The sequence below is a fragment of the Triticum dicoccoides genome, chromosome 6B (genome assembly GCF_002162155.2).
Source record: "Triticum dicoccoides isolate Atlit2015 ecotype Zavitan chromosome 6B, WEW_v2.0, whole genome shotgun sequence".
Classification (NCBI taxonomy): Eukaryota; Viridiplantae; Streptophyta; class Magnoliopsida; order Poales; family Poaceae; genus Triticum; species Triticum dicoccoides.
The window spans coordinates 435803554-435875642 of NC_041391.1; positions in this window are offsets into that span (position 1 = coordinate 435803554).

The window sequence follows — 72089 nt, forward strand, 5'->3', positions numbered from 1 at the left end:
GCCCTGTAATTGCTTTACTTTATCACTAAGCGGTAGCGATAGTCGTAGAAGCAATAGATGGCGTAACGACAACGATGCTACGATGGAGATCAAGGTGTCGCGCCGGTGACGATGGTGATCACGACGGTGCTTCGGAGATGGAGATCACAAGCACAAGATGATGATGGCCATATCATATCACTTATATTGATTGCATGTGATGTTTATCCTTTATGCATCTTATCTTGCTTTGATTGACGGTAGCATTTTAAGATGATCTCTCACTAAAATTATCAAGAAGTGTTCTCCCTGAGTATGCACCGTTGCCAAAGTTCGTCGTTCCCAGACACCGCGTGATGATCGGGTGTGATAAGCTCTACGTCCATCTACAATGGGTGCAAGACAGTTTTGCACACGCAGAATACTCAAGTTAAACTTGACGAGCCTAGCATATGCAGATATGGCCTCAAAACACGGAGACCGAAAGGTCGAGCGTGAATCATATAGTAGATATGATCAACATAGTGATGTTCACCATTGAAAACTACTCCATCTCACGTGATGATCGGTTATGGTTTAGTTGATTTGGATCACGTGATCAGTTAGATGACTAGAGAGATGTCTGTCTAAGTGGGAGTTCTTAAGTAATATGATTAATTGAACTTAAATTTATCATGAACTTAGCCCTGGTAGTATTTTGCAAATTATGTTGTAGATCAATAGCTTGCGGTGTTGCTTTCATATGTTTATTTTGATATGTTCCTAGAGAAAATTGTGTTGAAAAATGTTAGTAGCAATGATGCGGATTGGATCCGTGATCTGAGGTTTATCCTCATTGCTGCGCAGAAGAATTATGTCCTTGATGCACCGCTAGGTGACAAACCTATTGCAGGAGCAGATGCAGACGTTATGAACGTTTGGCTAGCTAAATATGATGACTACTTGATAGTTTAGTGCACCATGCTTAATGGTTTAGAATCGGGACTTCAAAGACGTTTTGAACGTCATGGACCATATGAGATGTTCCAGGAATTGAAGTTAATATTTCAAGCAAATACCCGAGTTGAGAGATATGAAGTGTCCAACAAGTTCTATAGCTAAAAGATGGAGGAGAATCGCTCAACTAGTGAGCATGTGCTCAGATTGTCTGGGTACTATAATCGCTTGAATCAAGTGGGATTTAATCTTCCAGATAAAATAGTGATTGACAGAATTCTCTAGTCACCATCACCAAGTTAGTAGAATTTCGTGATGAACTATAATATGCAAGGGATGACGAAAGAGATTCCCAAGCTCTTCGTGATGTTGAAATCAACGAAGGTAGAAATCAAGAAAGACCATCAAGTGTTGATGATTGACAAGACCACTAGTTTCAAGAAAAGGGCAAAGGGAAAGAAAGGGAACTTCAACTAGAATGACAAGCAAGTTGTCACTCCCGCGAAGAAGCCCAAAGCTGGACCAAAGCCTGAAACTGAGTGATTATAGTGCAAAGGAAATGGTCACTAGAAGCGAAAATGCCTTGAATATTTGGTGGATAAGAAGGATGGCAAAGTGAACAAGGGTATATTTGATATACAGGTTATTGATGTGTGCCTTACTAGTGTTTATAGTAACCCCTGAGTATTTGATACTTGTTCGGTTGCTAAGATTAGTAACTCGAAACAGGAGTTACGGAATAAACAGAAACTAGTTGAGGGTGAAGTGATGATGTGTGTTGGAAGTGGTTCCAAGATTGATATGATCATCATCGCACACTCCCTATACTTTTGGGATTAGTGTTCAACCTAAATAAATGTTATTTGGTGTTTGCATTGAGCATGAATATGATTTGATCATGTTTATTGCAATACCGTTATTCATTTAAAATCAGAGAATAATTGTTGTTCTGTTTAAATGAATAAAACCTTTGATGGTCATACACCCAATGAAAATAGTTTGTTGGATCTCGATTGTAGTGATACACATATTAATAATATTGATGCCAAAAGATGCAAAGTTGATAATGATAGTGCAACTTATTTGTGGCACTGCCGTTTGGGTCATATCGGTGTAAAGCGCATGAAGAAACTCCATTAAGATGGATTTTTGGAATCTCTTGGTTATGAATCATTTGATGCTTGCGAACCGTGCCTTTTTGGGCAAGATGACTAAAACTCCGTTCTTCGGAACAATAGAACGAGCTACTGACTTGTTGGAAATTATACATACCGATGTATGTGATCCAATGAGTGTTGATGCTCATGGCAAGTATCGTTATTTTCTGACCTTCACAAGATGGTTTGAGCAGATATGGGTATATCTACTTGATGAAACGTAAGTCTGAAATAGTTGAAAGGTTCAAAGAATTTCAGAGTGAAGTGGAAAAATCATCGTAACAAGAAAATAAAGTTTCTGCGATCTGATCGCGGAGACGAATATTTGAGTTACGAGTTTGGTCTTCAATTAAAACAATGTGGAATAGTTTCACAAACTCACGCCACCTGGAACACCACAATGTAATGGTGTGTCCAAAAGTCGTAATCGTACTTTACTAGATATGGTGCGATCTATGATGTCTCTTATCGGTTTTACCATTATTGTTTTGGGGTTATGCATTAGAGACAGCTGCATTCACGTTAAAAGGGCACCATCTAAATCCGTTGAGACAACATCATATGAACTATGGTTTAGCAGTAAACCTAAGCTGTCGTTTCTTAAAGTTTGGAGTTGCGATGCTTATATGAAAAAAGGTTTTCAACTTGATAAGCTCGAACACAAATCGGAGAAGTGCGTCTTCATAGAATACCGAAAGAAAACTGTTGGGTACACCTTCTATCACAGATCCAAAGGCAAAACATTTGTTGCTAAGAATGGATCCTTTCTAGAGAAGGAGTTTCTCTCGAAAGAAGTGAGTGGGAGGAAAGTAGAACTTGATGAGGTAACTGTACCTGCTCCCTTATTGGAAAGTAGTTCATCACAGAAATCTGTTCCTGTGACTACTACAACAATTAGTGAGGAAGTTAATGATGATGATCATGAAACTTCAGATTAAGTTACTACAGAACCTCGTAGGTCTTCCAGAGTAAGATCTTCACCAGAGTGGTACGGTAATCCTGTTCTGCAAGTCATGTTACTAGACCATGATGAACCTACGAACTATGAGGAAGCGATGATGAGCCCAGATTCCACGAAATGGCTTGAGGCCATAAAATCTGAGATATGATCCATGTATGAGAACAAAGTATGGACTTTGATTGACTTGCTCGATGATCAGCAAGCCATGTTAAATAAATGGATCTTCAAGAGGAAGACAGACATTGATAGTAGTGTTATTATCTACTAAGCTCGACTTGTTGCGAAATGTTTTCAACAAGTTCAAGGTGTTGAATACGATGAGATTTTCTCACTCGTATCGAAGCTTAAGTCTGTCTGAATCATGTTAGCAATTGCCACATTTTATGAAATCTGGCAAATGGATGTCAAAACTGCATTCCTTAATGGATTTATTAAAGAAGAGTTGTATATGATGCAACCAGAAAGTTTTTGTCAATCCTAAAGATGCTAACAAAATATGCAAGCTCCAACAATCTATCTATGGACTGGTGCAAGCATCTCAGACTTGGAATATACGCTTTGATAAGTTGATCAAAGCATATTGTTTTGTACAGACTTACGGTGAAGCCTGTATTTACAAGAAAGTGAGTGGGAGCACTACAACATTTCTGATAAGTATATGTGAATGACATATTGTTAATTGGAAATGATATGGAAATTCTAGATAGCATGAAAGGATACTTGAATAAGAGTTTTTCAAAGCAAGACCTCGGTGAAGCTGCTTACACATTGAGCATCAAGATCTATATAGATAGATCAAGACGCTTGATAAGATTTTTCAATGAGTACATACCTTGATAAATTTTTGAAATAGTTCAAAATGGAACAGTCAAAGAAGGAGTTCTTTCCTGTGTTACAAGGTGTGAAGTTTAGTAAGACTCAAGACCTGACCATTGCAGAAAATAGAAAGAGAATGAAAAGTCATTACCTATGCCTCAGTCATAGGTTCTATAAAGTATGCTATGCTGTGAACTAGACCTATTGTATACCTTGCTCTAAGTTTGACAAAGGAATACAATTTTGATCTAAGAGTAGATCACTGGACAGCGGTCAAGAATATCCTTAGTGAGGACTAAGGAGATGTTTCTCGATTATGGAGGTGATAAAAGAGCCCGTCGTAAAAAGTTACAATGATGCAAGCTTTTACGCCAATCTAGATGACTCTAAGTCTCAATCTGGATACATATTGAAAGTGGGAGCAATTAGCTAGAGTAGCTCCGTGCAGAGCATTGTGGACATAGAATATTTGCAAAAATACATATGGCTCTGAATATGACAGACCCGGAGACTAAACTTCTCTCACGAGCAAAACATGATCATACCTTAGTACTCTTTTGGGTGTTAATCACATAGCGATGTGAACTAGATTATTGACTCTAGTAAACCCTTTGGGTGTTGATCACATGATGATGTGAACTATGGGTATTAATCACATGCAGATGTGAATATTGATGCTAAATCACATGGCGATGTGAACTAGATTATTGACTCTAGTGCAAGTGGGAGACTGAAGGAAATATGCCCTAGAGGCAATAATAAAGTTATTATTTATTTCCTTATTTCATGATAAGTGTTTATTATTCATGCTAGAATTGTATTAACCGGAAACATGATACATGCGTGAATACATAGACAAACATATAGTCACTAGTATGCCTCTACTTGACTAGCTCATTAATCAAAGATGGTTATGTTTCCTAACCATAGACATGTGTTGTCCTTTGATTAATGGGATCACATCATTAGGAGAATAATGTGATTGACATGACCCATTCTGTTAGCCTAGCACTTGATCGTTTAGTATGTTGCTATTGCTTTCTTCATGACTTATACATGTTCCTGTAACTATGAGATTATGCAACTCCCGTTTACCGGAGGAACACTCTGGATACTACCAAACGTCACAACGTAACTGGGTGATTATAAAGGAGTACTACAGGTGTCTCTGAAGGTACATGTTAAGTTGGCGTATTTCGAGATTAGGTTTTGTCACTCCGATTGTCGGAGAGGTATCTCTGGGCCCTCTCGGTAGTGCACATCATTATAAGCCTTGCAAGCAATGTGACCAATGAGTTGGTTATGGGATGATGCATTACATAACGAGTAAAGAGACTTGCCGGTAACGAGATTGAACTAGGTATTGGATACCGACGATCAAATCTCGGGCAAGTAACATACCGATGACAAAGGGAACAACGTATGTTGATATGCGGTTTGACCGATAAAGATCTTCATAGAATATGTAGGAACCAATATGGGCATCCAGGTTCCGCTATTGGTTATTGACCGAGAATAGTTCTAGGTCATGTCTACATAGTTCTCGAACCTGTAGGGTCCGCACGCTTAACGTTACGATGATAGTTATATTATGACTTTATGAGTTTTGATGTACCGAAGGAGTTTGGAGTCCCGGATGAGATCAGGGACATGACGAGGAGTCTCGAAATGGTCGAGACGTAAAGATCTATATATTGGACGACTATATTCGGAGTTCGGAAAGGTTCCGAGTGATTCGGGTATTTTTCGGAGTACCGGAGAGTTACGGGATTCGCCGGGGAGTATATGGGCCTTATTGGGCTATACGGGAATAGAGGAGAGAGGCCAAAAGGAAAGAGGCCTGCGCCCCCCCTCTGGTCCGAATTGGACAAGGGGGGCAGCCCCCTTTTCCTTTTCCCTCTCCCCCTCTTTCCACTTCTGCTACTCCAACAAGGAATGGCACGCCCCCTCCTAGGCCGGCCGCACCTCCCCCTCCCTCCTTTATATACGGGGGCAGGGGGACACCCCATGACACACAAGTTGATCTACGGATCGTTCCTTAGCCGTGTGCGGTGTCCCCCTCCACCATATTCCACCTCGGTCATATCGTCGCGGAGTTTAGGCGAAGCCCTGCGCCGGTAGAGCATCATCATCGTCACCACGCCGTCGTGCTGACGGAACTCATCCCCGAAGCTTTGCTGGATCGGAGCCCGGGGATCGTCATCGAGCTGATCGTGTGCTGAACTCGGAGGTGCCGTATGTTCGGTACTTGGATCGGTTGGATCGTGAAGACGTACGACTACATCAACCGCGTTGTCATAACTCTTCCGCTTACGGTCTACGAGGGTACGTGGACAACACTCTCCCCTCTCGTTGCTATGCCATCACCATGATCTTGCGTGTGCGTAGGAAATTTTTTGAAATTACTACGTTCCCTAACAGGGGGGCGTGCCCACCTGTAGGGGGCGTGCTGGGCACCCTCGTGGCTGCCTTGCTTGTTGCTTGACTTCCACTCCAAGTCTCCAGGTTTGCATTTGTTCCAAAAAGATTATTCCCGAAGGTTTCATCGCGTTTGGACTCCGTTTGATATTCCTTTTTTTGAAACACTGAAATAGGCAAACAAACAGCAATTCGGGCTGGGCCTCCGGTTAGTAGGTTAGTCCCAAAAATGATATAAAAGTGTAAAGTAAAGCCCATAAACATCCAAAACGGGTCATAAAATAGCATGGAACAATCAAAAATTATAGATACGTTGGAGACGTATCAAGCATCCCCAAGGTTAGTTCCTGCTCGTTCTCGAGTAGGTAAATGATAAAAAAAGAATTTTTGATGTCGAATGCTACCTAGCATAATTCTCAATGTAATTTTATTTATTGTGGCATGAATGTTCAGATCCAAATGATTCAAAATAAAAGTTCATATTGACATAAGAAATAATAGTACTTCAAGCATACTAATCAAAACAATCATGTCTTCTCAAAATAACATCGCTAAAGAAAGTTATCCCTACAAAATCATATAGTCTGGCTGTTGCTCTATCTTCATCACACAAAGTATTTAATCATGCAGAACCCTGATGACAAGCCAAGCAATTGTTTCATCCTTTAGTAATCTCAAACTTTTTCAACTTTCACGCAATACATGAGCGTGAGCCATGGACATAGCACTATATGTGGAATAGAATGGTGGTTGTGGAGAAGACAAAAAGGAGAAGATAGTCTAACATCAACTAGGCGTATCAACAGGCTATGGAGGTGCCCATTAATAGATATCAATGTGAGTGAGTAGGGATTGCCATGCAATGAATGCACTAGAGCTATAAATGTATGAAAGCTCAACAAAAGAAACTAAGTGGGTGTGCATCCAACTCGCTTGCTCACGAAGAGCTAGGGCATTTTGAGGAAGCCCATCATTGGAATATACAAGCCAAGTTCTATAATGAAAAATTCCCACTAGTATATGAAAGTGACAACATAGGAGACTCTCTATCATGAAGATCATGGTGCTACTTCGAAGCACAAGTGTGGTAAAAAGGATAGTAGCATTGTCCTTTCCCTCTTTTTCTCTCATTTTTTTATTTGTCCTTTCTTTTTTTTGTTATTTGGCCTTTTTTTATAAAGTCCGTAGTCTCATCCCGACTTATGGGGGAATTGTAGTCTCCATCATCCTTTCCACACTGGGACAATGCTCTAGTAATGAAGATCATCACACTTTTATTTACTTACAACTCAAGATTACAACTCAATACTTAGAACAAGATATGACTCTATATGAATGCCTCCGACGGTGTACTGGGATATGCAATGAATCAAGAGTGACATGTATGAAAAATTATGAAGGTCGCCTTGCCACAAATACGATGTCAACTACATGGTCATGCAAAGAGCAATATGACAATGATGATGCGTGTCATATAAACGGAACAGTGGAAAGTTGCATGGCAATATATCTTGGAAAGGCTATGGAAATGCCATAATAGGTAGGTATGGTGGCTGTTTTGAGCAAGGTATATGGTGGGTGTATGGTACCGACGAAATTTGCGCGGCACAAGAGAGGCTAGCAATGGTGGAAGGGTGAGAGTGCGTATAATCCATGGACTCAACATTAGTCATAAAGAACTCATATACTTATTGCAAAAATCTACAAGCCATTGAAAACAAAGTACTACGCGCATGCTCCTAGGGGGATAGATTGGTAGGAAAAGACCATCGCTCGTCCCCGGCCGCCACTCATAAGGAAGACAATCAATAAATAAATTTGTGCTCCAACTTCATCACAAAGCGGTCCACCATACGTGCATGCTATGGGAATCACAAACTTCAACACAAGTATTCTTTAAATTCATAATCACCCAACTAGCATGACTCTAATATTACCACCTCTATATCTCAAAACAATTATAAAGTATCAAATTGATCATAGCATCCAATTCACTTTCTATGATAGTTTTTATTATACCCAACTTGGATGCCCATCATTCTAGGACCAATTTATAACCATAGAAAATACCATGCTGTTCTAAGAGACTCTCAAAATAATATAAGTGAAGCATGAGAGATCAACAATTTCTTCAAAATTAAGCCACCGCCATGCTCTAAAAGATATAAGTGAAGGACTAGAGCAATACTATCTAGCTCAAAAGATATAAGTGAAGCACATAGAGTATTCTAATAAATTCTAATCAAGTGGGCTTCTCCCAAAAGGTGTGTACAGCAAGGATGATTGTGGTAATCTAAAAAGCAAAGACTAATTTCATACAAGATGCTCGAAGCAAAACACATATCATGTGGCGAATAAAAATATAGCTCCAAGTAAAGTTACCGATAGATGAAGACGAAAGAGGGGATGCCTTCCGGGGCATCCCCAAGCTTAGGCTTTTGGTTATCCTTGAATATATTGGGGTGCCATGGGCATCCCCAAGCTTAGGATATTTCCACTCCTTATTCCATAGTCCATCAAATCTTTACCAAAAACTTGAAAACTTCACAACACAAAACTCAACAGGAAATCTCATAAGCTCCGTTAGTGCAAGAAAGAAAAACCACCACATAAGGTACAGTAATGAACTCATTCTTTATTTATATTGGTGCTAAACCAACTGTATTCCAACTTCTCTATGGTTCATACCCTACATACTAGCCATAGATGAATCAAAATAAGCAAACAACACACGAAAAACAGAATCTGTCAAAAACCGAAAAGTCTGTAGCAATCTGTAACTCTTGAATACTTATGGAACTCTAAAAATCCTACCAAAATAGGAAGTCCTGGTGAATTTGCCTATTGATCTACAGAAAAATGAATCAACGCAAAATCACGTTTTTGTGAATTACTAAAATTATTTTTGTGCGTACAAAGTTTCTGTTTTTCAGCAGAATCAAATTAACTATCACCATAGGTTATCCTATAGGTCCTACTTGGCACAAACACTAACTAAAACATAAAAACACATCTAAACAGAAGGTAGATGAAAAATTTATTACTAAACAGAAGCAAAAACAAAAAACAAAAATAAAATTGGGTTGCCTCCCAACTAGCGCTATTGTTAATGCCCCAAGCTAGGCATAAAAGCAAGGATAGATCTAAGTAGTGCCATCTTTGATACTCAATTCATAAGTAGCTCGCATGATAGATTCATAAGGTAATTTAACTTTCTTTCTTGGAAAGTGCTCCATGCCTTTCCTTAATGGAAGTTGGAATCTAATATCCCCTTCCTTCATATCAATAACTGCACCAATCGTTCTAAGGAAAGGTCTACCAAGAATAATAGGACAAGAAAGATTGCAATCTATATCAAGAACGATAAAATCTACGGGCACATAATTCCTATTTGCAACAATAAGAACATCATTGATACTTCCCATAGGTTTCTTAATGGTGGAATCCGCAAGGTGCAAATTTAAAGAGCAATCATCAAGATCATGGAAACCTAGAATGTCACATAAAGTTTTCAGAATCGTGGAAACACTAGCACCCAAATCACATAAAGAATAGCACTCATGATCTTTAATTTTAATCTTTATAGTAGGTTCCCACTCATCATAAAGTTTTCTAGGTATTGAAACTTCCAAGTTAAGTTGTTCATCATAAGATTGCATCAAGGCATCAACAATATGTTTGGTAAAAGCTTTATTTTGACTATAAGCATGAGGAGAATTCAACACGGATTGCAACAAGGAAATACAATCAATTAAAGAACAATTATCATAATTAAATCCCTTGAAATCCAAGATAGTGGGTTCAATGTGTCACACCCTGGTTTTCATGGCACAACACTTAAGATGATAAAACATGATAAAATGTGGTTTGACAAAAACTTTTGCATTATTTGACTTTTTATTTTGAGTTGGTTTTCTCTTTGTGTTTTTCAAGTGCTCTTTAAAGTCAACACAACTCCACCTTCTATACTTCATCTCCTTTCCCCAAGCTTCTGCCCAATGATCATGCCATGTGTATAGAGCAACATAGTATTATCTTACAAAAACAATTTGGCCAAATAGTATTTTCAAAAATTAGTTTTTCAAAAACCCCTAAGTTGAGGTTTGCAGTACAAGTACTTGACTTGGGGTATGAAAAATCATTCAAAAGGTATATTTGAATCCTATTAGATGTAGGACTCCCATAAACCACAAAAATATAATTCTAAAAGTTATTTTCCTATTTTATTTAAAAGCTTTTTCTTAAGGACAGAAATGGTCTTTAATAGGGAAAAATTATTTTATTGTTTTAAAAATATTTGTGAAAATTTAGGGAAACTCAGTGGACATATATTGTCCATATATAGGAGTTTCAACACATGGTCATGTTCAAAATATTGGTCAAACCCCTCAAAAACCCTTTCTAGATATTTCAAGCTTTTGAAATATTTACAAAGGAAATATTATCTAAAAATTCCAGGAAAATTCTATCATGTCACATATGACATATTAGATGATCTTGCCAAGTCTCATGTCTTGGAGAGCAATATAACATCATCAAATCCCCTCAAAACCATTTCTGTCCATTTTGAAGTTTGAGCATCTTTACATTGCCAAACCTCTCCAAATGTTCTCAAACCTTGTGAAAATGCTCAAATGGTCTAATCATTCATCTAGACCAAATGGCACAAGTTGGAGAAAATGTTATATTGATCAAAGTGCCCCAAAACCCTTCCTCTCCAGAATCAAAGTGTCCACAACTCTACATTGGCAACTTTCTCCATTTGATCTCAACTTTTGTGGGCATGTTCATAACCTCAAATGATGACACTAAACCAAGTGGTGCATCAAGGAGAACAGATATGCATGACTAAATCTTGGAGAGTCCATTTCTGCTGATTTCTAGGGTTTACAAAAGTTGCATTGGCAACTTTGCCCAAATGGACTCAACCTTGGTGGAACCTATCATTATCTCATTCCATTTGACCCTGTCAAGCCTCATTACCATAGGAGTTCATCTTCTTGGCCAAACCAACAACAAACACCTTCTGCCATTTTACTAAAACCCCTGTTTTGACCACTTACACTCTTCTCCATGGCCTCCACTTTTTACCACAACCCCTCCAAGTCCTCCTCTACCTCCAGTAACAATGGCTACATCTCAGCTCAATGATTGAGGGGTGAAACCACCTCATTTGCCCCTCTGGACAACCCCTTTCTCTCTCTCTCTCTCTCTCAACCCCACTTCTCTCCTACTGGCTCCCCAGGGCATCCAATGCTCCTCTCCTCTTCTTTACTCCCCCTAGAGCTACCAGACATATGTGGCCACACCCACATTGCATAGAAAATGGCCATGCCGGCCAATTGGGCGCTCTGGAGCGCGCTATAGTGCGCTCTCGCACTGTAGCCGCTCCCTGCCAGGCACCTCCGGCCACCTCGGCTCTCCCCATCATGCCCGCCGATGCTCCTCGACGTCCTAAACATGCCACGCCTCTGTCACCCTCCTCCTTCTCCCCCCTGCTGCCCTTGCTCGCACGCGCACCGACCGCCTGCTTCCTCTCTCTTCTTTCCCTCGCTCTGGACCGAACCCACGAGCACCCCAGACATGCCCATGCGCGCCCCCATGACCCACAGCAATGGCAATGACCTCGCCGGCGCACGGGTCTATGGTGGGCCGTGGCTCACCTACTTAAAGGCCTCCTCGAACCTCTCCCTCACCACCACTCGTCCTATCCCACTCCAACTAGGCCCCCTGCACCCCAGTTCATCTCCAGAAGCGCTCGAGCTCGAGATCGAGCTCGAGCTCCGCCGCCTCGGGTCGCCGTCGATCTCACGGTACAGGCCACCCTCGGCCCTCTTTATTGCTTCTCTGGAACGCCCATAGCTCACCGATCGATTCCCCCCTCTTTCCCACTCATTTTGAAGTTGGAAACAGCCGGAGCCATCAACGCCCGACGCTCCTCTGCCGCGAACCTCGTCGCCGGCGAACCACTGCTCCCCTCCGGCCAACTCCGGCACCACCCGAACGGCGACACGACGAGGAGTCCAACGGTGCCATCAGCTCACCCCGCCGTGCCCGGAAACGTCACCGGTGAGCTCGCCGGCCCTCTGTCGCAGGGTTAGGGATGACAGGCGGGCCCCGCCTGTCAGCCTCTCCCCTCCATCGCCCCCTCTCTCTCTCGTTGATGCCTGGGCCCCGCCTGTCAGGTTTAAACCTGGCGCGCGCGCATGCACTAGTGCGCTGGGCCGCCTCTCTAGCTGGGCCTGCTACGCTGCGGCTGTTCTGGCCCAGCAGGCACAGTGCTCCTGTTCCTTTTTCTTTTCTATCAACTTGCAAAAATTCCAGAGGATTAAATATTCATCCAAATGCAATAATTCCAACTCCCATATTTTTCTAAAACTCCCACCTATTTAATGGTATAACTTTCATTCATGAACAACCAACTTTTATGTAATGTTCATATTCAAATTCAAATTTGAATATATTTAAACCCCTCTGAAAATCCACTTCTTCTATTATGCTACTCCAAATCCAAAACTAGGAATTTTCCCCTTCTTAGTTTTCACCCTAGTATTTAACAAAAATAAGTTGACATTTTTCTTAGCACTTTGGTTTTTCTGTTTTACTATTGCCTTATTTTCTCGTTATTTTCTTCCGACGATTACATCCCGTATTAGACGAAGTTGCTATAGAAGAAGAAGGAGAAGGGTTTGAAGAACTTGAAGACCAAGGCAAGCAACCCTTTGACCATGTCTATGAAACCCTTTTATGCATGTCATATAGCACCATATTGTTGTTGCAATGGAATCATGATGAGGTGGTAACTACTTTGATGGTTTGCCACCGTACTTCCTCGTTGATACTTGCATTGTGCATGACCCTACCTTCTTATGAGGGTTATGCCGGTGGGGCTAGATAGGATGCTAAAGTAGTGCTACACAAAAAGGGACGGGAATATGCATGGTGATGGAGACAAAGTATTTTCAAAAGACTTTTCGAAAACCCCATCGGGTGCCACTTATGCCCGGGGGAGATGATGAGTTGGGTAACCACTTGATGACGAAGTGGTGTACCGAGGCAAGTGTGTGTTGTTTTCGAAAACGGATTAGATTTAAGATTTGTCGACTGTCCCAACCTTACATGCGCAACCACTCTACCCTTATATGGGAAAGGGCATTATTGATTACCTAGGCCGATACTAGCTTGGAGCCTGCATTACTAGTGACGGGGGAGAGTTGGTCTCTCTCTCGGGACGGGGTCGTGCCAGGTAGGGCAGCCATGACTGTTTTTACAGGGCACCGGATACACCGTTGCGTCCCCTCTCGGATGTTACGATCTCGAGTGAGTCTCGTATGATGTACATCGTGAGGATACGGAACAACAAGTGGACTCCTTGTTAGTGTCGTCTAGGGGAAGGTAGTGATCGGGTGCTTACCCCAGGTACTTGAGGTATCGCGGGTCGTGGATGACACGGAAGTTCCCCGGATCTTGTGGGTAAAGTGTGCAACCTCTGCAGAGTGTAAAACTATTCGAATAGCCGTGTCCACGGTCAAGGACAGTTGGGCTGTGCTGCTTAAACTACGTCCAGAGTTTTACGAACCGTGTGTGTGTTTGTGTTGATAAAACTACTTGGGTCAAGTCAAAGGACCTGACATGATTGAGTTGGGTTGGTGCCCACTCTATTTATGTTGATATCTGTAACCTATCCTCATGGTTACTTGAATTCTCCTGATGCATGTCTTACAAGTTGTTGAACATGTCATTGCACGCAAAACTAGCTTTCTGCAAACTACCTACTTAGTGCTATATCTTTGCATTATTGTGCCTTGTTCAAATCATGGGTTGCTTCCGAGTACATTCAAAGTACTCATTGGCTTGCCACTGGTTATTTAATTGACCAGGCATGGAAGAACCAGAGTTCGAAGAAGAGTTCTTTGGAGACGAACATGCGAAAACTAGGACGTTTCCCAGTCAGAATGCCTGTAGGGTTAAGGCAGATGGCATGGGTTCTACTTATCGACGAAGATTTCCGCTGCTTGTGTTTCATTTGATGTTTAACCCTTAAGGCTTTATCAATGTAAGACTTGACCATAATGGTCAAAATTCGTGTAAGACGGTATGTATGGATGTAAGACTCTTGTTATCCAACTTCTGTGTGTTCAGTGAGCATTGATCTCTGGGATCACTGTACACGTGCATTCGGTGATCTCAACTTATGATTCGGGGTCCCCACTCAATGATATTTAAAGTCTTGACCTTTCCAATCCCACTTTTAGCAAATTTAGCATAAAGATCAAAAAACTCTGAATCATTGGGATGCCTTTTAACTAAAGTTGACTCATATCCAGTCCCATCATTATTAAGATTTATATTGCAAGACAAGGATTTAATAGGGGACACATCAATAACTTTTAGATCTTCATCATTATTTTCATGGAAACTAGAAGAACACGCTTTTACAAAGCAATCTTTCTTAGCACGCAATCTAGTGGTTCTTTCTTTGCACTCATCAATGGAAATGCTCATAGCTTTGAGAGACTCATTGATATCATGCTTAGGAGGAGTAGATCTAAGTTTCAAAGAATCAACATCAAGCGAAAGTCTATCAACGTTCATCTACTTTAACAGTTTTTCTTCAAGCAAGGCATTAAAATTCTTTTGAGAGATCATAAATTCTTTAACACTATTCTCAAAATCAAAGGGCATCTTATTAACATTACCATAAGAATTATTGTAGGAATTTCCATAATTATTAGAGGAATTTCTAGGGAACAGTCTAGGATTATAGTTTCCTCTATAAGCATTGTTACCACAATTATTCCTACCAACGAAATTCACATCCATAGATTCATTATTATTATCAATCAAAGTAGACAAAGGCATATCATTGGGATCAATAGGGGCACTCTTAGTAGCAAACAATTTCATAAGTTCATCCATCTTTCCACTCAAAACATTAATTTCTTCTATATCATGCACTTTCTTACTAGTAGATCTTTCGGTGTGCCATTGAGAATTATTAGCCATAATGTTATCAAGGAGTTTAGTAGCTTCTCGTAAGGTGATTTCCATAAAAGTGTCTCCCGCGGCCGAATCTAAAAGATTTCTAGAAGCAAAATTCAATCCGGCATAAAAATTTTGTATGATGATCCATAAATTCAAACCATGAGTAGGGCAATTGTGAATCATCAATTTCATTCTTTCCCAAGATTGGCAACATGCTCATGATCAAGTTGTTTAAAATTCATAATATTGTTCATAAGAGAGATGATCTTAGCGGGAGGAAAATGCTTAGAGATAAAAGCATCTTTGCACTTATTCCATGAATCAATACTATTATTAGGCAAAGACGAAAACCAGATTTTAGCACAATCTCTAAGTGAAAACGGAAATAACTTCAATTTAACAATATCATTATCTGTATCTTTCTTCTTTTGCATCTCACACAAATCAACAAAGTTGTTTAGATGGGTAGCGGCATCTTCACTAGGAAGGCCGGAGAATTGATCTTTCATAACAAGATTCAGCAAAGCAGCATTGATTTCACAAGACTCAACATCATTAAGAGGAGCTATCATTATTATTGGTATTGGAAAATCACACAATTTGGTATTATCTTGCGCCATCACGACAAGCAATCCAACACACAAGCAAACAAAAAGGCAAGCGAAAGAAGAGAGAGATTGGGAAAGAGAGGGCGAATAAAACGGCAAGGGTGAAGTGGGGGAGAGGAAAACGAGAGGCAAATGGCAAATAATGTAATGTGAGGGAGATGAGTTTGTGATGGGTACTTGGTATTTCTTGACTTGAGCGAAGGCCTCCCCGGCAACGGTGCTAGAAATCCTTCTTGCTACGTCTTGAGCTTGCGTTGGTTTTCCTTGAAGAGGAAAGAGTGATGCAGCAAAGTAGCATAAGTATTTCTCTCAGTTTTTGAGAACCAAGGTATCAATCCAGTAGGAGGTTCCTCAAAAGTCCCACGCACCTACACAAACAAACAAGAACTCGCAACCAACGCAATAAAGGGGTTGTCAATCCCTTCATGGCCACTTGCGAAAGTGAGATCTGATAGAGATAATATGATAAGATAAATATATTTTTGGTATTTTATGATATAGATTGGAAAAGTAAAGATGCAAATAAAAGTAGATTGTAAGCTTATATGATAAAAGATAGACCCGGGGGCCATAGGTTTCACTAGTGGCTTCTCTCAAGATAGCATAAGTATTACGGTGGGTGAACAAATTACTGTCGAGCAATTGATAGAAAAGCGAATAATTATGAGATTATCTAGGCATGATCATGTATATAGGCATCACGTCCGTGACAAGTAGACCGACTCCTGCCTGCATCTACTACTATTACTCCACACATCGACCGCTATCCAGCATGCATCTAGAGTATTAAGTTCATAAAGAACAAAGTAACGCATTAAGAAAGATGACTTGATGTAGAGGGATAAACTCATGCAATATGATATAAACCCCATCTTTTTATCCTCGATGGCAACAATACAATACGTGCCTTGCTGCCCCTGCTGTCACTGGGAAAGAACATTGCAAGATTGAACCCAAAGCTAAGCACTTCTCCCATTGCAAGAAAGATCAATCTAGTAGGCCAAACCAAACTAAAAATTCAAAGAGACTTGCAAAGATAACTTAATCACACATAAAATAATTCAGAGGAGATTCAAATATTTCTCATAGGTAAACTTGATCATAAACCCACAATTCATCGGATCTCGACAAACACACGACAAAAAGAGTTACATCGAATAGATCTCCAAGAAGATCAAGGAGAAATTTGTATTGAGATTCAAAGAGAGAGAAGAAACCATCTAGCTAATAACTATGGACCCGAAGGTCTATGGTAAACTACTCACAACTCATTGGAGAGGCCTTCGAGATGATGTAGAGGCCCTCCATGGTCGATTCCCCCTCCGGCGGAGCGCCAGCGAAGGCTCCAAGATGGGATCTCGCGGATACAGAAGGTTATGGCGGTGGAATTAGGTTTTCGTGGTTGATTCTAATGGTTTCAGGGTACGGGTGTATATATAGGAGGAAGAAGTAGGTTGGTGGACGCTCGAGGGCCCCACGAGGGAGGGGGGCACACCCACCTGTAGGGGGCACGCCAGGCACACCCTCGTGGCCGCCTTGCTTGTTTCTTGACTTCCACTCCAAGTCTCCAGGTTTGCATTTGTTCCAAAAAGATCTTTCCCGAAGGTTTCATCGCGTTTGGACTCTGTTTTATATTCCTTTTCTTCGAAACACTAAAATAGGCAAAAAAAACAGCAATTCGGGCTGGGCCTCCGGTTAGCAGGTTAGTCCCAAAAATGATATAGAAGTGTAAAGTAAAGCCCATAAACATCCAAAACGGGTACTATAATAGCATGGAACAATCAAAAATTATAGATACATTGGAGACGTATCAGTAGGCAAGGCTGGTAGTCATGGACGCGTTTTATTTTCTTGAGTCATTTCGACGTTGATTGCTATGTATTCACAACAATCATAATATTACTATGTTTTCAATGTGTGTCCTCTGTTTTCCATTCTTATATATTGTTTTGTTTCAATGTGTGTATATGCTTTCCATTCTATACATGTGGATGATAACAACTATATACAAATTAGTATGAAAACAAATATAAAAATGAAATTCATAACATATATTAATTGTTCAGTAGTTCATCGCAGAATATATATAATATCGTCATATATACGTGATGATATTCAACTACTACGACAATGCATAAAATTGAAAATGAACAATACTAAAACTAATAATCCCTCCTTAGGGGGTAGTATTACGGCAGCCCCTCGCCAGTAGCTCCCTGGTGCGCAGCAGCTTCTTAGCATGGAGGCAGTACTCTGCCTCGCAGCGCTTGATGTGTCGATCTGCCTCTTGCTGGCGGGCGCGCGCGAACGATCTTGCCATTTCTTTGGGCGCCCACCGGAGCTCCTCGTCGATAGCACACTGGAGCTTATTGGCCCACGTACACGCAGCGATGAGGTGCCTAGCACCTTTGGCCTTCCTGGTGAAGTACCGGCCGTCTTCGTACGCCTCTTCCGCATGTAGACACTCCTGCCCCAAAAGCTCCACCGCCTCTTCCAGGCGGCCCCACGGGCTTCATGGGCCGCCTGGTACCTAGCTTTCTCCTCTTTCATTTGCTTCTTGAACGCCATTCGCCTGGCTTTCACAACTGGTGACAGCGCCTTCCGCAAACAAAGATTGTACTGGCCCCCAAACCACTCCAAAGTTGGGGGGTCCAGTGCAACCTCGCCCAGTGGCATGTAGGGGTCCTCCTTGTCACAGCTCTGCACCTGACCGTCCTTGGGGGCAGCGCCTCCTCCTCGGCGCGTGAACAGATCGGTGACGCCATGGCAGAGTTTTCTGAGAGAAAGAGGAGGGAGCGAGGAGAGAATGTAGAAGAGAATGTAGGTGGGACGACGTGAGCAGGGTAGTATTAATTGGCGGTCGGAATCTAGATAGAAGGGAGTAGTACACGCGTCATCCGCTGGAATTTACAAGTACTATAGCTTGAATTGCACACGATTCCCATAGCAAAAGCTGCGTGTGAAATAAATCACTGATGGTTTCCAATACCGAACCGTATCTGATTAATAACCTGCGCCACTCACCTTCCAAACCTTGAGGCGCGAAATAGAGTGCCAATTGTGTGGAGCCTAGTTGTCTTGCCAGATATTTACATTTTCTTTCTAGATGTGACGAATGAATGCTTATTTTGTGTTACACTGATATTACTATAAAATTTAATGTAATACATAAACGATTTTTCCAACACATGATGGTTTGTTCTTGCGTGTACATGTAGTTCAAATTTGAATTACGCCCATTAAATGGCTAGAAAAACACTTACATGTGTTTAAAAGGTCAAATGACCCATGAAAATTTCCAAATTTTAACATGGCAGTTGTCTTAGTACATGTTAACGGTAGACAATTTTTCAAGGCGATATGAGGAAGAGACTGCCGGTTTGTCAACAAACATGTATTGTTTCATCTCGGAACCACGAGTCTTCTCGTGAGATGCTCTGTTTTGTGAGGGGTGCATCATTCAGGAAATCGGTAACTGGTAGCTGCTTGGTTAGCTTATGAGTAGTGATTAATTGGTGAATCGGCCTATTAACTGGATTAATTGGTCGACCATTAATCGATGAATTAAATAGCAACTTGCCTACATATATCTAGTTTTTTATGTATTATACCGTACTCTAATGCTCTCACCTATGCAATATACCAAAATATGCTATTATTTAGTCGAACCATAACTATTGAGGAGTGAGAGAGGAATGGGAGGGGTTAGGGGGCAAAATGTTGGGCTTTGTTTGCCCACAAGGTAATGGCCCAGTAACGATTAATCGGCCTAACAACTGATTAATCGGTCTAACTGACCATTTAATCAGCAAGACAAGTTAACACGATGAATATGTGCTGTTCGACTCGGCCACTGTAAGAGTAGTGATTAACCGGCCCGTTAACTGATTAATCGGGAAAATTCTTGGATAATGGAGGTGTGTGTACAAACTTCGTCAAACAGGCCAAAAAATTTCCCACATCATCTTGGTGCCATGCCATTATATCAAGCAAGGTTTCATGTATTTCTGATCATTTTTTATTCTTTTGGCATTTAAAAGCAATGGTACTCAATGTTTGTGTCCAAGCCGTGACACAAATATGTTTGAAAATTCCTTCCAATTTACTACGCAAGGAATTAACTGGCACACAAGGACACAAATATGATTTTCCAACCCATGATGGTTTGCTATTGCATGTACATGCAGTTCAAATTTGAATTATGGCCATTAAGTGGCTAGAAACTCACTTAGTGTCTTAAAAAGGTCAAATGAACCCTGCAATTTTCCAAATTAACATCATAATTGTATTAGTGCATTTTAACAGTAGGAAAAAGAAGGCCATACAAGGAAGTATCGCCGGTTCATCGTCAAACATGCATTGTTCCGTCTCGGAACCACGAGTCTTCTTGTGAGATGCTCCGTTTTGTGAGGGGTGTGTGTCCAAACTTTCGTCAAGCAGGCCAATTGTTTTACCACAACATATTTGTGCCATGCCATTACATCAAGCAAGGTTTCATGTGTTTTTGATCATTTTTTGGAATTTAAAATCCATGGTACTCAATGTTTGTGTCCAAGCCATGACACCAATATGTTTGAAAATTCCTTCCAATTTACTGCACAGGGAATTAACTTGCACAGAGGGACACAAATATGATTTTTTGACCCATGATGGTTTCTTGTTGCATGTACATGCCGTTCGAATTTGACCATTAAGTGGCTTGAAACTCACTTAATGTCTTGAAAAGGTCAAATGGACCCAGAAAATTTCCAAATTTTAACATGACAGTTGTATTAGTGCATATTAACGGTACAAAATTTTCTCATACATTTAAACACCATCGTTGCCACTATACTCCAAATTTCTCTTTCACGGCTAATACAAAGAATCAACTACATCACACACAGTTGGCTAAAGGAACCGTTTGCGATGAAAATTCGTGGGTCTATTTATGTCGTCCTCCATAAGCTTTGCTGGCTTTGTCTGCTCAAGTGTCTGTCACCCTCGAATCCCTGAATCCTCGATCCCCATTCCCCAACCCCTTCTTGCAAAGAATGACGTCATGGAGGCACTTCATGAGGCCCCGTAGGGTCGCCGCGTCCGGCCCAAGCGCCTTTGCCTCCATCGAGAGCGCGACCACATCCGCATTGAGCATGGCTGCATCCATTGAGAGGGCATCTGCGGTAGCCGACAGGGCTGCTGCAGTAGCTGAGACAACTACAACAGCTGCTACGACGGTGGCTGCAAACGCTGAGAGCGCTCAAGTATCCATCTGTGCCGCGCATGTCGTACTGGCCTAGGTCGAGGCCATCCATGCCAAGATCGATGACGCACACGCCAAGGTATTCCAGGCCTCCTCAGAATCAAGCATGCACCCCATGTACGACAAGGCGGCGGAGCCCATGGAGCACCTACTTCCTCATGAGCTCACCAAGCGGGAGCTAGAGATACAAGAGGCGGCAGAGATCGAGGAGCATCGAGAGGAGGAGCTTCGCACAATGCAAGATCTCATGATTACACTAGTGGTACCCTTGAATGTGGTGACCGAATCTTTACAAACAAGGTTGGGGCTCTGTAGACGTTCTGGATATGGGGGTATCCAGCCCTGCCTGCATGCAGCCCACCACGTGGCTCCACCGACGGCCTGGTATGGCCCAGCTTCAGCATCAACGGTTCAAGACCCTCGCGAGGGGCCAAGCCTCGCGAGGTGGAAGACGCCAAGACCCCCGAGGGGATCAGCCTCCTCAGGCTGGCTCCCGAGGGGCAAAGAGTTCCGTGCAAGGTTTACCTCATGAGGCCAAGGTACGGTGCGTTGGAAATTTTCTACCCCGACTGCCAGATCGTGCTGCTAGCTCCGATGGAGGGCGCTCCCACGCCGACCCAGCCGTCACGCGCTTCCGAAGAAGCATCGGGGCTGCGCTGTTTCACCCTCTCCCGGCAGCAGGTGCACTGGCCGCCCAAGTTCCGACCGAAGATGCCGCCACATTATGACGGCGCGGCGGATTTGGCCACCTTTCTGCAGGCATACGAGGAGGCAGTCTGGGCGGCCGGCGGAGACGACAAGGTGAAGGCCAACTGGCTCCCCATGGCCCTTGTAGGTGCACCGCGCGCCTGGTTACTCATCCTGGCGACATCCCCGGTGGTCTCCTGGGAAGAGCTACACGGCCTCTTCCTTGCCCGCTACGCGGCACCTGCGCCCCCGGTTATCGCAGCTCTCCTGGGTAGCTCGCAGGCGCACCATCCGACCGCCACATCACGCAGTTCTACCGACGAGTAAGCGCCACCCAGGCGGGCTCGAGGGCTCCCCCGGGCTGGATGGCGCCCAAGGCCGACCTCACCTTCGGCCTCGAGGATCATCCTGCCGCCACAACGGGAGCAGGCGCGCTCCCAATGCTTTTCACCCCCATCATCTACAACATGGCGGTCACCAGAACCCTCATCGACGGCGGAGCCAGCCTCAACGTGCTTTCCCAGAGGCATTCGGCCTACTGCACGTGCCGCCCAGATGTCTCCACCCCTCCAAGCCTTTCTCCACGGTCGGTGGCGGCTCCACTAGCCCCCTAGGGCAGATCCGCCTCCCTGTCACTTTTGGGACCCGCGACAAATACCGCACCGAGCTCATCGACTTCGACATCGCCAGGATCGACCTGCCATACAATGCCATTCTGGGGTAAACGGCCTTGGCCAAGTTTATGGCTGCGACCAACCCTGCGTACAACCTCATGAAGATGCCCGACAGCAATGGTGTCCTCACAGTGGTGGGGTAGACCAAAGGCGCGCTGCAGGCCCTCAAGCTCGCCTTCAGGTCAGCCGCATCCACGCTGCCTGATGATAAAGGGGGTCAGGAGGCCCCAAAAGCAGCATTGGCCAAGAAGAAACAATTGTTCTCCCAAGGCCGAGCCGAGACGAAGCAAGTGCTGGTCAGTGAGGATGGAGCGGCCAGCGCCACCTTCACCATAGGGGCTGGCCTCCCTCGGGACCAAGAGGAGGCATTGGTCAACTTTTTGCGAGCCAACAAGGATGTATTCGCTTGGGAACTTGAACACCTGGCTGGGGTCCCAAGGAGGATAATCGAGCACCACCTGAGGGTATGCCCAAACATGCGACCAGTGAAGCAGAAAGCTCGTTGCCAGTCCACCAAGAAACAGGCCTTCATCATCCAGGAAACCCGCAAGCTACAAGCCGCAGGGGTCATTAGAGAGGTACGATACCCAGAGTGGCTGGCGAACCCCGTCATCGTCCCCAAGAAAGGAGGGAAGGTGCGCATGTGTGTTGACTTCACCAATCTCAACAAAGCCTGCCCACAAGATCCCTTCCCGCTCTCTCGCATTGACCAGATCATGGACTCCACCGCCGAATGCAACCTGTTGTGCTTATTGGATGCCTTCTCAGGCTACCACCAGATCAAGATGGTTGTGTAGGATGTGGAGAAAACGGCATTCCTGACCCCCTGCGGGGTGTACTGCTACACCTGCATGCCCTTCGGGATGTGTAATGTTGGGGCAACTTTCCAGCGGCTGATGCATATCACCCTGGGCTCGCAGCTCGGGAGGAACGCAAAGGCCTATGTTGATCATATAATGGTGAAGTATCGGGAGGCTGGGACCGTGATAACAGATCTGGAGGAGACGTTTGCCAGCCTGCGCAAGGTGGATCTTCGGCTTAATCCCAAGAAGTGTGTGTTCGGGGTCCCCTCTGGCAAGCTGCTGGGCTTCTTGGTGTCACATAGAGGGATCGAGGCGAACCCAGAAAAGGTCAAGGCGATAGAGGACACGAGCCCCCCACAGACCCTGAAGGAGATGCAGAAGCTGGCGGGCTGCATAACCTCGCTTGGGCGCTTCATTTCCAAGATGGGGGAGTGCGCCCTCCCATTCTTCAAGCTGATCAAAAGGAAGGAGCCATTCGAGTAGACCCCAGAGGCGGACGCAGCCTTTCAAGACCTCAAGAGATATTTGACCAGCCCGCTAGTGATGGTGGCACTGCGCCCTCTCGAGCCCTTGGTGCTCTATCTGGCAGCCACCCCTCACTCAGCCAGCGCCGCCCTGGTGGCACTAAGGAGGGAACGCCCGTCCAAGAAACCTTAGCAGGATACACAACCATTGAGCAAGACACATCACCCTTAGGACGGTGCGTCTGGGGCCTCGACCGACCCCGTGGTCGACATTCCTCCCGAGGCCACGATCGACCCGCAGCCACCGAGGCTCCTAAGGGCAGACCACATGAAGCCATGGAAGACCCGCGCCCTCATGAAGAACAACACTCCGCCGATGCCTCCTCCCTTGTCGAGCACCCTGTCTACTTTGTCAGCAAAGTACCGAGGGAGGCCCGGGCGCGCTACCCCATTCCTCAGAAACTCCTGCTCGCGCTCCTGGTCGCCTCCCGAAAACTGCACCATTACTTTCAAGGCCACCCCATCAAGGTTGTTTCGGCGTACCCGCTGGAGAGGATGCTCCGGAGCCCGAATGCCCCCAGACAAGTTGCTGAATGGAACATCGAGCTTCAGGCATTCAATCTCGAGTTCAACACCACCAGGGTCATCAAGGGTGTAGCCCTCGCGGACTTGGTGGCCGAGTGGACTGACGCTCCCGACCATGGAGTAGGCGAGGACCGCTCCCTCTTGCCAGGAGGCGAGGAACCGGACGGATGGATCATGTACTTTGATGGGGCATTTGCGCGACAAGGTGCAGGAGTGGGGGCCGTCCTCATCTCACCCACCAAGGACTAGCTATGCTACGCAGTGTAGCTCTGCTTCCAGCAGGGCGATATGGTCTCCAACAACATTGCAGAATTCGAAGGCCTTCTCTCCTGACTCATGGTTGCGGCCGCGCTGGGAGTAAAGCGCCTCACCATCAAGGGCGACTCTCAGCTCCTTGTCAACTTCTCCAACAAGGAGTACACGCCTAAGGACGAGCACATGGAGGCGTACCTAGAAGAGGTGCACAAGATGGAGAAGCGGTTCATGGGCGTGGAGCTGCAGCACGTGCCACGCGGAACGAACAAGGAAGCGGACGACATCGCCAAGAGAGCCTCCCGCAGGCTCCCTCAGGAGCCGGGGGTGTTTGAGGAGCGGCTCTTCAAGCCGTCTGCGACTCCCCACGCCATGAATCCAGTACCGCCTCAGGAGGACTTGCCACGGGCAGCCGAGACGGGTGCCCCAGCCTGTGGCCACCCCTCGGGGGCCCGCCTGCTGCTTGCGCACGAGCCTCAGGAGGGGTGCTGGACCGAAGAGTTCAAGGCGTACTTGCTTCAAGGGACCCTGCCAGAGAAGGAGGAGGACGCCGAGCGCGTGGCACGTCAAGCTACCGTGTACTGCGTCCAGGATGGTGAGTTATCTCGCAAGAGGCCCAATGACGTTTCGTTGTGGTGCATCTCCAGGGAACAGGGGCTCGACCTGCTAGCGGACATACATGGTGGGGACTGCGGGCATCATTCCTCGTCACGCACTCTGGTGGGCAAGGCGTTCTGCAACGGCTTCTACTGGCCCACCGTGCCCAACGATGCCGCAGAGCTGGTGCACTCTTGTGAAGCATGCCAGTTTCATGCCAAGAAAATCCACCAGCCCACGCAGGGCCTCCAGACAATCCCGCTCACATGGCCGTTCGCGATCTGGGGGCTGGACATCTCGGGGCCATTCCCTCGAGCGCCAGGGGGCTACCGGTACCTCTACGTCACCATCGACAAGTTCAGTAAGTGGGCGGAGGTAGAAGCCGTGCGCACTATTCCAGCTGGATCGGTCGTCAAGTTCATCAAAGGAATCGTGAGCCGGTTTGGGGTCCCCAACCGCATCATCACCGACAACGGTTCATAGTTCACCAACAACCTTTTCAAAACATATTGTGCTAACCTTGGAACGCAGATATGCTACGTCTCACTGGCACACCCACGGAGCAATGGCCAGGCCGAGCGGGCCAATGCAGAAGTCCTAAAAGGCCACAAGACCAGGACCTTCAAGAAGCAGCTCGAGGCCTGCAGCAGGGGCTGGCTCGACGAGCTGCAGTCCGTGTTGTGGTCCATCCGCACCACTGCGACCAAGCCAACGGGAGAGCTGCCGTTCTTCCTCGTCTATGGAGCAGAAGCGATTCTCCCTCACGAGGTCAAACATCGCTCCACGTGGGTCCTGGAGTTCGACGAGGCACGCCAGGACGCCACGTGGGGGATGGATCTCGTGCTAGGGGAGGAACGCCACCGACAAGCCTCGCTCCAGGCGGCAAGGTACCAGCAGGCGCTGCGGCGGTACCACTGCTGCAGCATCTGCTCCAGGACGTTAGAGGTGGGCGACCTCGTCCTGAGGCGGGTGCTCTCCAGGGAGGGGCCGCACAAGCTCTCTCCCATGTGGGAGGGCCCGTTTAGGATTTCCCGTGTCTCTAGGCCTGGCGCCGCGCACCTGGAGACACAGGACAGGGTCCCCATCGAGAGCGCCTGGAACATCCAGCACCTCTGAAAGTTCTACCCCTGAAGAAAGGCTCCGTCCTGTGAAGCAAGGCTCCGACCTGTGAAGGTCTCCGCTCGTGACTAACTCGCGTAATAATGAGTGGGGCTGTACACGCCCCGGAGTCTCCTGAGAGTCGCCATGGGGCCTCATGGGGGCTCCCTCCCACGTCTTAGTGGCAGCACTTAGCTCCACGCTGATCAGAAGACTAGATTAGGTGCCGGACGCGGCTGTTCATTTGCTTTCCGAAGTTGCTTGCAGTATTTTAGTAACCTTTCAATGGATTTGGTATTTTCGAACCTTGGTTCCTTGAGCTGTTTCCTTCTCCTGAGCTGTTTTTGGCCTAAGGGCATGAGAGAGGTGGCAGTCGCCCGTCACTTCCTCTCGCGTGCCTCGCATGTGGGGCTAGGTAGGTATGTGCGCCTTGGGCCTTCCCTTGCACGCACGCACCGCGCCGAACCCTGGTGCCTCAGCTTCATCCTCGCGAGGAGCCCTCGCTCAAGCTCATGGGCACCAGCACCCCTCATGTTCGTGCCCCCTGGGCAGCGCGACACGGTGCATCAAGTCCGAGCTAATCTATGGTAGGGGGATCGCATAAGGGGGAGCAGCTCGTTAGTTTTCTCTTCCTTCAAAGACAGCCCTGCCGCGGCTCTTGAGACCCCAAGGCGTCTTCTAGGGTCTGCACCCATGGCTCCCTGGGAAAGCGGGCCCTGTCAAGTACCTGAGGCCAGGTTTTTGTGAGGCGGAAAACTACTACACACATACCAAGCTAAGCTTTCCTACCTTAGCTTACTCAGATCGCAAATGTTAAAACACAGCATCAAGATAGCAAGCGTAGCATAAAGGGCATAACTGCCATAGTTCATTACATGCCCCCGCAGGGTACATCTTTTTTTTTTAATTATAGGAGAAAGGAAAGGCTAAACAAAGAGGGCCTGAAGGCGTACGAGTTCGGCACCAGCACCGCATCCTCAAGCAGCACCTCAAGGTGGCCTGGCGCTTCACCAGTTCTCCCATAGGCGACCTGGGGCCGCCGGCCTTGAGTCCAAGTTCGCCGGCCCCAGCCTCACGCCGGGCTCCTCTCTAGCTTCAGTGGAGCGCCACGGCGGGACGAACCACCTACGCCCTCGACTCGGGAACGACGACATGGAGGCTAGTCGTAGCCACCACCGCTCGAGCTCTCATCTGAGGAAGATTTGCTGTCGTGGGAGGAGGAGCACGCGTCACCAAGACCAAGCTCGCCTTCACCACCATCATCGTTGTTGCCATCCTCCGGGCAGCACCCCATGCGGCGGCCATCCTTCCTGAACACCCTCACATAGAGGGTCGCCAGGCCATCATACTTGAAGTGGAGGGTACACCTTCCGCCTCAGGCCATGCACATGGGCGAAACTCTGCCAGCCACAGGTCAAGACCATGCTGCCGGAGGCAGCGACCTCGGTACCAACCCACAAAGCTCTGCTGCAGCAACCATCGGCCTGCAGCAAGAGACCATCAAGCCCCGAGGAAGGAAGTTCACCTGAGAAGAAACACGGAAGCCGGAGTGAGGTGCCGGTCGGGCTCTCCGACCACACCAAGAATTCGGGGAGCACGTCCAGCGAAGAGAAGCGCGGACGAGGCAGGTGCACTATCATGGCGGGCCTCCCTTCATCATGGGGGCTGCTCCGAAGCCGATGGCCCCTGCCGCGAGAAGAGGTGCCATCGCGGGCACCAAGAGGAGTGCCGGCTCTGGGGGGGTGCGCGCCGGCGCCTCCTACGAGCCACCGTGGGATGCTTGTGGGGGCGACCATGACCTCTCTTGGGAGGCGGAGCGGCAGGCCCCTCCTTGGAAGCCTTCCCCTTCTCGGCCACTGAAAACCTCCTCAGCGACGCCATGGGAGCAAGCTAGAGAAGAGAGGAAGCTGGCGGAAACAAGACGAAGGAGATATGGGCGAGGGGTTCCGCCCCTCCCTCACCATTATAGCCAAGGGAGGCCAACCGCCGGCCTCCACGACCTCGCGCCATCATGACCTTCTGCATGCCGCATCATCCCGTCGAGTCGAACGGTTGCCGAGGCAGCGTGGGGAAGCGGATGTCGGTGTTCTGGGAACGGGGGTCCCCAGACTTGCCTGCCTACGGCCTACGGCGTGGCTCAAAGGGGGCCCAGCGCGACCCATCTTCATCAACACAAGCTCAAGACCCTCGCGAGGGGCCAAGCCTCACGGGGCGGACGACAAGGAGCTTCTTCAGGCACATCCTCATCAGGCTAGCTCATGAGGAGGTGGAGAGTTCAAGGAGGGGTACCTCGCGAGATGCCCATGACGTAGGCCATGACGACCAAGGGCGCCAGTCGGGCACCAGCCCGCGCAGTGTCCTCCTTTCCTCTTTGGTGCAAAGGGAGCAAGCGCAGGCGAGAGCATCCAGCAAAGGCATCCATTTCGGTGCAACGAAACCAAGACCAGGACAACGGCAGGGAGGAAGTCATTGTGGAGCCCAAGCAGGCGTCACCACCAGAGCCTTTGACAGGCGAGGACCAACTTTAGTCAGGATAAGTGTACCCGTTGTTCCCCTTCAAAATGGACAATTGTTGGCGCCCTTCCCGCTCAATATTTTGGGAGAGGCCTAGGGCCTTTGCCTATAAATAGGACTAGCCACCCCTAGGGTAGAAAGGAGGTACCTGGCATACATCTAGAATCGAGAAAGAGAGAGAGAGATAAGGGCGACTGAACTCCTCCCAGCAGTTCATCGCACCAGCCAAGAACTGACCCTCGCGAGGAAGTTCTTCCTTGTATTGCTCATCATCAGCCCAAGAGGCAATCCACCACACCACACACTGGAGTAGGGTATTACACCACAATGGTGGCCTGAACCAGTATAAACCCTGTGTCTCTTGTGTTGTTCTTTTCGTAGTTTAGATCCTAGCGATTCGGCGAGGAGCAGGTAGATAGAGGGCGAAATCTCCGCGTGCACCCCAGTGTTCGAACCTCAAGGGTCTGCCGGAACCCGAAATCCGACATTTGGCACGCCAGGTAGGGGTGCGCCGGAATTCGTCTCCCGTTGCCCTGTTCTTCTCCGACCATCGATTTCATGTCTGACGCTCGTCGGGCCCGCGCCGAGCACCGAGCCGCCCTCGCTTCCCGCATCGTCCAGACGGCTCCCATCGGCGGGCGCCCTCGTTGTTCCCCGTCACCTACCATCAACGCTGCCACCGGCCCGGCGGGGAACAAGCAGCAAGCATCGTCCCAGCACCCATCCATGAGGCGAGACGGCCGCACTGCTACACCCTCGCTCACCCTGCTGGTTCTTCGTCCCGCGCGCCCCGCGCGGCCATGGAGGCTCGAGCTGCGCTCATCGCGGCAAACGAGCTCCTGCGCTACCGCCCAACCGATGACGTCTACAAAGAGTGGCTCGACCGAGTCGCCGAGCTCGTCCGCGCCACTGGGGGCTCCCCCGCGCCGTCCTTCTCGCTGCACCGCGCCCCGCCATGCGCGGGCAATGAAGCTCCTGGGGCACCTCAGCCGCCTCCCCCTCAAGAAGGCGCCCTGGCCCCAAGGCGCATGGCCCCTGGGCGGAACCCGCTCCGTCAGGCGCCAGCGCGGCAGGAGCAGAGCTGCCAAGAAGTCCCTCGCCCTCGAGAAGCTGCCCGAGCGCTCCCTGCTCTAGCACGTCAAGACCCCGTGCTACTCCCAGCTGCAGCGCATGGGGACCCATAGGACCAAGCTCTTTGTCGCCCAAGGCCTCATGTGGCCACAGCGGGCTGCCGCGCCTTAACCACTAAGCTACGCAGCGTCGCGTGGTCCGGCAAGTTCAAGCCATGCCTGCCTCCTCGCTACGACAGCACGGCTGACCCTGCAGAGTTCCTCCAGCTCTACGAGCTGGGCATCGAGGCCGCCAACGGAGACGAGAAGGTCATGGCGAACTGGTTTCCAATGGCGCTCAAGGATGGGGCCCGCACCTGGCTCCTGAATCTGGCTCCAGGCACGATCTCCTCCTGGGACGAGATGCGCACCCGCTTCATCGCCAACTTCCAGGGTACTCGCGACCGGCCACCCGCCGTGAGCGACATGCACCGTATCAAGCAGCAACCAGGGGAAACCCTACATAAGTACATCCAGCGCTTCAACAACGCGCGCCTCAAGGTCCCCAAGGTGACCGAGGAGGCCATCATCTCAGCCTTCTCCGACGGCGTGTGCGACGTCAAGATGAAGGAGGAGCTGGCGATGCATGAAGACCTGTGCACCTCCTTGGAGCTATTCAACTTGGCGACCAAGTGCGCCAGGGCCGAGGAAGGGCGTCTCTCCCTCCTTGAGCTGCCTGCCGCAGACCCAGAAGAGAAGAAGCCCAAGGCCAAGGACGTGAAGCGCAAGGGGGCTGCCGTGCTTGCGGCAGAGCCAGACACCAAGCAGGGCAGAGATCAGCCCAAATCCTCCAAGGGCAGTCGGTACTGCGTGTACCATGACCTCCACACCCACAACACCAATGAATGCCAAGAGCTCCGGGCTGTGCGTGAAGGAAGGGTCGGCCGATGTCCTGACCGCAGCGACCGGGGCTACGGCCGAGGAGGAGGAAGGAACACAGGACGCTGGGAAGACCGCGGCTACGCCAAGGGTGGCGCGACCAACCTCGTGAGGATCGCTGGCAGGACCCGCCTCGCGAGGGAGGCTGGAGGGATCAGCCTCGCGAGGATCGTCCGCAAGGTAACGCAGGCCTCCCTCCGCTGCCGCCGCAGCCAAGAAGAAATGAAGACCGTCATCAGGACGAGGGGGCTGGGGGCTTCCAGGAACCACGTGCGATCGCTTGCATCCTGGGCGGAGCCCAAGCCCCAGCCTCTCAGCGCATCTCCAAGAAGTTCGCCCGCGAAGTGAATGCAGTCCTCCCCAAGCTCGAGGTCACGCGCCCTCTCAGGTGGTCGGCGTGCGCCATCACGTTCAGCTCAGTGGATCAGCTCAAGTGCGCGGCCAGGGCCGGAGTCCTCCCGATGCTTTGCTCCCCAATCATCAGCAACGTGCTAGTCACCAGGACCCTCATCGATGGCGGGGCAGGGCTCAACGTCCTGTCCGTGGAAACGTTCAACAATCTCCAAGTGCCCTAGAATCAGCTTCAGCCAACCAAGCCTTTCTCCGGAGTCACCGACGGCTCCACGGTCCCGATTGGGCAGGTCCGCCTCCCTGTCACCTCCAGGGCACGCGACAACTACCGCACCGAGCTCATCGACTTCGACGTCGCCCACATTCGCCTGCCGAACAACGCCATCCTCGGGTACCCAGCGCTGGCCAAGTTCATGGCCGTAACTCACCACGGCTACAACATCCTCAAGATGCCAGGAAGTGGCGGAGTCATCACGGTGCCCGGCGAAGAGAGAGACGCAGTGTGCTCCCTCGAGCGAGCCTTTCAGGCCGCATCACTGGAAGACCCAGATCGCAGAAGCAGGAGGCTTCCCGAGGCCGCCCCCAAGAAGAAGAAGACATCGTCCGGCCCGGCCCCTCAGGAGGCAGGCCCCTCAGGGCCCGCGCCTGCTCAGGAGGAGCCTCCTTCCATCGCATAGGGAAGCGCGCCCGCCGCCCTCCTCAGGCAGGGCTCGGGGGCTCTCCCCTGGAGGGCCGCCGACCTCGCCAAGGTCACGCGGGAGGCGCTTGGGCACCACGTGGAGGCATGTTTCGAAGCACGTTTCCCTCAAGAAGGAACAAGGCAAGGAGGGCCAAACCCTCAGGAGTTCGTCAGCAAGGCCATTCAGGAGCTACAGGAGTCAAGAGTCATGAGAGGCAGCTGCCGCCTACTCGCTGTGGCCCCCCATCCAGACGAGGATGGTGGGTTGCGCGTCTGCATCGACATACCAGGGCTCAACCGAGCCGCGTCTCAGGAGCGCCTCTGGCCCTCGCAAGTGGGACGCTGCGAGGGTCCGCCCCACAGCTACGTCCGCATGCCTTATGGCTTGCCGAACGCGGCTGCCACGTACCAGCGCCTCATGAGGGCCATCCTGGAGGCTCGAGAGGTCAGGTGTTTCGCAGCCCTGGCGGAGATGGAGATGGTCCGCGAGGAGCCACCAGCGCCTCCGGAGTCTCCCGAGGCCCCTGGGCCTGGGGGCTCGTGAGAATCGGCTCCTGCAGCCCACCGAGTCTGCTACACCAACACCCCTTCATTCCCAACATCATCAGGTGACATCTTTCAAGTTTCATTTCCAGTTGGGAGCGCCTCAGGGCCGCATTATTCCCAGGCCGCGTGGGTCCGTCCGTGCGGCTTGTATCCCTTTTATTTCATGTTCTTAGCTTACCTTATTGGGGGCGCCCCTTGGGCTGCATCATCCCCAAGTCGCTCGGGTCTGACCCAGCGGCGTGTACCCTTCTTGCGTTTATCTTAGGGCCATGCTTTCGACCCATCATGCTTGTTATTTGGCGCCTGTCCGTGGCACCTTTTCTTCCTGGATGTCGCAAGCTTGCGCGTGAAAGGGGGGTGCCTGAGCATCGCGACTCAGGGCTCCTATCGGCTCTCCATCCCTCACCCTCTGGTCTTGTCCATGGCATCGCGACCTGGCATGCCAGCGATGGCTGAGACCAGCTCGAGGGCTGGGACCCGAGGACGTAGAGTTTCGACATCTAACCCAGCTTGCGTGTTAAAGGGGGGGGGTGCCTGAGCATCACGACTCAGGGCTCCTACCGGCTCTCAAGCCCTCACCCTCTGGTCTTGCCCATGGCATCGCTACCTGGCATGCCAGCGACGGCTGAGACCAGCTCGAGCGCTGGGACCCGAGGACGTAGAGTTTCGACATCTAACCCAGCTTGCGCGTTAAAGGGGCGGGTGCCTGAGCATCGCGACTCAGGGCTCCTACGGGCTCTCTAGCCCTCACCCTCTGGTCTTGTCCATGGCATCGCGACCTGGCATGCCAGCGACGGCTGAGACCAGCTCGAGAGCCGGGACCCGAGGACGTAGAGCACCGGCATCTAGCCAAATTTGCAGGAACACATTCCAAGATAAGGCCCAGAGCCAGGCACAACCCGCCTTGAGGTAGGGCCCCGTGAGTCCCGCGCTGGCTCACGGGTGCCCAGATACACCTCGTCAAGCCCTGCCGTGCCAGCCACGTGTCAGGGCGGGGCTGTACACGCCCCGGGGGCTCCTCCTGGAGGGGAGCCCCCTCCCACGCACCAGTGGAAGCACCATGCTCCGCGCTGGCTGACGACACTGCCGAGGAGCGGCTATGCCCGTACACATACGGAAGCGCTATGCTCCGCGCTGGTGATAAACAACTGAGGGTGGCCCCGGGCCGCATCAACCTCAGGGAGCCCAGACCTCAGTGTCTAGCCTCATCGCAATGCCTCCCCTCAGGAGTGCCGCGCGAGGGGGCTGGGCATGGGGGCTACGCCTGGGTTACGCCCAGACGCACGCCACCCAGCCAGGCCCCCCGGGCCTGGTTCGTCGCACGTCCCTCCCCGAGCGGAGCCAAGGTATGAAGGCCGTTTGAGCGTCAAGGGGGACTCCTAAGCATCGCGACTCAGGAGCCTAACTGGTCACGTAGCCCCTCACTCCTTAGTTCCGAAAGGCTAACGGCGGTTGAGGTATGCGTGGGGCCGGGCTCTGCAGACGTAGAACGGTAGATCCACCTGCATCTCACCTCCCTAAGGAGTCACCCCCACATCTCACCTCCCTACTTGCTGTTCGAGCGCCAAGGGGGACTCCTGAGCATCGCGACTCAGGAGCCTAACTTGTCACATAGCCCCTCACCCCTTGGCCCCGTCCTGGTTTCCAGTCGGGGCTAACGGCGGCTGAGGTATGCACGGGGCCGGGCTCTGCTGGCGTAGAACATAAGCAAGTAGGAAGGAATATCGCAAATTTCAGGGAATTCAAAAGCAAATATTACAGTCCATACTGTTATCACAGCACCAAATGCAAGTTTTAACGCCTCCCCGAGGCATGGTACATGTGCAGGAATTAAAAGCAGGGCGGGAGCCACGACGGAGTCACTTGCCGGCGGTGGAGCTGCGCGGAGCGGGTTCGCCTTGTGGAGCTGCAGGGCTGGCAGCGCTCCGCTTCGGCTTGGTGCTGAAGGCCCGGAACTTCCCAGCAGAGCCTCCGCACGACCCTTAACGGCCTCAGTAGCGGCAGCGGCGAGCTCGCCGCTTGCTGGCTCCAGTAGGCTGTCAAGGTCGACATTGGGGTCGCGAAGATAGATGTGGGTGAAGACCTGCGTCAGCGCTGCAGAAGACAAGACGCGCGCCTCGGCCTCAGTCATAGGGCCAAGGACAAGGGTGACATCTTCAAGAGCACGAACCAGGAAGGGAAGCAGCTTGTCGGGGCCGTCCTCCTCGCCGGTCAGTGGGCTCTCTAGGCCGCTCTCATAGAGCGTCTTCAGTGAAGCGCGAGCCTTCTCCTCCATCTCCGCAAAGGCCACGCGATCCTCGGCAAGAACCCGTGCCTTGCCGTCCAGCTCAACCTTCCTCACCTCCAGCTCTTTCTCCAGCGCGCCTAGGCGGTCACGGCGCTTCTTGAGCTTGGCGTCCCGGTCCTTGACGGCCGCCTCGCGAGCCTTCATGCTTTCCTCCTGCTCTTGGAAAAGGCGGGCCTCCTCGGCGAGCTGGTCTTGCAGGCCCTTCAGCTCGCTCTCCAGCGCCTCGCAGCGACCTCGGATGTTAGCCACCTCCCCCAAGGCGGCGTCCCGGGCAGCCTTCGCCCCAAGGACGGCCTGCTTCTCCTTGTCGCAAGCCGTCGAGGCCTGGACCAGCGTCGCCCGAATTGAAGCATCGGAGCGAATCCAGCCAGAAGCTAGCTCCAAGCGCCCGGCCACTAAACGAGGGTCGGCTCCCAGAAGATCCTGCCGCAGACGGTCCAGTTCGGCAACAGCGCGATCCAGAATAGTGGTCGGGGAAGCAGCAGTCGGTGGAGTAGGAGGAGCAGCGTGATCACGGTATCCTGAGGTGGAGCCTGCTGCGCCACGACGGCTGTGGTGGCGGCATCAGGCAAGGGCACCTCGGGAGTCGCTTGGTCCATGGGGGCTGAGCTCGCCCCAGTCGGCTCAGCCAGACCTCGCGAGGACGCCCGGGTAGGAGAGGCCCGCGTGTCACGGTCACCTTCTTTCACGGGCAGAGGCGTTGCCACGGATGGAACCTCAGGAGCTCCCTTCGACTTCTTTGCCGCGGGCGTCAGCCTAGCCGGGAGATACAAGCGTCAAACTCCAACAACAGAACAAGAAACAAGACAGGAATCAAACACTTACAGGTCATCGCTTGTGGGCTCGAGCAGCCTCCGGCCATACTTGAAGCCCGAGAGCCTGCTGCAAGGATCAGCCTCGAGGAGCTCGGGAGCAGGAGGTGCGCCCACGGAGCGCTTCGGGGCTGGGGCAGACCCGCGGGGGATCAGCCCGGTCCGGTCCTTCTTCGGGATCGGGGGCAGGCTCCCGCCGCCCTGCTCGCCATCATCCTCGTCGTCATCACTCAGAGGGAGGCAGAGAGCGCGGGACCTGCGCCGAAGGGGAGGAGCCCTCGACTCTGCCTCGGAGTCAGCCCCCTCTTCCCGCTTCCCTCCTTCCTTCTCTTCGCTGGAGTCGCCGGAGGACACGTCCACCGGGTCCTCGGGAGCCTCCGCGGGCACGGGCCCGTCCCCGTTGAAGGCGGGCATGGACCCCACTACCTGCTCCCAGTCCCCGTGGAGGAACAGGGGCGTAGGTGCGCCCTCCAACCTCGCCACGTCGCCCCCAACCAAAGACTGGAGAACCGCAGCCAGATCCTCATCGGCCAAGACCGCGAGGCTCGGGTGGGGCCTCCACATCAGAAGCGAATACTAACGAAGCGGAGCCAGCTGGTGCTTCAGGAATTCCCTCAGCAGCGATGCACCAGTCATCTTCGCTGCTGCCATGCTGGCCAGCCTCAGACCCGTGTCCATCTTCTCCAACACCAGCCTTGCGCGGGGATCCACAAGCTCCACTCAAGACCAGTCGTCGGAGCTTGAGGGGTGCCCCGTGGGCAAGACCAGCCGGGGGTGGATGCGCCCAGCATCTACCAAGACCCACTTGCTCCTGAAGCCCTCAATCCTTTTCCCGGGTTCGAAATGGTGATGGAACTGCCATACGCGACGAAGCTCGCGCACACAGAGACGGAACCGCGAGAGGTCCGGAGGGAGAAGTAGTGGCGCAGCAAGGCCACTGAGGGATTCACCCCTACGTGAGCCTCGCAATAGTAGGCAAAGATTGCCAGAAGAAGGACAGAATTGGGGTGGAGATGCAGATCTTGAAGATTATAATGGCGGAGGACAGAGAAGAAGAACTCAAAAAAGGGAGGCACCAGACCGACGACAATGGCGCTCACGAAGAGCGGATAGAAGGTGCTCCCTTGGCCTTCAGGGAGGGCAGAGCCGGACTTGAACACCTTCGCCCTGTTGATGCCCTGCGCCGCCGCCATCTGGCGCACCCGGGCAAGGCTCGCCTCCGACACGTTCGGCGAGTCCAAGGCGGACGAATACCATGCTCCGGCCGGGGCCTGGCGAGGCACCATGTCTGGCTAGAGCGTGCGGACGAAGTAGATCTAAAGATTTCGAAGGCAAGAAGGAGAGGCGCAAGAAAGGGGATCTGAGCAGCGGCTGGAGAAAGCAAAGAAGGCAAAGGACAGATGTCGCTCCTTTATCAACTCGCGCGGTTGCAGAGGCGCCCACGTCCAATCAACCGCCACGCGGCGCCCAAGGCCGCAGGCTGTTAGGGCCCGCGATGCTTTGCACTTACCCTTTCGCCTCTCTGCTCGGCCAAGTCTGGGTGCGCCGTGGGCCCGGGGGCTATTGTCGGCGTTCTGGGAACGGGGGTCCCCAAACTTGCCTGCCTGCGGCCTGCAGCGTGGCTCAAAGAGGGCCCAGCGCGGCCCATCTTCATCAACACAAGCTCAAGACCCTCGCGAGGGACCAAGCCTCGCGGGGCGGACGACAAGGAGCTTCTTCAGGCACAGCCTCATTAGGCTAGCTCACGAGGAGGCGGAGAGTTCAAGGCGGGGTACCTCGTGGGGTGCCCATGACGTAGGCCATGACGACCAAGGGCGCCAGTCGGGCGCCAGCCCGCGCAGTGTCCTCCTTTCCTCTTTGGTGCAAAGGGAGCAAGCGCAGGCGAGAGCATCCAGCAAAGGCATCCATTTCGGTGCAACGAAACCAAGACCAGGCCAACGGCAGGGAGGAAGTCATTGTGGAGCCCAAGCAGGCGTCACCACCAGAGCCTTTGATAGGCGAGGACCAACTTTAGTCAGGATAAGTGTACCCGCTGTTCCCCTTCAAAATGGACAATTGTTGGCGCCCTTCCCGCTAATTATTTGGGGAGAGGCCCAGGGCCTTTACCTATAAATAGGACTAGCCACCCCCAGGGTAGAAAGGAGGTACCTGGCATACATCTAGAATCGAGAAAGAGAGAGAGAAATAACGGCGACTGAACTCCTCCCAGCAGTTCATCGCACCAGCCAAGAACTGACCCTCGCGAGGCAGTTCTTCCTTGTATTACTCATCATCAGCCCAAGAGGCAATCCACCACACCACACACTGGAGTAGGGTATTACACCACAATGGTGGCCTGAACCATTATAAACCCTGTGTCTCTTGTGTTGTTCTTTTTGTAGTTTAGATCCTAGCGATTCAGCGAGGAGCAGGTAGATAGAGGGCGAAATCTCCGTGCGCACCCCAGTGATCGAACCTCAAGGGTCTGCCGGAACCCGAAATTCGACAGTGGAGTCGCCCACGTCCCATCAATCGCCACGCGTCATCGAGGCCGCAAGCGGTTAGGGCCCGCAGCGCTCCGCACTTGCCTTTTGGCTTCACCTGGAAGCCAAGTCTGAGCACTCCTTGGGCCCAGGGGCTACTGTCAGCGTTCTGGATATGGAGGTATCCAGCCATGCCTGCCTGCGGCCCACCATGTGGTTCCACCAACACTCTGGTACGGCCTAGCTTCAGCATCAACGGCTCAAGATCCTGGCGAGGGGCCAAGCCTCGCGAGGCAGACGACGCCAAGACCCCCGAGGGGATCGGCCACCTCAGGCTGGCTCCCGAGGGGCAGAGAGTTCCATGCAAGGTTTACCTCATGAGGCTTAGTGATAACCCACAAGTATAGGGGATTAATTGTAGCCTCTTTTTATAAGTAAGTGTGTCGAACCTAACGAGGAGCTAAAGGTAGAACAAATATTCCCTCAAGTTCTATAGACCACCGATACAACTCTACGCACGCTTAACGTTCGCTTTACCTAAAACAAGTATGAAACTAGAAGTACTTTGTAGGTGTTGTTGGATAGGTTTGCAAGATAATAAAGAGCACGTAAATATAAACTAGGGGCTGTTTAGATAAGGAAGCAATAAAGTTAGTATAGCGAGTGTGGAAAAGTGGTGGTAGGAGTTGCCGAATTGTCCCTAAGCAATTGACTACTTTACTAGAACGATAGCAAGTTTTATGTGGGAGAGGCCACTACTAGCATGTCATCCCTAACTTGGAATTCTATGCACTTATGATTGGAACTATTAGCAAGCATCCGCAACTACTAACGTTCATTAAGATAAAACCCAACCGTAGCATTAAGATATATTGGCCCCCATTCAATCCCGTATGCATCAATTTCTATGCTAGGTTGAAGCTTCTGTCACTCTTGCCCTCCAATACATAGTCCTATCAACATACAACTACCCCTATGGTGTGATCCACGCGCGCGCTCATATGATGGGCACCAAAGGACAGTAACATAACCACAAGAAAATTAAACCAATCATAGGAAGTCACCAATTACCGATAGGACAACGAAAATCTACTTAGACATCATAGGATGGCAACACATCATTGGATAATAATATGAAGCATAAAGCACCATGTTCAAGTAGAGGGTACATCGGTTGCGGGAGAGTGGACCGCTGTACATAGATGGGGGAAGGTGATGGAGATTTTGGTGAAGGGAGGTGCTTGTGTAGATCGCGGTGATGATGATGGCCCCGGCGGCGTTTCGGCGCCATCGGGAGAGAGGGGGAAAGAGCCCCCCTTCTTCTTCTTCTTCTTCTTCTTCTTCTTCCTTGACCTTCTCCCTAGATGGGAGAAGGGTTTCCCCTCTGGTCCATGGTCTCCATGGCGTGGGAGGGGCGAGAGCCCCTCCGAGATTCGATCTGTCTCTAACTGTTTCTGCGTTCCTCAGTCTGCCCTTTCACCGTTTCTTATATTCCCGGAGATCCGTAACTCCGATTGGATTGAAACTTTCAACATGATATGTTTCCGGATATTAGCTTTCTTGCGGCAAAAGAAGGGCAACAACCGCCTTCCGGGGTGTTCACGAGGATCCGGGGCGCGCCCCTGCCTCGTGGGACCCTCGAGCATCGTCTCACGTTAATTCCACTTCCCAAAATTCATAAATATTCCAAAATAATCTCCATCCATTTTTATCCCGTTTGGACTCCGTTTGATATGGATTTTCTGCGAAACAAAAAACATGCAACAAACAGGAACTGGCACTGGGCACTGGATCAATATGTTAGTCCCAAAAAATAGTATAAAAAATTGCCAAAAGTATATGAAAGTTGTATAATATTGGCATGGTACAAGCAAAAATTATAGATACGACGGAGACATATCAGCATCCCCAAGCTGAATTCCTGCTCGTCCTCGAGTAGGTAAATGATAAAAAAGATAATTTTTGATGTGGAGTGCTACCTTGCATAATCTTGATCATGTAATCTAATCATGGCATGAATATTAAGACACGAGTGATTCAAAGCAATAGTCTATCATTTGACATAAAAGAATTTAATACTCGGGCATCCCAACAAACAATCATGTCTTTCAAAATATCAATGCTAAAAAACGTTATCCCTACAAAACCATATAGTTTTTAATGCTCACTTTTCTTAACACAAGGTACCCCTCATGCCCATCCAGTGTCAGCCAAGCAATTGGTTCATACTTTTTAATGCGCTTTAGCCTTTTCAACCCTCACGCAATACATGAGCGCAAGCCATGGATATAGCACTACAGGTGGAATAGAGTATGATGGTGGAGGTTGTGTGGAGAAGCCAAAAAGGGAGAAAGTCTCACATCGATGCGGCTAATCAACGGGCTATCGAGATGCCCATAAATTGATGTCAATGCGAGGAGTAGGGATTTCCATGCAACGGATGCACTAGAGCTATAAGTGTATGAAAGGTCAATCTGAAAAGTAAGTGGGTGTGCATCCAACTTGCTTGCTCATGAAGACCTCGGGCATTTGAGGAAGCCCATCATCGGAATATACAAGCCAAGTTCTATAATGAAAATTCCCACTAGTATATGAAAGTGATAACTCAAGAGACTTCTATATGAAGAATATGGTGCTATTTTGAAGCACAAGTGTGGTAAAAGGATAGTAGCATTACCCCTTCTCTCTTTTTCTCTCATTTTTTTTATATTTTCTTGGTGGCCTTCTTTGGCCTTTTTTTATTTGGGTTTCTTTGGCCTCTTTTATTTTTCATAAAGTCAGGAGACTCATCCCAACTTGTGAGGGAATCATAGCTTACATCATCCTTTCCTCACATGGGACAATGCTCTAATAATGATGATCATCACACTTTTATTTACTTACAACTCAATATTGCAACTCAATACTAGAACAAAATATGACTCCATATGAATGCCTCTGGCAGTGTACTAGGATGTGCAATGATCTAGCATAGCAAAGATATCAAAAAATGGACAAGCCATGAAAACATCATGCTAGCTGTCTTTACGATCATGCAAAGCAATATGGCAATGAATTCTCAAGTCATGTATATGATGATGATGGAAGTTGCACGACTATATATCTCGGAATGGCTATGGAAATGCCATAATAGGTACGTATGGTGGCTACTTTGAGGAAGATATAAGGAGGCTTATGTGTGATAGAGTGTATCGTATCACGGGGTTTGGATGCACCGGCGAAGTTTGCACCAACTCTCGAGGCGAGAAAGGGCAATGCACGGTACCGTAGAGGCTAGCAAATTGCGAAAAGGTAAGAGTGCGTATAATCCATGGACTCACATTAGTCATAAAGAACTCATATACTTATTGCAAAAGTTTATTAGCCCTCGAAGCAAAGTACTACTACGCATGCTCCTAGGGGGGAGGTTGGTAGGAGTTAACCATCGCTCGCCCCCGACCTTCACGCAAAGATAAACAATCAAAATACAATGTGCGCCAATTTGGTTACATAGTTAGGAGACCATACATGCATGCTTGACGAATCACAAACCTTAGCACCAATATTCTTATGAAACACAACCATTTACTAGAACCTCCCACATATTATCATCTCTATATCACAAAACTATTGCAAGGAATCAAACATATATCATATTCAGTGATCTACAAGTTTTATGTAGGATTTTATGACTAACCATGTGAATGACCAATTCCTGTCATCTCTCTAAATAGATATAAGTGAAGCAAGAGAGTTTAATCCTTTCTACAAAAGATATGCCCACGCTCTAACAAATATAAGTGAAGCAAAAGAGCATTCCACAAATGGGGGTTTTCTATGTGAAGAGAAACAGGCAATCCAAACTTCAAATGATATAAGTGAAGCACATGAAGCATTCTATAAAGCCATACTCAAAAGATTTAAGTGAAGTGCAAACAACATTCTATAAATCAACCAAGGACTATCTCATTGCATCATGGTGCATAAAAGAAAAGTGAAAACTAAATGCAAAAGACGCTCCAAGATTTGCACATATCGCATGAACAAAACGAATCCGAAAACATATCGATACTTGTTGAAGAAAGAGGGGATACCTTCCGGGGCATCCCCAAGCTTAGATGCTTGAGTCTCCTCGAATATTTAATTGGGGTACCTTGGGCATCCCCAAGCTTGAGCTCTTGCCTCTCCTCTTTTTCCTCATATCGAGACCTCCTCGATCTTCGAACATTTCATCCACACAAAACTTCAACAGAAAACTCTGTAAGATCCATTAGTATAATAAAGCAAATTACTACTCTAAGTACTGTTGCAAAACAATTCATATTTTTTTTGCATTGTAGCTACTGTAATATAACTTTTCCATGGCTTAATCCACTGATAGAAATTGATAGTTTCATCAAAACAAGCAAACTATGCATGAAAAACAGAATCTGTCTTAAACAGGGCAGTCTGTAGTAATCTGAACATTCACCATACTTATATTACCCCAAAAATTCTGCAAAAATTAGGAAAAATAAACAATTTGTATATAAAGACAGTGCAAAACGTTTCAGAACCATTTGACGTTCCAGTCAAAAATGTAAAATTGCGCACTACAGCCAAAGTTTCTGTCATGCACCGCACAAACCAACAAGCAATCTAAACATCCTAAAGGCAAACCTTGGCACATATTTTTATAATACAATGGAATTGTACAAGGGGATAATTATTTTTGATGAAAATTTTCTGTAATTAAGATTCACAAAGTTTCCCTGAGCATGAACGAAGTTCAAGGAGCTCCCCCACTTCAACAATGCTTGTCTGTCTCACTTTCACTTTCCTTTTTGAAAAGTTTTGGGTTCCCCTCTTTATTTTTTTTCGTTTTTCAACTTTATAAAAGCACTCAACAGAAATAAATGACTCTCTAAAACTTCCAGGTTGTCTCCCTGGCAGCGCTTTCTTTAAAGCCATTAAGCTAGGCATATAGTGCTCAAGTAATGAATCCACATGGATCCCAAGTTATATCAAAGCCAATTTTAATTAACAAGGATTTGTAATTTAGTAGTGAGCACAAAGTAACATATATCAATCAATGACGAAGTCTAACTCTCTTCATGTGCATCGGCATGTCATAAAATAACAATTCATGCACACATAGTAAAGGCCAATGCATAGTATAAACATTTTCTTGCAATTTTATCATATTGAAAACATGGAGAGGCGGAGATATAGTTCCTCTCTCATAATAATTGCAAGTAGGAGCAGCACGCACATGCATATTATATCTATCAAAATCATCATGTGTAGCGGTAAAATGCAACCCATCAACATAATCCTTAATAAGAGCAAACTTCTCCGATATAGTGTAGTCAGGAGAATTCAAGAAGATAATAGGACTATCATGCGTGGGTGCAATAGCAACAATTTCATGTTTAACATAAGGAACTATAGCAAGTTCATCTCCATAAGCATAATTCATATTGGCATCTTGGCCACAAGCACAGCAAGCATCATCAAAAAGGGATATTTCAAAAGAATCAACGGGATCATACCAATCATCATAGCAATCATCCTTCTGTAAGCATGAAGGGAAATTAGAAGGTGGGAATGGGTAGCTAATCCGCTCTTCCTCTGTTTGTTCTTCGCTCTCCTCATCGTCTTTTTCATCCAATGAGCTCACAGTTTCATCAATTCCTTCTTTCATAGACTCCTGCAAAATATTAATCTCTTCTTGGACAGTGGAGGAGTCCTCAATATATGGTTTAACATAGGAATTAGAAGCATAATTATCATAACAATATTTGAGTATGGCAAAAAATTTAGATTTTTAAAGAGTAGCATCATACTTTCCAATCAAAGAAGCAATTTCATAAGCACCCTTAAAATCAACAAATTCTTCAGTTTGTTGAACATCATAGTAATTATAAACACCCTTAGCATACGAAGATACGATTCCATTATCACTGAACTCACATTGGTAGGGAAGTTGTTTCTTAGGGTCTTCAGAATAACAAGTAAAATCATATATTTCACATAAATTCCAAGCATAGCATTGCTAACTATAGGACCGAAAGTATGTCTAGAGGGGGGTGATTAGACTACTTGACCAAATAAAAACTTAACCTTTTCTCAATTTTTGTTCTTGGCAGATTTTAACCACTTAGCACAAGTTAAGCAATCTTAACACAACTCAAGCAAGCATGCAAAGAGTATATGAGCAGTGGAAAGTAAAGCATGCAACTTGCAAGAATGTAAAGGGAAGGGTTTGGAGAGTGCAAATACAATAGGAGACACGGATGTTTTTGTCGTGGTTCCGATAGGTGGTGCTATCGTACATCCACGTTGATGGAGACTTCAACCCACGAAGGGTAACGGCTGCGCGAGTCCATGGAGGGCTCCACCCACGAAGGGTCCACGAAGAAGCAACCTTGTCTATCCCACCATGGCCATCGCCCATGAAGGACTTGCCTCACTAGGGTAGATCTTCACAAAGTAGGCGATCTCCTTGCCCTTACAAACTCTTTGGTTCAACTCCACAATCTTGTCGGAGGCTGCCAAGTGACACCTAACCAATCTAGGAGACACCACTCTCCAAAATGTAATAGATGGTGTGTTGATGATGAACTCCTTGCTCTTGTGCTTCAAATGATAGTCTCCCCAACACTCAAATCACTCTCATAGGATTGGATTTGGTGGAAAGATGATTTGAGTGGAAAGAAACTTGGGGAAGGCTAGAGATCAAGATTCATATGGTTGGATTGGAATATCTTGGTCTCAACACATGATTTGGTGGCTCTCTCTCAGAAAATAGGTAATGGAAGTGTAGGGACGTTCTGATAGCTCTCCACACAAAATCTAACCATTACACACAATATACCAAACTCGATGGGACCGAATCAGAAAACTCGGTCACACCGATTCAGTGCATATGTGACCGTTAGGCAATTTCGGTGGGACCGACATGTCATCTCGGTGGGACCGATATCATTAGGGTTAGGGCATAACGTAATCTCAGTTGGACCAATTACTCAGACTCGGTTGGACCGAGTTTGGTAATAAGCTAACCAGAGAGTTGGTCAGGCAAACTCGGTGGGACCGATTCGCTCGTCTCGGTGGGACCGAAGCGTTACGAAAAGGAAACAGAGAGTTTGCATTGAAGACTCGGTGGGACCAATCGCTCATCTCGGTTAGACCGAAACTTACAAAGGGAAACAGAGAGTTTGCAACCCCATCTCGGTGGGACCGAGATCCCTATCGATGAGACCGAAAAGACTAGGGTTTCTGGAAGTGGCTATATCAAATGAACTCGGTGGCGCCGGATGGATCAAATTGGTGGGGCCGAGTTTGACTTTTGGTTTGGGACATATGTGGATATGAGAAAGTGGTTGAGGGCTTTGGAGCATATCACTAAGCATTTTGAGCAAGCAAGCCATTAAGCAACACCTCATCCTCTTTTAATAGTATTGGCTTTCCTATAGACTCAATGTGATCTTGGATCACTAAAATAGAAAATGTAGAGTCTTGGACTTTGAAGCTTGAGCCAATCTTTTGTCCTTAGCATTTTGATGGGTCCACATTCCTTATCCATGCCATGCCAATCATTGAACTTTCCTGAAATATTTATCTTGTAATGGCATTAGTTCAATGAGCTATATGTTGTTAATCAATAACAAAACCACCCAGGGATAGTTGCACTTTCAATCTCCCCCTTTTTGGTAATTGATGACAACATATAGATCAAAGCTTCGACAAATGATAATAAGATCGAAATATATTGTCGCTTTGAGAAGTATGTGACAAACAAGAGCTTCCCCTAAATTTGTGCATTATTTAAAATTTGCTTTGGACTGCAAATGCACAATGTGTTAGGATCATGGGTTACTCTTCCATGTCACATACATCTTGGCGGAGCGCTCAAAATGATAATAATTGAACACATGCACTCATCACCAAGCAAAGTGAATGATCATAAATGGATATGAAGGATAATATCATTCAAGCACACATTAAAGTAGCATATGATCAAAAACATGATCATCCAAGTATCTCACAAAAGACATAATGTAGCAAGCAAACACACAATAAAGTTCAAGCAAATAAAATGCGAAGAGAGACAAAACAACACTCTCTCTCTCTCTCTCTCTCTCTCTCTCTCTCTCTCTCTCAGACTATGATCTATACATATTTCCCCCCCTTTGGCAACAAGTACCAAAATGTTAAAAATATGCATAGTGCTATGCGTCTCTCGGGCTTGGTCTTCATGAGGTGGTGTAGAGATGGCTTCAAGGACGAAAGCTCCTAGTGATGTAGCTGGAGCTGATGGAGTGGCTACTGGAGCTGGTGGCACTAAGGCTGTGGCTACTGGTGCAAATGTAGTAGCTCTTGTGTCTGGGACAGGCACTGCAACAAACCTCTGGCTTCTGGCACTCTAGTGAAAGCATCTGTAGTAGACTTGCCCTTCTTCTCCTCCACTTCCTCCTGAAGTTGATCAACTACTGACTGAATCTCAGTTACCTTGACATCAAGATCATAAAATTTCTGCTCAGTGATCCTCTCCAAGCTCTCCTGGTTTTGAGTTAGGATGGCCAATCCCTTCTCAATTCTCAAGGTGGATACAATCAGATAACCAAGCTGATCTTGTTTGCTCTTCAAGAATACTTGAGATGCCTCTTGATTGTTTCCACAATCAGACTCATCACTTTGAACTTTTGAGGGACATCAAATATATGCAGCAAGTTGATGGAGTGTTCCCTGATGATTCTGTGATCACCTGACTTTGGCAACAGAGTGTGTCTCAGAATCTATTATCTATTATATTATTAAAACAATAGAAAACAAACGGTGATGATTTATCAGTCTAAAGTTAAGAAGAATCAACGATAGATATTTATCAGCATATAGTTTTTTTCTTACATTACGAGCGTGGATGTTTGAAACCACAAAAAAGAAGCCATAACACGTACATGTACCAGACTGTTCTAGAAAAACGTACATGTATCGAACCCAACAGGATTACCATCCAAAAAAGAGACCAAAACGGAATTCAATACAATACGTGCGGGCGGCTGATAGCTTTCCGATTGGAACACACAACACGGCTCTCTGCAAAAAGCAAAAAAAAAAACAATACGGCTTGGCTGATTGATTTTCATTGACTTGATTCCCGGCAGGATTACGTACGCTCAAGCTGAGAAGGGCACACCTCCGTACGCCTGAATCAACGGTGATGATTTATATTAGTCTAAAGTTAAGAAGAATCAACAATAGATATTTACCAGCATATAGTGTTTTTCTTACCTTACGAGCGTGGATGTTTGAAACCACAAAAAAGAAGCCATAACACGTACATGTACCAGACTGTTCTAGAAAAACGTACATGTATCGAACCCAACAGGATTACCATCCAAAAAAGACACCAAAACGGAATTCAATACAATACATGCGGGCGGCTGATAGCTTTCCGATTGGAACATACAACACGGCTCTCTGCAAAAAGCAAAAAAACACAATACGGCTTGGCTGATTGATTTTCATTGACTTGATTCCCGGCAGGATTACGTACGCTCAAGCTGAGAAGGGCACACCTCCGTACGCCTGAATCAAGTGCATCGGTACACACGAGGCCGCCGCCACGCATCCCGGAGATACAAGGCACGGCAACAACGCGTCTATACGCGGCAACGTTGCGGCACATAGACGGTCAATCGCACGCACAATGTCAGCACCATATCAGCACATCCTGTACAATATAACTGCTATGACATCAAGTGCATCGGTACCTTGACGCCACCGTTATCAACTTTGTATAATATAACTGCAGGTACTACTTCTGTGATTAAATTTTTGCATTCTAACATGTCTCCACAAATTCCTTACAACTAATCTGCTATCATGTGCATTATTATAGTATAGTAAAACACGTATTTTTAATTAAAATTTATAGAAAAATCTTCTATTATATACTTAAAACAAAAGGTAAACAAGCCATCACGTTAATCCAAATATGCTAAAAAAAATACCATTGATTTTATTTAGAACGGTCGAGATTGAAAGATGAACAAAGTTATGTACAACACCTATTCGGTACAATAAATTGTTGACAAGTATAAAGGGATCTATCGTGGAAAAAAACCAGTCTTTGGCACGTGAAAAGATTTTATCATAGGCAGGTATGCGATAATCTATCATAGAGGAAACCCAAGGAGCTCTATGCTTGGCTAGGAAAAAGGCCAATCCGGTTCAACTTCAGAAAAGAATAGAAGTCCGGTTGCAAGACTGCTGCTTCCTTGCTGGAATTTAAGCCGATGCAAAAGCTAGAGAAAGTCACGTGCAAATAAAAAAGCAAGGTCCTACTATGACATCTACTATCCAAGCAGACGCAAAAAAGAACAGAAAAAACATACGATGCAAGCCTATTATATCGGAACGTGCACACGGTCAGCCCAACATGTTGTAGATTCTTAAAAAGAAAAACATGTTGTACATGGACACAATTTTTTTTATCTTTGAGTTGGTACATGGGCACAAATTAATAACGGCTCGAGAGGCTATAGTCTTTTTTTAGATGGAGGCTATAGGCTAGCTCTACGCATGTTGTAACACAAACAGGAATTCACGGTGGGCAAATCTGTGCTGATGTCACCTTTCAAATCTTACGTGCAAATATCATAGATAATACTAGCAGCCTAATTGATCAAATTTTGCATGCAATTAGCGTTTCAGTGGCACTCAAGAAGTGGCCGATGCATTTATCTGCTTATCCTTCCAAACTCCCTAAAAAATCCTTAATATATTTGCTTTTAGTTTTACATAGATTTTCATCGTTTCGTGTGTAATTAGCTATCAACAATGAATCATAATGCATTGATTTTTCTAGCACACAAACAAACTTGATTAAAAAGGATGGTTCCAGTCAAAAAAATTTACCGTTGTCTGTGAATATATATGAAAAATATTTAGTTCAATCAAGTAAAAGTAATATATCTTATCGTTTATGGGACTTTTCTTTAGCACTGTAATTATAACTTCATGTAAGAATATTCACATGAAAAAGGATGCTCAGAGGTTTTTTACCCAAAATCATTTGAAAATCTAAGTCAACATGTATACATGTTGTTAGAAAGTGACTGGCAAATGAGATGGTTGCCCTGAAACTAAATGAAATGATAAACTAAAATACAATAGCAAGTTTGTTTTTTGTATGAAATTAATACATGCATAGTCCACCAATAACAAAACATGCAATCATTTTATATGAAATTGTTGGTTTGATTTATAGAAAATCAGAATTAATAATAAAACAATATCGAAAACTATTTGTGCAGTGATACAATACCCCTAAACCACTAAATTCAGACTAACCTTTATATACACACCATCTTATTTTCTAAACAAATACTTCACATCTGCAGATATGGATATGAAAAATTAAAATTAATAGGTAATTTGACATTCTTCTTTCCTACAAAATCTAAAAGAGTCAGGTGAAAAAAAATCTAAAAGAGTCCATAATTAGCTAAATTTTGTAAATTGCCGATCAAGAGTTAATACATGAAACCAATCCTAAAATTTGAATAAAAATAAAATGTTCCTGATATTGTCAATACCATGGCCCGAGAAAACCTAGAGAAGTGGTGGATGTAAAAAACCCAGAGAGTATGTGCATACATAAAAATCTTCTATTAGGTGCAGATGACATAGTAAAGAGGAATCGATGAATCACTTTGAATGTGCTACGCATGTTTAACGAGTGAATTGCATCAAGGAGGCAACACAATGTTATGGTAGTAGAGGTAAATGTTGTAGTCTGCAAGCAATGAAAAAAGTGTAGTAAGTTAGTTTAATTGTGTTGAAAATATAAGTTAATACAAACAACATGGGCATGGTAAAACAAAGATAAGTGACAATGGTAGCGCGGAAGAGATATTATTTTGCATATTTATATGAGAGCACACCAGTGGCGTTACATGGCATTGTGTGAGTGACGATATAGGAACTTATAGTAAGATGAGCATGTACAAATTTTGGATGTCCATTAATAAAAGAATACATGATTTTAAAAGAAAAATAGTGCATTTTATTTGTCAAGGGTGTTTATTTTTAAATACTTTCACTTATTGTGTTAGAACGCCTACTTTCAAGTAAAAAAGATGCATAATAATATTTAGAATATCTAGCCACGCAATTGCGCGGGTCACCTCGCTAGTTGTGTTGATAGTTGGCAGTCTTGTCAGCAAGTTCTTCACTGAGCCAAACTTGTGAGTCTCTAGGTCTGCATCAGGAATCTCCTTGTACATGCTAGCCATTGAGTTGTGATCCTTCTTCTTCTTGGCATAGACATCCAAGTCATCTTCATGAGCTTCTGGGGCATTGATCAATCTGGCCCACTCATCAACTATAGATTGGTACCATGTACCCACTGACATCCACACAATTCTGCCATCTGGATATAAATGAGCAGTTGAATATAATTGCATAATCAGCTCATCATTCCACTTGGTAAGCTTTTGGCCAACAAACTTGTCAACCTCACATGCCTTGAAGCTATCATAGACACCTGGGAAGTGTTCTTCATTCTCTCTTATGTAGGTCCAGTCCACCCATCTCATGTCACACACTATGGGCTTCTTGTCAAGCAATATTGTCTCATAGAAATCTTGTGGTTCCTTTGTGTGGAACCTATAATCCACAGCAGTTCTCCTCCTGACAGCATATGGGTCAGCCTTCCTCCATTGTCTCAGACCTGCATCCTTCCAGATCATCATATCCTCTGCAACAGGATGTGCATCATTATGATCTGGGATCTTGGGCTTTAGCTTCCTTAGCACTTGGTCTTCAGCTTCCTCTTCTTTAGTCTCAGGCACTGGGGCCTTGTTCTTCTCCTCAACAGGTACGTTCCTAGTACTCCTCTTGGGTGTAGTCTTGGGAAAAGTAGCATCAGCTTTGAGAGCAGTTTTGGGCTTAGCAGCAGCCCCTAACTTTATAGCATCTCCCATGAGCTTTTGTGCCTTAGGTGCTGGAGCAGCATCCTCTTCCTCTTCATCATCTTCATCGGATGAGTGCCTTTCAAATTCTGCCATGGGATCCACCTTCTTGCACCATATTCCTCTCTTTCTCTCCTTCTTCTTTTCCTCACCAGCAGCCTCTCCTCCAGTTGACTTGGAAGTTTCATGATTGGAGGCTTTGGCCTTTGACATAGGAACTCTCTTGGTAGGTGCCTTCTTGTTCATGCCTGGCATAGTTGATGCAGCAGTGCCAAACTCTTTCTTCACAACTTTCCTCTTGGAGATGGCCTCATCCTTAGCTGCAACATAATCTTCATCCTCTGAATCACAAGTTCTCTTCTTCCTTGTTCTAGTAGCTGCCTTGGGCAAGTTACTAGGTGTGCTCCTGCTGCCCTCATCATAGCTACTGGAGGGACTAGTGCCCTCACTTAACTATCCTTGCTGTTCAGACCTATTCTGGCTGTCACTCTGGTCAGACATCTTGCAGGCAAACTATCAGCAGACCCTGTGAATATGTTCTAGATGAGGTAGAGTAGATGAGCATCACAAAGTACAACGGTTTTGCAAAACAAATTGAGTCAAAAAGATTAGTTTTAGTTCTCTACAGAAGTGATCTCGGAGCTACCAAATTGACAAACTCGGTGATACCGAAGCAACACTTGGAACCAAAACTAGTGAACTCAGTTGGGCCAAGTCACAGTTCGGTGGCATCGCGATTGCTAGGGTTTCACAGAATCCTGAACTCATCACACTGATTTGCACGTTTCGGTCAAACCGAAAAGCGCAAGTGCAATGGCCTAAGCCGAATCGGTGAGACCGATTTCTACATTTTGGTCCGTCCAAATTGAGTTCTACGCAGAGCTAACCCTAAATTTTTTGAATCAATCTAGACCTAAGGAAGTTTGAGCTGGATATATTAATCACATTCGTGGCAAGAAACATGGAAATGTCCTTGTGCTAAGAATCGGAGTGAAAGAGACAGCACAAGGGGTCGAACACTTACCCTAGAGCGGCGAGTGTTCACTACGGCGGTGACGGCGGATCAGATTCCGTTGACGGCGGCAGAGTCCAATGGCGGGAGGTCGTTGGCCGCGAGGAGACGATCTAGAGACCGGAGGAGGCAGAGCAGGCCACGCGCGGGCTGAGAAGATTTGAAGAAATTTCCAAAGTCTCACCCGTGGGTATATATATCCCGACCGTATTGGCGTGACCGAGTGGAACAACTCGGTGGCACGGAGATTGCAGAACCGCAAGCGGTTGCTACAACTCGGTGTGACCGAAGTGTTCAAATCTGTTGCACCGAGATGAAGACCAATATCAACTTAGTGAACTCGGTTTGACCGAAATGGATTTCTCGGTCAGACCGAAATGCACAAAGAAGTTTTGGAAGTTTATGTCTATGACGAATCGGGGACTCCGAGTGCTCCTCACACAGAGTGGTTCAAATCTGACTTGATCAAACTTTCTGATGTAGCATGAATAGAGTCTGAGACAAGAAAAGCATAGATAGCTAGAGAAGGTTCTTAGGCATTCTTGTCCATCCACTTGGCAAAAGTAAGAGAGACCCAAATAATCAAAACAACAAGTGGATGTCCTCGAATGAGTAAAATATGCAATCAACATGCTCACACAATAAAATAGCAAATGAAATATGTGGCAAAGCATGCACAACCAATTCTAGCATATATCAAACAATTGGCGATGACTAGGTCATCTATATATGAGTATATTGAATTATGAGTCAAATGAGAACATTTGATCATAGGTCATACTCAATGTTTAAGCACAAGTGGGGTTACCACTTTTACATAAAGCATTGTTGTGTTCACACCATTAGAGTTGCTTTAGCTCAATTCTTTAGAGTAAAGCTCCCCCTAGATGTGAGATCCCCCCTAAGAGGGATGAACTAACCTTGGGTTTTGTCGATGATGACTTCATGTAGATGTTGAAGATGTGGATGCTCAATGTTGTTGATCATTGGGAGCAATCCATTGGAGTGAGTTGCACTTTCAATACCTACGCGGGTTAGTCCCACAAGGAACAAGCAAGAACATCCATAGACATAGAGTGATGCACACACAAGATGATGTCCATGAAAGCATTACGTTACCTTGTCCCTTGTCTTACCAACAAGAGGGTTTGTGACTCCTTGAACTAGTGCAAGATGTGGAAGTTGATTGCACTTGTCCTTGCCAAAATGATATGAGTGAAGTATATTGGTGGAGCCACCCTCAAGAACTCTCTAGTTCTTTTTCTTTGGGATCCACATCATCTTGATGATAATCCTTGGGGTAGTAGTGGAACTTGATGAAGTAGAGCTTGATGTAGTCTTGGGAACCCACTTGACCAAGGCCTTGGTAGCTTCTTCAAATGCATCAATCTCCTCTTGAAGCTTGTCCTTGCCTTTTTGCTTGTGGTCTTGTGGTGGAAGATCATCTTGAGCTTGTGTCCCTTGGAAGGAAGTAGGATCATACTTCTCTTGTTGGGGAACAAACTTTGTCTTGGGATATTGATCTTCTTCCCACTCAACTCCATTGGCATTGAACTTTCGTTCAAAACCAACACCTTGATTCTTCCAGTGCCTTCCTTGCTTGCGTACAATTTCCTCAAATTGCTTACTCCCGGCAAGGCTCTTGTAGACACCCTTCTCTATAGTTCCCTTTAGTAAGCTATTTTCTTGCTCAAGTGTAACTCGGCTAAGAGAATCATTAGTGGAATCAAGAGAACTACTAGAAGCAACAACATTGGATTTAGCATGATTATTTTTACTACTAGAAGAAGAATCTTTCTTGCTCTTGTTACTAGACTTGACTTGTGGCATGTATGTAGATACGAGTAAACGCTTGGCAATGTAAGAAGAACTTTTCGTGCGAAGATCATCATTGATTGCCTTTAAAAACTCATGCTCTTGCTCAAGGTTGAGCTTTTCAAAGCGTAACTTCTCATGAGTCTTTAAAAGTTCTCGATGATTTTCCAAGATACTTTCATGAGCTAACTTAAGAGTGTTTAGTTCTTTAGTTAGGCGCTCAATCTTCTCCTTATCATTGTCATTCATTTTATCTTAATTAGCATGATTAATTGATGTTTCATCATAGTATTCATCACTAGAGTTGTCAACAAGTAAATCATCATCACCTAACAAGTCATCTTCATCACTATTGAAATCAACATACTCGGGGTGTGATACCTTTGGGCCTTTAGCCATGAAGCATCTTCCAATTCCTTCATTTGGTGAGTCAAATATGTCATAGGAGTTTGTTGACACAAGAGCTAGACCGGCAAAACCTTCATCTTGAGTATATTCAGAGTCGGAGTGATTGTCGGAGTCGGAGCCGGATACCCATTCACCAACATGAGCTTCATGTCTTCGCTTTGTGTAGCTCTTTGATGATTTGTCCTTCCTTTCTGAATCCTTGCTTCTCCGGGAGGTTCTTCGTTCATAACGATCATCTCTACTCCTCCTCTCTCTTGGTGGTGATTCTTCTCTTCTACTTCTACTTTTGGGTGAATCTTCTCTCCTTTTGCAAGGAGCCTTACATTCATTGGAATAGTGTCCGGGTCTTCCATAGTTGTAGCAATTACGTTCACGACTCGAAGATCTTTTGTCATTGTAGGACCTTGACTTGGAACTCCTTTCCTTGCTTCTACTCTTGTAGAACTTGTTCAAGTTTTTCACCATTAAGCTCAATTCCTCATTGAATGTTTGTTTGTCACTTGATGATGTAGGAGCATCACATGAGGCTTTGTAAGCACCACTTGACTTGTTGTGAAGCTCCTCCTTATCCTTGAGTGACATCTCATGAGCAACAATTCTTCCAATGAATTCTGTTGGCTTGAGATCTTTGTAATTGGGCATCATTTGGATCAATGTGCACACGGTATCATATTTACCATCCAAGGCTCTTAGGATATTCTTGATGATGAATTTGCCGTCATCTCTTCAGTTCCTAAGCCGGCAATCTCATTTGTGATGAGAGCAAGCCTAGAGTACATTTCAGCGACACCTTCACCATCCTTCATTTTGAACTTGTCAAGTTGACTTTGAAGCACATCCAATTTGGATTCCTTGACAGAGTCGGTACCTTCGTGCGTGTCAATCAAAGTATCCCAAATTTCCTTAGCATTCTCAAGGCGGCTGATCTTGTTGAATTCTTCGGGGCACAATCCGTTGAAGAGGATATCACAAGCTTGAGCGTTGTATTGCAGCATCTTTAACTCTTCCGTGGTAGCTTCACTGTTCGGTTCTCTCCCATCGAAGAATTCACCTTGCAAGCCAATACACACAATAGCCCAAACGGTGGGGTTATGTCCAAGAATATGCATTTTCATCTTATGCTTCCAACTAGCAAAATTAGTACCATCAAAGTAAGGACCTCTACGGTGGTAATTTCCCGCGCTAGACGCCAAACTCTCCTACGTTGTGAAACCAAGGCTATGATCACCAAAAGCTATGGAAATCAAGGCAAATGGAAACCAAAGCTCTGATACCAATTGTAGGACCGAAAGTATGTCTAGAGGGGGGTGATTAGACTACTTGATCAAATAAAAACTTAACCTTTTCCCAATTTTCGTTCTTGACAGATTTTAACAACTTAGCACAAGTCAAGCAATCTTAACACAATTCAAGCAAGCATGCAAAGAGTATATGAGCAGCGGAAATTAAAGCATGCAACTTGCAACAATGTAAAGGGAAGGGTTTGGAGAGTGCAAACGCAATAAGAGACACAGATGTTTTTGTCGTGGTTCCGATAGGTGGTGCTATCGTACATCCACGTTGATGGAGACTTCAACCCACGAAGGGTAACGGCTGCGCGAGTCCATGGAGGGCTCCACCCACGAAGGGTCCACCAAGAACCAACCTTGTCTATCCCACCATGGCCATCGGCCACGAAGGACTTCCCTCACTAGGGTAGATCTTCACGAAGTAGGCGATCTCCTTGCCCTTACAAACTCCTTGGTTCAACTCCACAATCTTGTCGGAGGCTCCCAAGTGACACCTAACCAATCTAGGAGACACCACTCTCCAAAAGGTAAAAGATGGTGTGTTGATGATGAACTCCTTGCTCTTGTGCTTCAAATGATAGTCTCCCCAACACTCAAATCACTCTCATAGGATTGGATTTGGTGGAAAGATGATTTGAGTGGAAAGCAACTTGGGAAGGCTAGAGATCAAGATTCATATGGTTGGATTGGAATATCTTGGTCTCAACACATGAGTAGGTGGCTCTCTCTTAAAAAATCGGTAATGGAAGTGTAGGCACGTTCTGATGGCTTTCCTCATGAATGAGGAGAGGGTGGAGGGGTATATATAGCCTCCACACAAAATCTAACCATTACACACAATATACCAAACTCGGTGGGACCGAATCAGAAAACTCGGTCGGACCGATTCAGTGCATATGTGACCGTTAGGCAATTTCGGTGGGACCGACATGTCATATCGGTGGGACCGATATCATTAGGGTTAGGGCATAACGTAATCTCAGTTGTACCGATTACTCAAACTCGGTTGGACCGACTTTTGTAATAAGCTAACCAGAGAGTTGGTCAGGCAAACTCGATAGAACTGATTCGCTCATCTCGGTGGGACCGAAGCGTTACGAAAAGGAAACAGAGAGTTTGCATTGAAGACTCGGTGGGACCGATCGCTCATCTTGGTTAGACCGAAATGTTACGAAGGGAAACAGAGAGTTTGCAACCCCATCTCGGTGGGACCGAGATCCCTATCGGTGAGACTGAAAAGACTAGGGTTTCTGGCAGTGGCTATCTCAAATGAACTCGGTGGCGCCGGATAGATCAAATCAGTGGGGCCGAGTTTGACTTTTGGTTTGGGACATATGTGGATATGAGAAAGTGGCTGAGGGCTTTGGAGCATATCACTAAGAATTTTGAGCAAGCAAGCCATTAAGCAACACCTCATCCCGTTTTAATAGTATTGGCTTTCCTATAGACTCAATGGGATCTTGGATCACTAAAATAGAAAATGTAGAGTCTTAGACTTTGAAGCTTGAGCCAATGTTTTGTCCTTAGCATTTTGAGGGGTCCACATTCCTTATCCATGCCATGCCAATCATTGAACTTATCTTGTAATGGCATTAGTTCAATGAGCTATATGTTGTTAATCATTACCAAAACCACGCAGGGATAGTTGCACTTTCACAAACGATGAATTTGATCCAGTAAAAGTTTCCCTTTTTCAGATATGCGGTGTCGCACATAACAAGCATGATCATCTAAAGATTTTCCCTCAACTAAGCTAGTTGGGGTTTCAGCACGAGCACATAGGGATCGAAGATGATCCAAGTAAAAAGCTTCAGTAGTGTGATAGATTTTGAGTGGTTTTTCAACCATTGGTGTAGTAGGTACAACTAATTTTTTTGGTATTTTGCGTTTCCTACCATAACTAATGATAGAAAACAACTAAGAACAACAAATAAAAATTACTTAGTGATAAAGCAAATAAGCACACATGAGAATATTCACCCCACGCTATAACTCCCCGGAAACGGTGCCAGAAAAAGGTCTTGATAACCCACAAGTATAGGGGATCAATTGTAGCCTCTTTCAATAAGTAAGAGTGTCAGACCCAACGAGGAGCTAAAGGTAGAACAAATATTCCCTCAAGTTCTATCGACCACCGATACAACTTTACGCACGCTTAACGTTTGCTTTACCTAAAACAAGTATGAAACTAGAAGTACTTTGTAGGTGTTGTTGGATAGGTTTTCAAGATAATGAAGAGCACGTAAATATACTAGGGGCTGTTTAGATAAAGAAGCAATAAAGTAAGTATAGCGAGTGTGGAAAAGTGGTGGTAGGAGTTGCGGAATTGTCCCTAAGCAATTGACTACTTTACTAGACCAATAGCAACTTTTATGTGGGAGAGGCCACTCCTAGCATGCCATCCCTAACTTGGAATTCTATGCACTTGTGATTGGAACTATTAGCAAGCATCCACAACCACTATCGTTCATTAAGGTAAAACCCAACCATATCATTTAGATATATTGGCCCCCCTTCAATCCCGTATGCATCAATTTCTATGCTAGGTTGAAGCTTCTGTCACTCTTGCCCTCCAATACATAGTCCTATCAACATCCAAGTAACCCTATGGTGTGATCCACATGCGCGCTCATGTGATGGGCACCAAAGGACAACAACATAACCACAAGAAAATTAAACCAATCATAGCAATTCACCAATTATCGATAGGACAACAAAAATCTACTCAGACATCATAGGATGGCAACACATCATTGGATAATAATATGAAGCATAAAGCACCATGTTCAAGTAGAGGGTACAACGGGTTGCGGAAGAGTGGGAGCACTATAGATAGATGGGGGAAGGTGATGGAGATGTTGGTGAAAATGATGGAGGTGTTGGTGTAGATTGCGGTGATGATGATGGCCCCGACGGCGTTCCGGCGCCACCGGGAGAGAGGGGGAAAGAGCCCCACTTCTTCTTCTTCTTCTTCTTCCTTGACCTTCTCCCTAAATGGGAGAAGGGTTTACCCTCTGGTCCATGGTCTCCATGGCGTGGGAGGGGCGAGAGCCCCTCCTAGATTGGATCTGTCTCTCTCTGTTTCTGCGTTCCTGATTCTGCCCTTTCACCGTTTCTTATATTCCCGGAGATCCCTAACTCCAATTGGATTGAAACTTTCAACATGATTTGTTTCTGGATATTAGCTGTGCGGCGAAAGAAGGGCAACAAGCGCCTTATGAGGTGTCCACGAGGGTCAGGGGCGCATCCACCCCCTGGGGCGCGCCCCTGCCTCGTGGGCCCCTCGAGCATCATCTCGTGTAGATTCCACTTCCCAAAATTCATAAATATTCCAAAAATAATCTTCGTCCATTTTTATCCCATTTGGACTCTGTTTGATACGAATTTTCTGCACTGGGCACTCGGCACTGGATCAATATGTTAATCCCAAAAAATAGTATAAAAAGTTGCCAAAAGTATATGAAAGTTGTACAATATTGGCATGGAACAATGAAAAATTATAGATACGACGGAGACGTATCACTCAGCTGACGTGAGCCATGACGACCAAGGCCAGGCGGGCGCCAGGCGGGCGCAGAGCGCAGGTTTCCTCTTCGGTGCAAGGGAGGCAAGCCGCAGGCGCGGAGTCCCGAGGAATAAGCCAAAGGTTTCCATTCTGGTGCAACACGACCAAGACCGCCAGGACGGTAGGATAGAGGACATCAACAAGCCCACTGCAGCGTCACGACCAGAGGCTTTTCGCAGGCGAAGACTACTTTTGTCAGGATAAGCTATACTACTTGTCCCCTTTCAAATCCGGTCGTTGTAGGATCCCTTCCCGGCAACATTTGGGAAGAGGACCAATGCCACTATAAATAGGACTAGCCACCACCATAGAGACGGGCCAAACTAGCCCACACCAAACCAGCTCCCACGAGCTCAAGAACACCTCTCCTCCTGAGGCCAGTTCATCCACTGTACTAGTTCATCCTTAGCCCTCCAAGGCAATCCACCAAAACGCTGGAGTAGGGTATTACACCGCAAGGTGGCCCGAACCAGGATAAACTGCTTTTCCCTTTGAGCTCGATGCGCTAGGCTTAGGAGGATCGCGAGTAGGCAGGCCGGGTAGGTTGGGATCTCTGCACTTACCCCAGAGTTTGAACCTCTCAAGGGTTTGCGGATCCCTTAATCCGACAGGCTCTCTCCACAACTTAATTGGAGTCTCCCAACACCACCATGAAGCTTCACCACAATGGAATGTGGCTCTAAGGTGACCTTTTCAGTCTAGGGTGCCCAAACACCCAAGAGTAACAAGATCCACAAGGGATTAGTGGGGGGAATCAAACATCTCTTGGTCGAAATGTAGATTGAGGCGCTCTCTTCCTAACGCTAGAGAATCAACTAGTTTTGATGGCTAGGGAGAGAGATCGGGCGAAAATGAGCTTAGGGCAACAATGGAGCTTTGGTGATAAGAGGTGAGTATTCTGGAGGAAAAGGACCCCCTTTATATAGTGGGGCTCAAATCAACCGTTATGCCCTCAGCTCGCACTCAAGCGCTACTACTGCTCGGAGGAGTGGTACTACCCCTGGGCAGTAATTGCTTCCGTAGTAGGAGAGTATAACAGTACAACAACAGTAGTGCTCCCGGAGTGGCACTACCGTCCCACTGAGCAGTACTACCGCGTCAGTTCTCAGGCCACAGAGGAACGACGGTATGACACAGAGCCAGAACAGGAGTACCGCATGCAGTACTACCGTGGAACTACCGTTCAACAACCGCTTATGCTGAATTGGGTAACAGAAGCTCAAAAACAAGCAGAAGTAGCAACGGTAGTATCAAGCGGCAGTACCGCATAAGTGTTACTATTGTGTTACTGCCGCTAAATGTCACAAGCTACAGAGAATTAGCGGTAGTGAGGTAGCACTAGCGAGGAAGTACCGCACGAGCGATACTACCATGCTACTACTGCCTAACTATTGTTAATTATCCAAGAGACAACAAAAGCAAGTTCTCAAGTGGAAGTACCAGTGGCACTGGTCTGCAGAAGTACCACCTAAGTGGTACTACAGTGGGTCAGGGTTATACTACCGTCTGGGTGCTTCAAAGTTGCCCAAGCAGTATAATTTGGATCTTCCAAGTTGCGGGAATGCTACGTGGGTGCATGGAGTTGTGTACGTGCAGACTCCACCCAAATCTTTCCCAAGTGGATCCCTCTTAATAGTATGGATTTCCTATGACTTAGGTCCACCAAAAAGAAATGGTGGAAAACCATCTTCACTCTTTCTTTCACCGAGGGGAATAAAACCGCCTTGTTCCATATGTAATATTATTTGTAATACTCAATGCACATGGTTAGTCTGCAAAATGCATTGTAACCAATCACCAAAAACATTAGAAAGAAATGTGCCCTAACACTGGCTTTTAAGAAGCTCATATCGAAACTTGTCTCACATTGGAATTTTTTTACCACAACATGCTGGTGTCATATCATGACACCATGCCAAGGGAGTTCTAGATTTACTGGAATTAAAAACAAACATTTTCAGTGTTAGCGGCCGAGCCACGTTGCCAAGATATTTGAAATTCCTTCCCATTTCTTGTGTAGGGCCTAAGCATGCACACAAGAACACATATATGAGATTTTCACCCATTTTGGTGCACTGCTGCATGTGCATGTAATTCAAATTTGAATTACACACATTAAATGACTAGAAACTCAATTAATGTATAAAAAAGGAAAAACAAATTCTGAAAAATTCAGAATTTTGACAAGACACATGTATTGATCTATGTTGGCTCTAGAAAAAAATTCAAGGAGAGAAGCAGCAGCAACTGTCATCTCGCCCACAAATGTGACATGTTCCTCTCCGAACCACGAGTCTAGCTTCTTGTGATATGCTCTGGTTTTTAAGAAGCTCATATTACAACTTGTCTCGAATTGGATAAATTTTTTATCACGACCTCTTGGTGTCGTATCTTGAAACCATGCCAATTTTCATGAATTTCATGTGAGATTTGGATTTACTGGAATTTAAAAACCAAGTTTCTGAATGTTGGCGGTTGAGCCCTGACGGGGTGATGTTTGAAGTTCCTTTCATTTTATTACATGGGTCCTAAACATGCACACAGGGAGACATATATGATTCTTGAACCCATTTTGGTGAACTATTGGATGTGCATGTAGTTCAAATTTTAGTTATGCACATTAGATACCTAGAAACTCAATTAATGTATAAAAAATGTCAAACAAACTCTGAAAACTTCCAATTTTTAACATGACGCATGTATTGGTCTATGTTGTCTCTAGAAAAAAATTCAAGGAGATAAAATGCGCTGATTATCATTTCGCCCACAAATGTGACATGTTCCCACTAGGAACAACAAGTCTTCTTGTGAGAAGTTTCAATTTTTAATAAGCTTACATCGAAACCTGTCTCAAATTGGACAGTTCATTAACCACAACATGTTGTTTCCATATCATGACACCATGCCAAGTTTCATGAATTACAATGGAGTCCTAGATTTACTGGAATTTAAAACCAAGATTCTCAATTTTAGCGGCTGAGCCACAACGCCGAGATATTTGAAATTCCTTCCCATCTCTTGCATGGGGTACATATATGATATTTTTCACCCATTTTGGTGCACTGCTGCATGTGCATGTAATACACATTTGAAATATTGCACATTAAATGCCTAGAAATTGAATTAATGTATAAAAAATGCCAAACAAACTCTGAAAAATTCCAAATTTTAACATGACACATGTATTGGTCTATGTTGGCTCTAGAAAAAATTCAAATAGAGAATAGGTAGTGGCAGTCATTTCGCCCACAAATGTGACATGTTCACGCTCAGAACCATAAGCCTTCTTGTGAGAAGCTCCAGTTTGTAAGAATTTTATATCAAAATGGTCTCAAATTGGATATTTTTTACACAGCATCTTGGTGCCATATCATGACACCATTCCAAATTTCATGAATCATAGGTAAGTTTGGGATTAACCGGATTTCAAAAACCAAGATTCTTAATGTTAGTAGCCGAGCCATGACGCCGAGATATTTCAAATTCCTTCTCATTTCTTGCATGGGGCCTAAACATGCACACAAGGACACATATATGATTTTTAACGCATTTTGGTGCATTGCTGCATATGCTATTTTTCAATTTTGAATTATGCACATTAAATACCTAAAAACTCAATTAATGTATAAAAAGGCTAAACGAACCCTAAAAATCAAATTTTGACATGACACTTGTATAGTTGCATGTTCACTTCAGACAAATATTCTAGCAATTGAAACACCATCCTTTTCTTGTAACCCTTATGACCCACAAGTATAGGGGATCGTTTGTAGCCTTTTTCGATAAATAAGAGTGTCAAACCCAACAAGGAGCTAAAGGTTGAACAAATATTCCCTCAAGTTCTATCGACCATTGATACAACTCTACGCACCCTTAACGTTTGCATTATATAAAACAAGAATAAAACTAGAAGTATTGTGTAGGTATGAAGGGATAAGTTTGCAAGATAATAAATAACGTAAAAATAAAAAGTAGGTGTTGTTCTAGTTAAAGTATAATTAAATTAGTATAGCGAGTGTAGATTAGTAGTGGTAGGATTTGCAAAATTGTCCCTAAGTAATTGACTACATTACTAGACCGATAACAAGTTTTTATGTGGGAGAGGCCACTGCTAGCATGTTATCCCTTACATGGAATTCTATGCAATTATTATTGAAACTATTAGCAAACATCCGCAACTACTAACGTTCATTAAGGTAAAACCCAACCATAGCTTTAAGATATATATTGGTCCCCCTTCAATCCCATATGCATCAATTTCTATGTTAGGAAGAAGCTTCCATCACTATTGCCAATGCATAGTCCTATCAACATACAGCTAACCCTATGGTGTTATCCACACGCGTGCTCATATGATGGACACCAAAGGACAACAACATAACCACAAGCAAATTAAACCAGTCATAGCAATTCACTAATCATCCTATAGGACAACAAAAATCTACTCAAGCATCATAGGATGGCAACATATCATTGGATAATAATATGAAGCATAAAGCATCATGTTCATGTATAGGGTACAATGGGTTGCGGGAGAGTGGACCGCCGAATATAGATGGGGTAAGGTGATGGAGTTGTTGGTTGTTGGAGTAGATCGCCATCACAGGATGATTGCCCCGGTGGAGTTTCGGCACCGCCGGGAGAGAGGGGGAGAGACGCCCCTCCTTCTTATTCTTCCTTGGCCTCCCCCCTAGATGCGAGGAGATTCCCCCTCTGATACATGGTTGCCATCATGACAGAGGGGCAGGAGCCCCTCCTAGATTGGATCTATTTCTCTGTTCTCTTCTGATTCACGTTCTTGTTTTCTGGCCCTTCACCGTTTCCTAAATTCCCAAAGAGTCGTAACTTCGATTGGGCTGAAACTTTGAGGGGATTTTTATCCATAAATTAACTTTCTTGCGTCAAAAGAAGGGCAGCAACCACCTTACGAGGTGCCCAGTACCCATTAGGGCATGCCGGGCACCCCCCTGGCGCGCCCTGGTGAGTAATGGGCCCCTTGAGCACCATCTTGTGTTGATTCTTTTTCCAAAGACTCACATATATTTCAAACAAAATCACCGTAAAGTTTTATCGCGTTTGGACATCGTTTGATATGGATATTCTGTGAAACAAAAAATGTACAACAAACAGAAACTCACATTGGGCACTCGATCAATATGTTAGTCCAATAAATCATATAAAATGTTGCCAAAATTATGTGAAAGTTGTATAATATTGGCATGGAACAACTAAAAATTATAGATATGACAGAGACATATCAGCATCCCCAAGCTTAATTCCTGCTCATCCTCGAGTAGGTAAATCATAAAAAATATAATTTTTGATGTGTAATTCTACCCAGCACAATCTTGATCATATATCTAATCATGTCATAAATATTAAGACACGAGTTATTCAAAGAAATAGTCTATATAATTTGACATAAATACATCAATACTCACGCATCCCAACAAACAATCATGTCTTTGAAAATATCAATGCTAAAGAACGCTATCCCGACAAAATCATGTAGTCTTGTAATGCTCCATCTTCTTAACACAAAGTATTTATCATGTACTACCCCGGTGTCAGCCAAGCAATTGGTTCATACTTTTTAACGCGCTTTAGCATTTTCAACTCTCGCGCAATACATGAGCGCAAGCCATGGATATAGTACTATGGTGGAATAGAATACAGTGGTAGAGATTAATTTGGAGAAGACAAAAAGAAGATAGTCTCACATCGATGTGGCTAATCAACGGGCTATGGAGATGCCCATGAATTGATATCAATGCGAGGAGTAGGGATTGCCATGCAACAGATGCACTAAGAGCTATAAGTGTATGAAAGCTCAAACAGAAAACTAAGTGGGTGTGCATCTAACTCTATAATGAAAAATTCCCACTAGTATATGAAAGTGAAAACATAGGAGACTCCCTATATGAAAAACATGGTGCTACTTTGAAGCACTAGTATGGAATTAGCATGCCCCTTCTCTCTTTTCTCTCATTTTTTTCTTTTTTCTTTTCTTTTTCCTTTTCTTTTTGGCCTCACTCTCTTTCTATTTTTTTCTTTTCTTTTCTTTTCTATTTTTGTCCGGAGTCTTATCTCGACTCGTGGGGGAATCATAGTCTCCATCATCCTTTCCTCATTGGGACATGCTCTAGTAATGAATAATGATGATCATCACACTTCTATTTACATACAACTCAATATTACAACCCGATACCTAGAACAAAGTATGACAATATATGAATGCCTCTGGTAGTGTACCAGGATGTGCAATGATCTAGCATAGCAAAGATATCAAAAAGGACAAGCCATGATAATATTATGCTAACTATCTTACGATCATGCAAAGCAATATGACAATGAGTGCTCAAGTCATGTATATGATGATGATGGAAGTTGCATGGCAATATATCTTGGAATGGCCATGGAAATGCCATAATAGGTAGGTATGATGGCTGTTTTGAGGAAGATATAATAAGGCTTATGTGTGATAGAGTGTATCATATCACAGGGTTTGGATGCACCGGCAAAGTTTGCACCACGTCTCGAGGTGAGAAAGGGCAATGCACGGTCCCGAAGAGGCTAGCAAATTACGGAAAGGTAAGAGTGTGTATAATCCATGGACTCACATTAGTCATAAAGAACTCACATATTTATTGCAAAAATTTATTAGCACTCGAAGCAAAGTACTACTACACATGCCTCTAAGGGGGAGGTTGGTAGGAGTTAACCATCGTGCACCCCCGACCTCTACGCAAAGGAAGGCAATTAATAATAAATCATGCTCCAACTTCATAGCATAATGAGAGACTATACGTGTGCATGCTTCGGGAATCACAAACCTTAACACCATTGTCTTACTAAACACGATTATCCACTAGTACCGCCCACATATTATCATCTCTATATCGCAAAACTATTGCAAGGAATCAAACATATCTTATTTAGTGATTCACAAGTTTTATGTAGGATTTTATGACTAACCATGCAATTGACCAATCCCTATTGACTCTCTAAATAGATATAAGTGAAGCATGAGTGTTTAATTCTTTCTACAAAAGACCATTTTCTATATGAAGAGAAACAAGCAATTTAAACTTCAAATGATATAAGTGAAGCACATGAAGCATTCTATAAAGCCATAATCAAAAGATATAAGTGAAGTGTAAGGAGCAATCTATAAATCAACCATGGACTGTCTCATACTAGCATGCTGCATAAAAGAAAAGTGAAAACTAAAAACAAAAGACGCTCCAAGATTTTACGCATATCACGTGAAAGAAATGAAAACCGAAACACACCGATACTTGTTGAAGAAAGATGGGATGCCTTCCGGGGTATCCCCAAGCTTACATGCTTGAGTATCCTTGAATATTTATTTGGGGTGCCTTGGGCATCCTCAAGCTTGAACCTTGCCTCTCCTCCTTCTACTCATGTTGAGACCTCCTCGATCTTTGAACACTTCACCCACACAAAACTTAACAGAAAACTCAATGAGATCCGTTAGTATAATAAGGCAAATAACTACTTTAAGTACTATTGCAAAACCATTCATATTTTGTTTTTGCATTATAGCTATTGTATTATAACTTCTCCATGGCTTATACTACCAATACAATCGATAGTTTCATCAAAACAAGCAAAACAATGCATCAAAAACAGAATCTGCCAAAAACAGGACAATTTGTAGCAATCTGTACATTGACCATACTTATGTAACTCTAAAAATTCTGAAAAATAGGACAAAATAAACAATTTTCATAGCAGTACTTTGTAAATTTTTGAGAAACTTTTGTCCTTCCAGTAAAAAATGTAAATTCATGCAGTACAACCAAAGTTTCTATTTCTACATCGCACATACCAACAGGCAATCTAATCACCCTAAAGGCTAATCTTGGCACATAATTTTTATAATACAATCAATTTGTACAAGGGGATAATTATTATTTTTGAAAATTTCCTATAATTCAAGATTCACAAAGTTTCCATGAGCATGAACAAAGTTCAACGGTGCTCATCTTTCTTACTTTCACTTTTCTTTTTGAAAAATTTGAAGTTCCCCTCTATATTTTTTGTTTTTAAACTTTATAAAAGCACACAATGGAATAGAATGACTCTCTAAAACTTCTGGGTTGTCTCCCTTGCAGCGCTTTCGTTAAAGCCATTAAGCTAGGCATAAAGTGCTCAAGTAATAGATCCACCTGGATCCCAAGGTATATCAAAGCCAATTTTAATTAGCAATAATTTGTAATTTAGTAGTGACCACAAAGCAACATATATCATGCAATGACGAAGTCAAACTCTCTTCCTATGCATCGACATGTCATAAAAGAACAATTCATGCACATCAAGTAAAGGCCAATGCATAGCATAAGCAGTTTCTTGCAATTTTATCGTGTTGGAAACATAGAGAGGCGGAGATGTAGTTCCTCTCTCATAATAATTGCAGGTAGGAGCAGAAAGCACATGCATATTATATTCATCAAAATTATCATGTGAAATAGTAAAACGCAACCCATCAATATAATCCTTAATAAGAGCAAACTTTCACGATATAGTGTAGTTGGGAGAATTCATAAAGATAATAGGACTATCATGTGTGAGTGCAATAGCAACAATTTCATTCGTAACATAAGTAACTACAGTAAGTTCATCTCCATAAGCATAACGCATATTGGCATCTTGGCCACAAGCATAGCAAGCATCAAGTTCATCAAAAAGGGATATTTCAAAAGAATCAATGGGATCATAGCAATCATCATAGAATTCATCCTTCAGTAAGCACGAAGGGAAATTAAACAATGTATGAGTTGAATAGTTACTCTCATTAGAAGGTGGGCACGAGTAGCTAATCCACTCTTCCTCCTTTTGTTCTCCGCTCTCCTCATCATCTTTTTCATCTTATGAGCTCACAGTTTCATCAATTTCTTCTTCCATAGTTTCCAGCAAAATTCTAGTCTCTTCTTGGACAGCGGAGACTTTCTCAATAAACTCATTAATATCGGCATTATATTCATAATTCTCATAGCAATATTTAAGTATACCAAAATTTTCGGGTCTGTAAACAGCATCATCATAATCCTCATACTTCTCAAACAGAGATTCAATTTCATAAGCACCCTTAAAAGCAAAAAATTCTTCTATTTGTTCCACATCACAGTAATCATATCTACAATTAGCATAAGAAGCCAAGGTTTCAATACCATTAAATTCACATGAAAAAGGAAGGTGTCGAGCCATCATCCTAGAGCAACAAGTATAATCATATCTCGAGCATAAATTCCAAGCATACCATTGCAAATAATCAATTTGATCCCATAAGAGAGTTCCCCTTTTTGAGTGAAGCAATAATCCCTAAAGTATTCACGTTGATCCAACGTGTCTCCCATTACCAAGTTGAATGGGGTTTTCTCAGTATTATCAAAGTAGTGTTTAAATTTTTAATAAATGAGCATCTAGGGTTTTAGGTGGTCCCCCATCTCCATGAGTAGCAAGTACAACTATTTTATTGGTATTACATATTCCATACCCATAACTAAAGATAGAGAACAACTCACAACAGAAAATAAAATCTACTTAGTGATAAAGCAAACAAGCACACACGAGAATATTCACCCCACGCTATTGCTCCCTGGCAATGGCGCCACAAAAAGGAATTGATAGCCCACAAGTATAGGGGGTCATTTGTAGCCTTTTTGATAAATAAGAGTGTCGAACCCAACGAGGAGCTAAAGGTAGAACAGATACTCCCTCAAGTTCTATCAACCACTGATATAACTCTACGCACACTTAACGTTTGCTTTACCTAAAACAAGAATAAAACTAGTTTTTTAGGTTTGAAGGGATAAGGTTGCAAGATAATAAAGAATGTAAAAAATAAAAAGTAGGTTCTATTCTAATTAAAGTACAATTAAATTAGTATAGCGAATGTGGATTAGTAGAGGTAGGATTTGCGGAATTGTCCCTAAGTAATTGACTACGTTACTAGACCGATAGCAAGTTTTTATGTGGGAGAGACCACTGCTAGCATGTCATCCCTTACTTGGAATTCTATGCATTTATGATTGGAACTATTAGCAAGCATCCGCAACTATTAACGTTCATTAAGGCAAAACCTAACTATAGCATTAAGATATATATTGGTCCCCCTCAATCCCGTATGCATCAATTTCTATGTTAGGAAGAAGCTTCTGTCACTCTTGCCCTCCAATGCATAGTCCTATCAACATACAACCAACCCTATGGTGTGATCCACACGCGTGCTAATATGATGGGCACCAAAGGACAACAACATAACCACAAGCAAATTAGACCAATCATAGCAATTCACAAATCACCCAATAGGACAAGAAAAATCTACTCAAGCATCATAGGATGGCAACATATCATTGGATAATAATACGAAGCATAAAGCACCATGTTCAAGTAGAGGGTGCAGTTGGTTGCGGGAGAGTGGGCCGCTGAATATAGATGGGGTAAGGTGATGGAGTTGTTGGTGAAGATGACAGAGTTGTTGGAGTAGATCGTCACCACATGATAATTGCCCCGACGTTGTTCCGGCACCATCGGGTGAGATGGAGAGAGACCCCCCTCCTTCTTCTTCTTCCTTGGCCTCCCCCTAGATGGGAGGAGAGTTCCCCCTCTGGTTCGTGGTTGCCATGGTGGCAAAGGGGCAGGAGCCCCTCTCTCTGTTCTCTTGTGTTTCACGTTCCTGTTTTCTGGCCCTTCACTGTTTCTTAAATTCCCGGAGATTTGTAACTCCGATTAGGCTGACATTTTGAGGGGATTTCTATCCATAAATTATCTTTCGTGCGACAAAAGAATGGTAGCAACCGCCTTACGAGGTGCCCGGTACCCATCATGGTGTGCCGGGCACCCGCTAGCATGCCCTGATGGGTAATGGCCCCCTCGAGCACCGTCTTGCGTTGATTCTTGTTCCAAAAATTCACATATATTCCACAAAAATATTCATAAAGTTTTATCGCGTTTGGACTTTGTTTGATATGGATATTCCGGGAAACAAAAGACATGCAACAAACATGAACTGGCACTGGATCAATATGTTAGTCCAATAAATCATATAAAATGTTACCAAAAGTATGTGAAAGTTGTATAATATTGACATGGAACAAAAAAAATTATAGATACGACGGAGATGTATCAAACCCTATTTTGTCTTTCGAATCAAAACAAAAAGCAAGTACATCACACACAGTTTATGAGAATGAACCCTTTGTGATGTAGTATAAAATACCTTGGGACACCCTCATATAAGGCTTGAAGCTTCATTGGCTAGATCTGTTCCACCGTCAGCGCGTCAACCTCACTCGCTCCCCATTCTCATTTTACTGTTCAATCATAGTCGGTCAAAGATGGGGACATCTATCCGCTTCGTGAGGGCAACTTTGGCGGCCGACTCTGGGCGGAGCGCGGCCGCAGCCGCCATGAGCACGACCGCAATCTCTGATATGATGGGTGCGATAGCAGAATGGGCAGCTACAACAGTTGAGATGGTGGCAGTAGCAGCTCTGATGGGAAAGCTAATAACCCACAAGTAGAGGGGATCGCGACAGTCTTCGAGGGTAGTATTTCACCCAAATTTATTGATCCAACACAAGGGGCGCCAAAGAATATTTGTAAGTATTAGAAGTTGAGTTGCTAATTCAACCACCTAGAGAACTACATATCTACAACAAAGTGTTTGGTAGCATAGTAGTATGATAGTTTTGATAGAAGTAGTAACATTAGCAATAGTTACAGTAACAGTAATAGTAGCAGTTTTGTAGTGATTGTAACAAAAAAATAACTTTGTAAAGATCAATATGAGAAAAGCATAGGCATTGGATCAGTGATGAATATTTGTGTTGAATGACATTCATCATATAACAGACACAACCTAGGGCGATACATAATAGCTCCAATTCATCAATGTAATGTAGGCATGTATTCCGTATATAGTCATACGTGCTTATAATAAGAACTTTCATGACATCTTTTGTCCTACCTCCTGTGGCAGCGGGGTCCATAAGGAAACTAAGGGATATTAAGGCCTCCTTTTAATAGAGAACCGGAAAAAAGCATTAACACAATGATAGCTCCAAGGCTATAAGTGTTGTCACTGAAAATTGTGCAGCATAAAATGACGAGGTTGGGGGCACTAAGTGTGCCACCTTATTCCCTAGCAATCAAACATTTCCCTATTAATAAAGAAAAGTAATGCACAACAGGAAAATGCAAACTAGTAGCTCAGGCTCTTGACACACCCCTTTAATCTCCCATAGTTAAAGTATGGAGATAGCCCTCGACCTCCCCTAGTCAAGGCTCCCTTAGTTCCCCATCAAAGGGAATCAAACATATCTCACAAAACTCAGCAAGTGATATCTCATGATGTTCCTCATATAGATCAAAACGCACCATGGGAATATCAAGCCTATGCAAGAAATGGAAATTTTGCACAAAGAAGTTTGTAAGGATGTGATATTGGTCACACCCATCAGTGAGGAAGTCTATCAACCTGACATTTGCAATAAATTGTGTGAACTCTTGGTGAAACCCAACTTTGTTCATGAAAGCAATGTGTGGCCATTCACACGGTCAGACCTCCATCCTATGTGGAATGTTAAGGTCATGGTCCAGGGCGTCCCTGATGATTCCCTTGGAACTCCGGCTCGAAGAACCTCTCCAGAAGAAGTTCATTTTCCTAATAACAAATTTCAAGGAGCAATCGCCCGAAACAGTTTCAGAAACGAAGCCCTGAGCAAAGAGATTGAAAATTTTAGGTTTGGGATCAAGAACACAAGGGGGGAGCAACTATGATTTTTTCGGAGGTAGGAGATGAAGTGGGCTAAATGGATAAGTGAGTGGGGTCCTGTGGACCCCACAAGGCATCTTGGCATGGCTAGGGTGGTGGCCATGCCCTATTTCCTTGTGAGCAACAGAGGCACCCCTTGGGATGCATTCAGTGCCAAAAATTATTAAATATTCCATAAAAAATCATGTTAACGTTTTACGAAATTTTGAGCACTTCTATTTTTGTGCCAATTTTTATTGCATGAAAATTTAAAAAGCGGGATAATCATGGCATACTTTATTAAACTAAAAATAAAGATAGCAAACTAATATTACAGAAGGTTGTGTCTACTAAATTCATCGACCACATGCCCCTAA